At 45.8% G+C, this 72,089-nt stretch overlaps 3 protein-coding genes and 1 long non-coding RNA gene across 5 annotated transcripts; 2 read left to right on the top strand and 2 right to left on the bottom strand.

Moving 5' to 3' along the window:
- Window positions 1-52,662: 52,662 nt before the first annotated feature.
- LOC147967192 (uncharacterized) lies at window positions 52,663-53,717 on the bottom strand. The gene is made up of 2 exons (XM_087531066.1): window positions 53,624-53,717; window positions 52,663-53,381 (listed from the first exon to the last, which is right to left on the bottom strand). Exons 1-2 carry the CDS (start codon window positions 53,715-53,717, stop codon window positions 52,663-52,665), a joined length of 813 nt encoding a protein of 270 aa, XP_087387192.1.
- Window positions 53,718-54,520: 803 nt separating this feature from the next.
- Window positions 54,521-59,412, top strand: LOC147967191 (uncharacterized). 2 transcript variants are annotated; one of them, XR_015607908.1, is made up of 8 exons: window positions 54,521-54,948; window positions 55,114-55,296; window positions 55,401-55,801; window positions 56,162-56,356; window positions 56,520-56,576; window positions 57,377-57,421; window positions 57,497-57,625; window positions 59,277-59,412. XR_015607908.1 is itself a non-coding variant. In XM_087527518.1 (7 exons), exons 3-6 carry the CDS (start codon window positions 55,783-55,785, stop codon window positions 57,553-57,555), a joined length of 330 nt encoding a protein of 109 aa, XP_087383644.1. In that variant the 5' UTR covers window positions 54,521-54,948; window positions 55,114-55,296; window positions 55,401-55,782; the 3' UTR covers window positions 57,556-57,625; window positions 59,277-59,412. The 2 variants fall into 2 exon arrangements, 1 of the variants encoding a protein (XP_087383644.1); XM_087527518.1 differs by lacking the exon at window positions 57,377-57,421.
- LOC147967190 (uncharacterized) lies at window positions 57,669-59,896 on the bottom strand. Its single transcript, XM_087527519.1, has 2 exons — window positions 59,336-59,896; window positions 57,669-59,222 (listed from the first exon to the last, which is right to left on the bottom strand). The coding sequence occupies exons 1-2, from the start codon at window positions 59,574-59,576 to the stop codon at window positions 59,059-59,061; spliced, it is 405 nt and encodes a 134-aa protein (XP_087383645.1). The 5' UTR covers window positions 59,577-59,896; the 3' UTR covers window positions 57,669-59,058.
- Window positions 59,409-60,363, top strand: LOC147967189 (uncharacterized). The gene is made up of 3 exons (XR_015607909.1): window positions 59,409-59,545; window positions 59,923-60,051; window positions 60,148-60,363. It is a non-coding gene; the product is annotated as an uncharacterized LOC147967189 (long non-coding RNA).
- Window positions 60,364-72,089: the final 11,726 nt, after the last annotated feature.

Below are 72,089 nucleotides of genomic sequence, written 5' to 3'. Positions count from 1 at the left end.
TCACGGCTTATAGGCTAACACACTGAGAAACAGGATTTTCCTGTAGTGACGAGCACTGTTGTCTAGAATCTCAGCAACAACATTTACAACCACCATACATTATTGTCAGAAATTAAGTCTTTGAGGGCCTCTAGAAATCCTCTGTCCTCCACTAGCGCAGCATTTATATCATAAATCCTAGCAACACAAATAGCTCCTGTCTTCCACACATGGGTCATCTTCCTGTAAAAAAAATATTCAAGACACAAGCATGGACTTAATTCAATGGAAGAGACAGTTTTTTATGGAAAAAGTGTACAAGCACCGATAGACACATTAAGGCATCTTTCAAGAAGAATACGTTTCAAATCAAAGAAATCCCTAGATGTACACTTGCTTCCCACAATCGCTGCAATTTGAAGGAACACAAATGAGAGATGGAGATGCATAAATAGCAAGATCAGGATGAGGCACGATGATATTGGGAGCTTAGAGGGACAGAGGCTGACGGACCAGATATAGGTCTCTGACGATGTGACGGTAGAAGATGCACCATCGTAGTGCGAGGTCCTGAGCCGTGGCTCTTCCTCCTCGATGCCGGCTGTGCACACAACCCAGCCGCCGCCGTGCCGACCGGGACAATCCAATCCATCCTCTGCCGCGTCGTCGTCGTCATCGTCTGCGCCGCTACTCCTGCGGGGCCATCCCTTTTGCCAACGCTTCCTTGGGGACGCTTCACGCAATGGAGAGGAGCAGAGGATGGGAGAGGTGAAGCCAAGCCCAGCCGGCTTTCTCGCTGGCCGCTTGGTGTGGCAGCTACTCGCCTCCTCCCGTCAGCGAAGACGACGGGGCCGGCGGCTGCGCACGAAGATGTGGGGTGAATGATTCAGTGCCGTGACGGGAGGAGAGGAGGTGAATCGGAAGGGAGACTGGCACATGTTGTGGCCTGCGGCGGCGGTGAAGTGGAGCTGGGAACCCTAGAGCGGGGGAAAAAGAAACGAGGGAGAGAGAGAAAGGGAGGGAGGACGCGTGCGTATAGGACTGGGCATTCGGTTCCCCTGAACCGATCGGTTCGGTTCCTCGGTGTATTTAACATTTCGGTTCTGTTAAAATACTGACCGATCGGTGAATTGAAAATTAGCTGACCGAAGATTCTTTGCACCGAAATGTCGGTTCGGTCATCGGTTCCACCGAAACAGCACCGAGATATACCGCAACCTGCGTCTATTCAAATGTACAGTGCTTGTACCTCTGCCTACTAGTAGTAGCTAGTAATAAAGCCTAGCCTGCTTGGCTGTTTCCTCCTATTGATTCTCCCGAGTAAAAAGTAGCGGTGGCGGCTCACTAGGTAAAGTACTAGTACTATCTACTACCTACACGAGAGAAGTAGTACTATCTCCTCTACACAAAATTTAAAGCGACGCTGAGCCCAGTGAGTCAAGGTCACCTCTTCCCGATACAACCATGGTACTCGTGCACTTGGGCAGATAGCACTTGATAGCAACAGGCGTGCAGGCCAGACATCTGTATTTCTCGGTTTTCGGTCCACTCGGTTATCCGAGGTATAGACCCGAATTTAACCGGACTAAGTTCGGTTTCCACCAAATGCAAACCGGATGTACCACTGAAGTTTTCGGTTTCGGTGTATTCGGATTCGGTGCCGGTTAGTTCGGTTCGGGACATCGGTTTTGGGGTTATATGCCCAGCCCTACGTGCGTGGGCTGCCTTCTTGGTGGCGTGTCAATGTAAATCCCTGTGATTTCGAGAGTATTGTAAAAAAATACTGCAACAGTAAATCTGCCTATGTGGACGTCGTGAGGAGGCGCACTTAGCGCGACTCTTATTGTGTTTCATGACCCCAACTTTTATTTTCAAGGGCATTTTAACTTTCCAAATATGAACCGTCATCGGGATAGCCCCGGTATTAATCAAATCCGTGTACATGGATTTAACCAAGAAGACACCTGAGCTGGAAAGCTTCCATTGCAAAGTGTCTGGTACATCCGAAAGGTTAACCTCCATTAACCTACGCACAAGATGTATCCACCTAGTCCAACGGTCGCCAATAACAGACCATCTAAACTGCATGTTATGCGGAATAGTACCCAACACTGTAGCAACGGAAACCTTTTTCCGTTGCGCAATGTTGTATACGGATGGATACTGTAAGGCCAGCGGCGAATCTCCTAACCAAGTATCCTTCCAAAATCGATTATCCCGTCCATTCCCGATGATAAATTTAATCCTGTTAAAGAAAGCCACTTTCGTCCTCATAATCCCTTTCCAGAATGGTGCGTCAGACGCTTTTGCCGTAACCCGGGCTAGTGTTTTGGCATAGAGATATTTGTTACGCAATAGCTGAGCCCAAACTCCATCACTTTCTGTGTATAACAGGTATAGCCATTTGCTGAGTAAGCACCTATTTTTCACCTCCAAGTTTTCAATTCCCAAGCCTCCCTGATCCTTTGGTCTACAAATTACATCCCACTTTGCCAAACGATACTTATTTTTGTTCTCATCAATTTGCCAGAAGAATCTAGATCGATAAAAGTCCAATCTTTTCCGTACCCCAACCGAGACTTCAAAGAAAGAGAGGAGGAACATGGGCATACTTGTAAGTACAGAATTAATAAGCACCAATCTTCCTCCATAAGACAAAAGTTTGCCCTTCCAGCAACTTAGCCTCTTTTCAAACCGATCCTCGATACATTTCCATTCTTTATTTGTGAGCTTACGGTGATGAATCGGAATCCCTAGGTACATGAAGGGTAGTGTGCCTATTTCACATCCAAATAACTGCTTGTAGGTTTCTTGTTCTTCTCTGGCGCGTCCAAAGCAAAACAACTCACTTTTATTAAAATTAATTTTCAACCCTGATAGTTGTTCGAACAGGCAAAGCAATAACTTCATGTTTCTGGCCTTAACAAGGTCATGTTCCATGAAAATGATGGTATCGTCGGCATATTGAAGAATGGACACCCCACCCTCAACCAGATGTGGGATGAGACCACCTACTTGACCATCATGTTTTGCTCTATTAACAAGAACGGCCAACATGTCAACCACGACATTAAAGAGAATTGGCGACATCGGGTCTCCCTGCCTCAATCCTTTTAACGTCTGGAAGTACTGGCCAATATCGTCATTTACTTTGATGCCGACACTACCCCCTTGTACAAATGATTCAACTTGCTTCCTCCAAGCCTCATCAAATCCTTTCATACGTAAGGCCTGCTGTAAGAATGGCCACTTCACTTTACCGTATGCCTTTTCAAAATCCAGTTTGAAGACCACTCCATCGAGCTTCTTCGAGTGAATTTCGTGTAATGTCTCATGAAGAACGACCACTCCCTCGAGGATGTGTCGATCTGGCATGAAGGCAGTCTGTGTTGGCTGTACCACCGAATGAGCAATCTGAGTCAGACGGTTTGTACCAACTTTTGTGAAAATCTTGAAGCTTACATTGAGCAAACATATCGGCCTGAATTGCTCAATGCGAATCACTTCCGCCTTCTTTGGTAACAACGTGATAGTCCCAAAGTTAAGCTTAAAAAGTTGAAGGTGGCCATTAAACAGATCATTGAACATGGGCATCAAGTCGCCTTTAATAATATCCCAACATTTCTTGTAAAACTCAGCTGGGAATCCATCCGGACCAGGTGCCTTGTTATTTTCCATTTGGGATAGTGCGTCAAACACCTCCTTCTCAGAGAAAGGTGCAGTTATTACTTCGTTCTCTTCATCTTTCAGTTGAGGAATGTCGTCCACTATGCTCTCATCGAGGGGCGACATAATTCTCAGCAGGGGCCCCAAACAGTTTTTTATAACAGTTGGTAATATACATTTTAAGATTTTCATGACCAACAATCGTAGCCTCATCTTGTTCAAGTTGAATGATTCTCTTCTTCCTATGTTTCCCATTGGCAATCATATGGAAAAATTGAGTGTTATTATCTCCTTGAACCACCTGGCGCACTTTCGCTCTACGTGCCCATTTCAACTCCTCCTCTCTAAGAAGCTTAGCTAGCAAAACCCCGGCTTCTCTTTTAGCCACTCACTCATCCATATCCAGCGCAGTACTTTCAGCTTTTATGTCTAGGTTATTGATGATCTTTAACAATCTTTCTTTCTCCTTTCTATAGACCCCTCTATTGTTCCTAGCCCATCCTCTCAAGAACTGTCTAAGATGTCGAATCTTATTCTGCCATCGATCAATATTTGACTCTCCCCTTTGTTCCGCCGCCCATTCCCTTGCTATCAACTCAAGGAAATCTTCTCTCTCGAACCAGGCAGTTTCGAAAGAGAAAACATTCTTGTTGCCTTGGTGAGCCGCCTCACCAGAGTCTACAAGAAGGGGTGTATGATCATATATTCCCCTTTGTAACGCTTGCACCGTCACAAGAGGGAATTTTTGTTCCCATTCTATACTTGTGAGAACTCTATCAAGTTTTTCATAGGTCGGATTTGGAAGATTATTTGCCCAAGTAAATTGCCTGCCTGTGAGATCAATCTCTCGCAGGTCCAGGCTTTCAATAATCACATTAAACATGAATGACCATCTGCCATCAAAATTGTCATTATTTTTCTCTTCTCGTCTTCTAATAATGTTAAAGTCACCACCAACGAGAATAGGTAAGGTATCATCCCCACAAATCCTAACTAAATCTGCGAAGAAGTACGATTTTAGCTCAGGCTGTGCCGCCCCATACACAACCACTAAAGCCCACCTGAACCCGTCAGCTTTCGACCGCACATGGAACTTAACTGCAAATTCCCCCCAGAATACATCAAGCACCTCCAGAGACTCGCAGTTGACACCTAGGAGGATCCCGCCAGATCTTCCCAGAGGTGGCAAACAGTGCCAATCAAAATCAAGACCTCCTGAGATCGTTCCAAGAAACTGCGAAGTAAAATTCGCCCTACCAGTCTCTAGCAACGCAATAAAATCAAGTTTGTAATCCCGAGATGCATCCGCCAAAAACCTACGCTTAGCCAAGTCCCTTAGACCTCTGCTATTCCAAAATACACATTTCATGAATCGTCGTGAAATTTCTTCTTAAACTTAATCCTAGCACTTCGACGCGTCGCAGAAAGGCCATACACCTTTTTTTGCCGTTTACGCGTTGGAGCCTGAGGGAGGATCAAAGAGTCCGCATGACTAGTGTCCTCGGCAGGACCTACAGGTGAAGACAGAGAGGCCGCATGCCCCTCCTCTTCCAAAGTCTCCTCATGTAGAAGGTTTGCAGGAACTAGATCCTCGCATAAACTCTCCAACTCACACATACGCAACTCATTTATCTCACTTTCTTGCATTGGTTGGACTTCCGCTAAATTTGTAAGCATCGCCATTGCTCTATCAGTTTCTAAATCAAGAAGCTCATTGATAGAAGTAACTACTTCGCGGTTGTTGGCACCTAAACAAATTCCCAATTTATCCGCTCTATGCAAGATATCATCTTCAGAAAAATGTAAAACTGAAATATCGGTATTTAAAGACAAACCTGTAGAAGCCTCCGTGTCGCGGATTTTGGCCATCCGCATGGCGCGGCCAAGCTGAAACTCATCCGCATCCGGCTGCTCCTGGATACGCCGGCTGGAACGCCTCCCTCCCGACGCTGGGTCTGGGATACCCCCAAAGGCCACCACCTCTGGGATAGAGGAGTCCATCCCCCGTCCAGTGTGAGGTGTGGAAGGTAGCACCGGAAAGCCCACCATCGGCACCGGTTCCGGACCCGTACCCATAGCAGGCGCTGAAGGAAATATGCCCTAGAGGCAATAATAAAGTTATTATTTATTTCCTTATTTCATGATAAATGTTTATTATTCATGCTAGAATTGTATTAACCGGAAACATAATACATGTGTGAATACATAGACAAACAGTGTCACTAGTATGCCTCTACTTGACTAGCTCGTTGATCAAAGATGGTTATGTTTCCTAGCCATAGACATGAGTTGTCATTTGATTAACGGGATCACATCATTAGGAGAATGATGTGATTGACTTGACCCATTCCGTTAGCTTAGCACACGATCGTTTAGTATGTTGCTATTGCTTTCTTCATGACTTATACATGTTCCTATGACTATGAGATTATGCAACTCCCGTTTACCGGAGGAACACTTTGTGTGCTACCAAACGTCACAACGTAACTGGGTGATTATAAAGGAGATCTACAGGTGTCTCCGAAGGTACATGTTGGGTTGGCGTATTTCGAGATTAGGATTTGTCACTCCGATTGTCGGAGAGGTATCTCTGGGCCCTCTCGGTAATGCACATCACTCAAGCCTTGCAAGCATTGCAACTAATAGGTTAGTTGCGGGATGATGTATTATGAAACGAGTAAAGAGACTTGCCGGTAACGAGATTGAACTAGGTATTGAGATACCGACGATCGAATCTCGGGCAAGTAACATACCGATGACAAAGGGAACAACGTATGTTGTTATGCGGTCTGACCGATAAAGATCTTCGTAGAATATGTGGGAGCCAATATGAGCATCCAGGTTCCGCTATTGGTTATTGACCGGAGACGTGTCTCGGTCATGTATACATTGTTCTCGAACCCGTAGGGTCCGCACGCTTAACGTTACGATGACACTTATATTATGAGTTTATATGTTTTGATGTACCGAAGGAGTTCGGAGTCCCGAATGAGATCGGGGACATGACAAGGAGTCTCGAAATGGTCGAGACGTAAAGATCGATATATTGGACGACTATATTCGGACATTGGAAAGGTTTCGAGTGATTCGGGTATTTATCGGAGTACCGAAGAGTTACGGTAATTCGCCGGGGAGTATATGGGCCTTATTGGGCCATATGGGAATAGAGGAGAGAGGCCAAAAGGAAGGAGGCGCGCGCCCCCCCCCCTCTGGTCCGAAATGGACAAGGGGTGCAGCCCCCTTTTCCTTCTTCCTCTACTCCTCTTTCCTTCTCTCCTACTCCAACAAGGAAAGAAGGAATCCTACTACCGGTGGGAGTAGGACTCCCCCTTGATGCGCCCTCCTCCTAGGCCGGCCGCCTCCCCCCTTGCTCCTTTATATACGGGGGCAGGGGGCACCCCATGGACACAACAATTGATCCTTGAGATCTCTTAGCCATGTGCGGTGCCCCCCTCCACCATAATCCTCGATAATATTGTAGCGGTGCTTAGGCGAAGCCCTGCGACGGTAGAACATCAAGATCGTCACCATGCCATCGTGCTGACGGAACTCTTCTCCGACACTTTGCTGGATCGGAGTTCGGGGATCGTCATCGAGCTGAACGTGTGCTAGAACTTAGAGGTGTCATAGTTTCGGTGCTTGATCGGTCGGGCCGTGAAGACGTATGACTACATCAACCGCGTTGTTATAACGCTTCCGCTTTCGGTCTATGAGGGTACGTGGACAACACTCTCCCCTCTCGTTGCTATGCATCACCATGATCTTGCATGTGCGTAGGAATTTTTTTTGAAATTACTACGTTCCCCAACAGTGGCATCCGAGCCTATGTTTTATGCGTAGATGTCATATGCACGAGTAGAACACAAGTGAGTTGTGGGCGATATAAGTCATACTGCTTAGCAGCATGTCATACTTTGGTTCGGTGGTATTGTTGGATGAAGCGGCCCGGACCAACATTACGCGTACGCTTACGCGAGACTGGTTCTACCGACGTGCTTTGCACACAGGTGGCTGGCGGGTGTGAGTTTCTCCAACTTTAGTTGAACCGAGTGTGGCTACGCCCGGTCCTTGCGAAGGTTAAAACAGCACCAACTTGACAAACTATTGTTGTGGTTTTTTGATGCGTAGGTAAGAACGGTTCTTGCTAAGCCCGTAGCAGCCACGTAAAACTTGCAACAACAAAGTAGAGGACATCTAACTTGTTTTTGCAGGGCATGTTGTGATGTGATATGGTCAAGACGTGATGAGATATAAGTTGTTGTATGAGATGATCATGTTTTGTTGAAGTTATCGACAACTGGCAAAATCCTTATGGTTGTCTCTCTATTGCATAAGATGCAAGCGCCAAATAATTGCTTTACTTTATCTCTATGCGATAGCAATAGTTGCAAGACCAATTGTTGGCGAGACGACCATGTGATGACACATTGATATAGATCAAGATGATGGAGATCATGGTGTCATGCCGGTGATGATAGAGATCATGACAGTACTTTGGAGATGGAGATCAAAGGCGCAAGATGATCATGGCCATATCATGTCACATATTTTGATTGCATGTGATGTTTATCTTTTATACATCTTATTTTGCTTAGTTCGACGGTAGCTTTATAAGATGATCCCTCACTAAATTATCAAGGTATAAGTGTTCTCCCTGAGTATGCACCGTTGCGAAAGTTCTTCGTGTTGAGACACCATGTGATGATCGGGTGTGATATGCTCTACGTTCAAATACAACGGGTGCAAAACAGTTGCACACGCGGAATATTCAGGTTAAACTTGACGAGCCTAGCATATAACAGATATGGCCTCGGAACACTGAGATTGAAAGGTCGAGCGTGAATCATATAGTAGATATGATCAACATAGTGATGTTCACCATTGAAACTACTCCATCTCACGTGATGATCGGACATGGTTTAGTTGATATAGATCACGTGATCACTTAGAGGATTAGAGGGATGTCTATCTAAGTGGGAGTTTTTAAGTAATATGATTAAATTGAACTTAAATTTATCATGAACTTAGTCCTGATAGTATTTCACAAATTATGTTGTAGATCAATAGCTCGCGTTGTTGCTTCCTTGTGTTTATTTTGATATGTTCCTAGAGAAAACTAAGTTGAAAGATGTTAGTAGCAATGAAGCAGATTGGATCCGTGATCTGAGGTTTATCCTCATTGCTGCACAGAAGAATTATGTCCTTGATGCACCACTAGGTGATAGACCTATTGCAGGAGCAGATGCACACGTTATGAACGTTTGGCTAGCTCAATATGATGACTACTTGATAGTTTAGTGCACCATGCTTAACGGCTTAGAATCGGGACTTCAAAGACGTTTTGAACGTCATGGACCATATGAGATGTTCCAGGAGTTGAAGTTAATATTTCAAGCAAATACCCGAGTTGAGAGATATGAAGTCTCCAACAAGTTCTATAGCTACTTCAATTCCAGTTGTGGCACTTTGAAATTTGTCAAAGTATCTCCATGCCAGTTTCCAACTCAACCTGTATTTATTTGGCCCTCCAAATAAATATTTTGCTTTTATCTCCTTTCTATAAATAGTAAAGGAAAATCATTTTTTCCTTCTTTTCTTTTAATCCAGCCTGCTAGGCCTCCTATTTTTTTTCCTCCTTTGAGATGGCCCAAGGCCCAGCCGTCACCCTCCCCCTAGGCCTGGCCGATCCCCTCCAAACCCTAGCCCAATCGCTCCCTTCCTTTGTTTTCCCTCTCGCGCCGCCAGGGACACAGGGGTAGAGCGCTCGCTCCGGATCCCGTCCTTATCCCCTCAATCTCTCTTACCATCTCCCTCAATTCCTCCCCGATGCCCATCTCTCTTCCCACTCGATCTCTTCCTCCTTCGTCCCCGCACGCGCTCGCAGCGGCAGGAGCCGTTCCCCTCGCCCTTACTTCCCTCGTCTCCCTCTCCTCTCGTCCAACTCGAGCCAGGGGAGGAGCCCCAGCGCCCAATCGCCTCCAAGCCGCCAGAGACGACCGAGCCTCCCCCGGCGCGCCCCTGCATCGAGCAGCCATAGGAGCGTCGCCGGATCTCGTCCGATGCTGCCATGGATCCCGCAGAACCAGGCCGCGGCCCCGCACCATCTCGTGGACCGCGCCCGCGCCACCGCTTCTCCGCCTCGCCCGGAGCTCCAAGTTCGCCGGCCACCGCTGCCGCTGCCGATCTCCGCAACACCAAGTCCTTCCAGCCGCGAGGCAGTGCCCCCTCGCGCGCCCATCGTCCTCCCTTCTTCGTCGTGAGCGTCAACAGGAGCGTCGCCGAGCCCTCCCCGCGACCCTGCGACTGCGTTGACCTTCAGCTCCGGCCTGCGCAGCCAGCGCCAGGGACCTGCAGGCCGCCGAGTCGAACGCCAGCCGGCGCCCCTTCGCTCTTTTGCTTTGGCCAGAGACGTCCATGGCCCGACGCCCACCTCTGTTGCTTCCTGCCGCTGACCACTACCATCGCTTCCTTGCTGCTGCCACCCGGGGTCCTTTGCGTTTTGTTCATTTCAGACCATCAAGACCGGCAAGACCCAGACTCAGAACGTCAAGTACATCTACAAACCAGAAGAACTCGGATGCATCAAGTCCCCGAGGAGACCCGTTTATCGTCAAGTTTGACTACATTGTGACGCGTCAAGTACCTCTACCGCCTTCTTCGGAATCCCAAGAAGGCTAAGTACCTCGACACCCAGCGCCTAGAACTACTACCGACGCCGAAGACCCATGAACAAAAACCGTCAAGTTCGACTACCGTCGACCCCAAGTGACTCGGATTCGTCAAGTCCTTCTACGAAAACAGGTACCTCTACCGTCATCGTGTACCCCCTACTTCAACTACCGTCAATGTGGATCCGACAAGTTTGCGAGTACGACTACTTCGACTACCGTCGCCACGAGAATGACTACTTCCCCCAACGAACCGTGAACAACTACTTCCTCTACCACCGTCGAGTACCACTACTTCCCACGAAGATCGTGAACGACTACATTGCTTGACCTGAACCGCTCCGATAACGCACGCTTCGAAGGTATAACCTTGAGACGACCGCCCGTGAACTAATGCATGTGTGATGTATGAGATGCTCATGCTTGCTCCGTGCTCGAATTGTCGGTGCACGTTGCCCCTCTTTTGCCTTGTCGCCATCGTCAACTCATGGGACACCCGGAATCTGGGAGCGCCCCACCATATTTTTCATGCATCCGCACACTTCTCCTTTGCATCGGTATCTCAATCGAGTTACCAGAACCGGAACATTGCCGTGGCACCGTTTCATTATCGTCGCCGTGGCACCCCTTTTGTTTCCGCCACGACGACAAAAATGCTTCATAATGCTCTTATCAAGTCTTAATAAAAAAATTGCATAAAACTTGCACATGTCATTCGCATCATGATAATAACATTTAAATGTTTAAAAATTGTTGTTGCACCAAATTGCTAAATGCATATGGGGATTTACCGGATTCGTTATTTGTTATATCCGGCCCCATTTAAATTGTTTAGATGGTGTAGTTTTGTTATGCCTCACCTCTTGCCATGTTTAACAACATTTAATATTGTTGGGTACATAACCGAGAGAGAACTAAATAAGTCATGTGGTGTTTCGTCAATATGCAACTCGTTGCATATTGATCTCCACTTAATTTGTAGTTTTGTTTGTGCATTTTGCCATCCCATGTATCATTAAACCGGACATGCATCATACGTGATTGTGCATCCTGCCATGTTCATGTCGTGGTTGTTTACTATGTTGTTTGCTTCTTTCCGGTGTTTGCTTCTTCGGGTTGGTTCCGGTAACGTCGCGTTTGTGAGGACCCGTTCGACTACGTCCGTTTGTCTTCTTCATGGACTCGTTCTTCTTCCTTGTGGAATTTCAGGCAAGATGACCATACCCTCGAAATCACTTCTATCTTTGCTTGCTTAGTTGCTCGCTCTTTTGCTATGCCTATGCTGCGATTCCTACCACTTGCTTATCATGCCTCCCATATTGTTGACCCAAGCCTCTAACCCACCTTGTCCTAGCAAACCGTTGTTTGGCTATGTTACCGCTTTGCTCAGCCCCTCTTATAGCGTTGTTAGTTGCAGGTGAAGATTGAAGTTTGTTCCTTGTTGGAACATGGAGTTCGTTCCTTGTTGGAACATTGGTTACTTGTTGGGATATCACTATATATCTTATTTAATTAATGCATCTATATACTTGGTAAAGGGTGGAAGGCTCGGCCTTATGCCTGGTGTTTTGTTCCACTCTTACCGCCCTAATTTCCGTCATATCGGTGTTATGTTCCCGGATTTTGCGTTCCTTACGCGGTTGGGTTATAATGGGAACCCCTTGACAGTTGGTAATCAGAGGGCTTCGACACGTCGGAGATATAGCCGCATCGAGGGCGTTACAAGTTGGTAATCAGAGCCTTCCCCGACCTTAGGAGCCCCATTGCTTGATCGTTTTTAGCAGACGTTGTTGAGTCTACAAAATGTTTTGAGTCATTTAGGAACTATATATCGGAGAGTTTAGGAATTCTTTTTACTCCCCAGTCTCCTCATCGCTCTGGTAAGGCATCTTGACGTAGAGTTTTGACTCTTTTCTTCTCAAATTTCACTAATTTTTTTTAGGATCACGCGGGTATCTTGGAATCGTTCGGATGGTTTTATGATGAGAACATTGTCTTGGTGCCTCCTGTCAGGGGTTTTGTGGAAGTGTCCCAGGGAGTTGAGCTCTGAGGTGTTGTCGTCATAATTTTATCATTGCAGTTCTGGAATACCTGAGTTTAATACGCCGACATCGAAAATCTCTTTTATGCAGTTCGTTGGTGAGATAACCTCGACGCCACCCAGTACTGGGGCGGGAGTTCGGGAGTATTGCCATAACTTGTATAACGGATGATTTTCGAAGGTTGAGGTAGATGATTTCCGAAGGTTTCTTGGTTATGTGTTGAAGGATGGATACAGCTGGATGTAGGATTTGCTAGTTTGGGTGAGATATTATGCTTCCCCTGTATCCCCAACACCTGATTGCATAACCGGAAAGGTTCGGGAGTTTCATAACTGGGAATTCAAGTAGCTCTTAGGATATCTTTCCGACAGATGTATGATACGAAATTGGGGTTCAACGTCTAGTGGTCCGCCTATTCATGGTCGGTTTTACAGTGGTCTCGTTGTGTCTTAAAGAGTCCTTGGCTATGCCGACTCGGGGACGCTTCGTATGTCATGTGCACTGCCTTGTACATGATGGTGCTGTATGATCGAGCCCGTGTAGGCCCCACCACAAAAACTTCGGACGAAATCTCTATCATATGTTTGTTCCGGCTTATTTCACAAGCCAATCCTTGTTTTGTTTTGAGATGTGGTATTCGAGTTGCTTCGAAGTCAAATGTTGATTCCATACCTTCCCCGAATGGTGTTCTCATAGTCCTATGAGAATACTAATCCTTCTTGATCATCAAGATTGTCTTGTCAATCCTTTTCACCGGCGTGTTTTCTCTTCAAGTGGATCCGATCATTTCAACAACCGCAAGATCAAGTATCAGTTCTTCTCAACGGTGTTTGTTTCATCCGTCTCCAAGTTGCCTTTGTTTTTCCCGCCCTCCCTCCCTTGCTTTTCTCCAAGGACTCATATATCTCAATCAAGTATCCTTTTATTGATGGGAAATCTCTCCATTCTTTTCCGTCAATGCTTTTATCCGGTGATTCTTAAGGATTCTAACGGAGCTTCAAGTTCGTCTCTAATCACTCATTTTCTTCTCCGGTGGATTCAAGTCAAGTTTTGAGGATCATACTTTTTCCTCGTTTCAAATATTTTTTTTCTTACCGGTGCACCTCTTTACCATTCATTTCTGCTATTCATTTATTCCGGAGTGCTCAAGATATCTCGAAGATTCCTGTTTCCACTCTGCTTTCGTTCAAGATCTTTCGAGGATGTCACCTCATTCAAGCCATTTAATTCAACCGGTGCAACCTCTCTTTAAATCATTTCAACGGTGTTTTCTTTTGAGTGGGCTCTAACCCACAGGTCTATTCCCAGGATCTTACCTGACTCTTCTTATTCCCCGGAGTTATCCTAAATTCCTTTCGAAGTTTGACGTAAGGATGAATTATCATCAGTCATATGCCTTTCTCCAAGATCTTTCAAATTCTTTCCATAGTTGGCTCAACCTCTTCGCTTTTGTTTCTCCCAGAGTGTCTAAATAATTCATGGTGGTGTTTCTCGTCGTCATTCTCGGATTTTGAAGACCGAAGAAGAGTTTCTCTTTAATCTTGCTCCATCCTCTTCAAGATTCGTGATTCTAGCTTCTAGCCATCCTCTCGTAATTGTTTTGATCGTGAGAATTCTTTTCACCCATCCGGAGATATTCAAGAGTCTTATCAGTTTGATTATCCGGAGTCCATCAATTATGATTTATTCATTCTCAACCTTCAGTGATCATTCTCCTATTTTACTGGTGTTTCTCTCAAGTGATCTTTAGTCGGCTCGTGATCTCTTCGTTCTCTTTTATGTAAATTCCCTCAAGTATCTTCATTTGCTCTCTAATTCTTCCCGGTGTTTCTTTATGTTTTATTCATTCTTTTTCAATTCTACCGGTGGTTCGTTCAAGACTTCTCTTCCTCATCAATTCATTCGTTGTTCCAATCCTACCGGCGGTTGATTGAAGACTTTCTCAAGTTTGCGCCATATGTCTCTAAACCCTTCCAACGGGAATAAGTGGTTTGCAATCCGTTGCTTGTCAGCAATTAAATTGTTGAAGGATAAGCATAATGTAATTCTTATGCTTGTTTCATCGAGTTTGTTCAATTCCTGTTTTCCGGGGTGGTTCATCATACTTATTCTTGGTTTCAAGTGCTCATCTTTCTTTCCCGGAGTTCCAAGCTCTCGCAATTATGTAATCACGGAGATCTATCTAAATCTATACAAGGTTCCACCTTGTGTTTTCAACTACCCTTTCTTTCGGTTTGATCATTCTTTTGTTTAATGGAGTTCTTCATGGAGGTTCTACATGATGGTTCATCAAGGATTTATATTCCTTCTCGAAGTATTCATCGAGATTCTTTTCTAAGAAACTCAAGCTTTCTTCATATTGTAATTCGGAGTGAAATTCTTTCTTCCGTATCATTGGAGGTGGTATTATGTCATTCTTGATATTTTGAATTCATGTTTCATGATTCACATGTTGTCATGAATGAGATATTTTAAATCCATCAATCTCGTCATTGGAATTATCTTGGGCTATATTCCACCTAAAACCGTCCCTAAGGATTGTTGCTATTATGGTGCTTATAAATGACTCAAGTTCTTCATTTATCCTCCCGGTGAAATAAGTTTTCTCGTCTCCTCGTTCATAGCAATCCTATTCTTTTCCCGTGAGTGGCAGGTGGTCGCCTCATGATTTGAGGTGTATTCCATAAGATTTGTTTCCCTTCGTTCATTTCATTCCATTCTTACTTTTGTTCCGGAGGCATTGTGATGTTGCTCTCTTCAACCCATCTTGTTTTGTCAGGATCATGTTCTTTTCGTGCTTATCCATTGTAACCCTTCTTCTTTTGTCTTTCAACCTACAAGGTTCCCGTATTGCTCCTTGTTCCTCTTTTCTAACAGAGTGTCTTCAACTTTGTTCTTCTCCGTTTCTTTCTTTCTTCCAATTTGCTCAACCTTTTCAAGGTTTTTTTGGTTTCACTCAATTGTCAAAGAAGCAACTTAGTTTTACCTCTTCTCTTTCTCTTCCGTTTTTCCATCCGGTGCCATTCTAGATCTCGGGACGAGATCCTCTCGTAGTGGTGGAGTGTTGTAACACCCCGAGACCGTTGCGCCAAGTGTCCTCCAGTTATTCGCTGTTGTTGCCTTGTCATTGCTTGCGTGTTGTGCATTGCATCATGTCATCATGCCATCATGTCATTTCTTTTCTTAAATCAACTAAATAAATGGCATGGATCTTTGATCCATTTAAACCGAGGGAATTCACTTGGTGATTCTCTTTATAACATATTCAAAGTCTCCCAATATTATTAAGGAGCTACAATAAATATTCCATTCGTATGGGATCAACCCAAACAAACTTGCATTTCAAATCTCTCTCTCTTTTTCAAATATTCTAAGTCCTTGATCCTTCTCCAAATACTTCAATTCCAGTTGTGGCACTTTGAAATTTGTCAAAGTATCTCCATGCCAGTTTCCAACTCAACTTGTATTTATTTGGCCCTCCAAATAAATATTTTGCTTCTATCTCCTTTCTATAAATAGTAAAGGAAAATCATTTTTTCCTTCTTTTCTTTTAATCCAGCCTGCTAGGCCTCCTATTTTTTTTCCTCCTTTGAGATGGCCCAAGGCCCAGCCGGCACCCTCCCCCTAGGCCTGGCCGATCCCCTCCAAACCCTAGCTCGATCGCTCCCTTCCTTTGTTTTCCCTCTCGCGCCGCCAGGGACACAGGGGTAGAGCGCTCGCTCCGGATCCCGTCCTTATCCCCTCGATCTCTCTCACCATCTCCCTCGATTCCTCCCCGATGCCCATCTCTCTTCCCACTCGATCTCTTCCTCCTTCGTTCCCGCACGCGCTCACAGCGGCAGGAGTCGTTCCCCTCACCCTTCCTCCCCTCGTCTCCCGCTCCTCTCGTCCGACTCGAGCCAGGGGAGAAGCCCCAGCGCCCAATCCCCTCCAAGCCGCCAGAGACGACCGAGCCTCCCCGGGCGCGCCCCTGCATCGAGCAGCCATAGGAGCGTCGCCGGATCCCATCCGATGCTGCCATGGATCCCGCAGAACCAGGCCGTGGCCCCGCACCATCTCGTGGACCGTGCCCGCGCCACCGCTTCTCCGCCTCGCCCGGAGCTCCAAGTTCGCCGGCCACCGCTGCCGCTGCCGACCTCCGCAGCACCAAGTCCTTCCAGCCGCGAGGCAGTGCCCCCTCGCGCGCCCATGGTCCTCCCTTCTTCGTCGTGAGCGTCGCCTCCCCGCAATCCTGCGACTGCGTTGACCATCAGCTCCGGCCTGCGCAGCCAGCGCCAGGGACCTGCAGGCCGCCGAGTCCAATGCCAGCCGGCGCCCCTTCGCTCTTTTGCTTTGGCCAGAGACATCCATGGCCCGACGCCCACCTCTGTTGCTTCCTGCCGCTGACCACTACCATCGCTGCCTTGCTGCTGCCACCCGGGGTCCTTTGCGTTTTGTTCATTTCAGACCATCAAGACCGGCAAGACCCAGACTCAGAACGTCAAGTACATCTACAAACCAGAAGAACTCGGATGCATCAAGTCCCCGAGGAGAACCGTTTATCGTCAAGTTCGACTACATTGTGACGCGTCAAGTACCTCTACCGCCTTCTTCGGAATCCCAAGAAGGCTAAGTACCTCGACACCCAGCGCCTAGAACTACTACCGACGCCGAAGACCCATGAACAAAAACCGTCAAGTTCGACTACCGTCGACGTGGATCCGACAAGTTTGCAAGTACGACTACTTCGACTACTTCCCCCAACGAACCGTGAACAACTACTTCCTCTACCATCGTCGAGTACCACTACTTCCCACGAAGATCGTGAATGACTACATTGCTTGACCTGAACCGCTCCGATAACGCACGCTTCGAAGGTATAACCTTGAGACGACCGCCCGTGAACTAATGCATGTGTGATGTATGAGATGCTCGTGCTTGCTCCGTGCTCGAATTGTCGGTGCACGTTGCCCCTCTTTTGCCTTGTCACCATTGTCAACTCGTGGGACACCCGGAATCCGGGAGCGCCCCACCATATTTTTCATGTATCTGCACACTTCTCCTTTGCATCGGTATCTCAATCGAGTTACCGGAACCGGAACATTGCCGTGGCACCGTTTCATTATCGTCGCCGTGGCACCCCTTTTGTTTCCGCCACGACGACAAAAATGCTTCATAATGCTCTTATCAAGTCTTAATAAAAAAAATTGCATAAAACTTGCACATGTCATTCGCATCATGATAATAACATTTAAATGTTTAAAAATTGTTGTTGCACCAAATTGCTAAATGCATATGGGGATTTACCGGATTCGTTATTTGTTATATCCGGCCCCATTTAAATTGTTTAGATGGTGTAGTTTTGTTATGCCTCACCTCTTGCCATGTTTAACAACATTTAATATTGTTGGGTACATAACCGAGAGAGAACTAAATAAGTCATGTGGTGTTTCGTCAATATGCAACTCGTTGCATATTGATCTCCACTTAATTTGTAGTTTTGTTTGTGCATTTTGCCATGCCATGTATCATTAAACCGGACATGCATCATACTTGATTGTGCATCCTGCCATGTTCATGTCGTGGTTGTTTACTATGTTGTTTGCTTCTTTCCGGTGTTTGGTTCTTCGGGTTGGTTCCGGTAACATCGCGTTTGTGAGGACCTGTTCGACTACGTCCGTTTGTCTTCTTCATGGACTCGTTCTTCTTCCTTGTGGAATTTCAGGCAAGATGACCATACCCTCGAAATCACTTCTATCTTTGCTTGCTTAGTTGCTCGCTCTTTTGCTATGCCTATGCTGCGATTCCTACCACTTGCTTATCATGCCTCCCATATTGTTGACCCAAGCCTCTAACCCACCTTGTCCTAGCAAACCGTTGTTTGGCTATGTTACCGCTTTGCTCAGCCCCTCTTATAGCGTTGTTAGTTGCAGGTGAAGATTGAAGTTTGTTCCTTGTTGGAACATGGAGTTCGTTCCTTGTTGGAACATTGGTTACTTGTTGGGATATCACTATATATCTTATTTAATTAATGCATCTATATACTTGGTAAAGGGTGGAACGCTCGGCCTTATGCCTGGTGTTTTGTTCCACTCTTACTGCCCTAGTTTCCGTCATATCGGTGTTATGTTCCCGGATTTTGCATTCCTTACGCGGTTGGGTTATAATGGGAACCCCTTGACAGTTTGCTTTGAATAAAACTCCTCCAGCAAGGCCCAACCTTGGTTTTACCATTTGCCACCTAGCCTTTTTCCCTTGGGAGTCGCGCATCCTGAGGGTCTTCTTTATTTTAACCCCCCCGGGCCAGTGCTTGTCTAAGCGTTGGTCCAAACTAGAGCCACTTGAGGCGCCACCTCGGGGAAACTTGAGGGATGGTTTTAGCTGTACGTAGTGTTCATCCAGTGTTGCCCTGAGAACGAGATATGTGCAGCTCCTATCAGGATGTCGGCGCATCGGGAGGTCTTGCTGGACTTGTTTTACCATTGTCGAGGATGTCTTGGAGTACCGGGATACCGAGTCTGATCGGAATGTCTTGGGAGGAGGTCTATTCCTTCGTTGACCGTGAGAGCTTGTCATGGGCTAAGTTGGGACACCCCTGCAGGGTTTTGAACTTTCAAAAGCCGTGCCCGCGGTTATGGGCAGATGGGAATTTGTTAATGTCCGGTTGTAGAAAACCTGAAGTCGACCTTAATTAGAATGAATCAACAGCGTGTGTTACCGTGATGGTCTCTTTCCGGCGGAGTCCGGGAAGTGAACACGGTATTGGAGTTATGCTTGACGTAGGTTGTTTTAGGATCACTTCTTGATCATACTTTTATCGACCGTGCTTTGCCTTCTCTTCTCGCTCTCTTTTGCGTATGTTAGCCACCATATATGCTAGTCGCTTGCTGTAGCTCCACCTCATACCTTTACCTTACCCATAAGCTTAAGTAGTCTTGATCGCGAGGGTGCGAGATTGCTGAGACCCCGTGGCTCACAGATACTTCCAAAACCAGCTTGCAGGTGCCGATGAGACCGTGCAGATGACGCAACCAAGCTCAGGAGGAGCTCGATGAAGATCTTGTCCTTTGTGTTGTTTCGTTCTAGTTGATCAGTAGTGGAGCCCAGTTGGGGTCGATCGGGGACCTTTGTCGCATTTAGGGTTCTTCTTTTATTTTGGTTCCGTAGTCGGACCTTGATTGTATTTGGTTGTTTTAATGCTTTATTCATGTAATTGTGTGAAGTGGCGATTGTAAGCCAACTATGTATCTTTTTCCCTTATGTATTACATGGGTTGTGTGAAGATTACCTCACTTGCGACATTGCTTTCAATGCGGTTATGCCTCTAAGTCGTGCTTCGACACGTGGGAGATATAGCCGCATCGAGGGCGTTACATATTTGCAACTCGAAACAGGGACTACGGATTAAGCGGACACTGGCAAAGGACGAGGTGACGATGCGCGTGGGAAATGGTTCCAAAGTCGATGTTATCGCGGTCAGCACGCTACCTCTACATCTACCATCGGGATTAGTATTAGACCTAAATAATTGTTATTTGGTGCCAGCGTTGAGCATGAACATTATATCTGGATCTTGTTTGATGCGAGATGGTTATTCATTTAAATCAAAGAATAATGGTTGTTCTATTTGTATGAGTAATATCTTTTATGGTCATGCACCCTTGAAGAGTGGTCTATTTTTGATGAATCTCGATAGTAGTGATACACATATTCATAATGTTGAAGCCAAAAGATGCAGAGTTGATAATGATAGTGCAACATATCTGTGGCACTGCCGTTTAGGTCATATCGGTGTAAAGCACATGAAGAAACTCCATACTGATGGACTTTTGGAACCACTTGATTATGAATCACTTGGTACTTGCGAACCGTGCCTCATGGGCAAGATGACTAAAACGCCGTTCTCCGGTACTATGGAGAGAGAAACAGATTTGTTGGGAATCATACATACAGATGTATGTGGTCCAATGAATGTTGAAGCTCGTGGCGGATATCATTATTTTCTCACCTTCACAGATGATTTAAGCAGATATGGGTATATCTACTTAATGAAACATAAGTCTAAAACATTTGAAAAGTTCAAAGAATTTCAAAGTGAAGTTGAAAATCATCGTAACTAGAAAATAAAGTTTCTACGATCTGATCGTGTAGGAGAATATTTGAGTTACGAGTTCGGTCTACATTTGTGTTGGGTTTCGTAGTAATTTCAAAAAAATTTCTACGCACACGCAAGATCATGAGATGCATAGCAACGAGAGGGGAGAGTGTTGTCTACATACCCAACGCAGACCGACTACGGAAGCGCTGACACGACGTAGAGGAAGTAGTCGTACGTCTTCACGATCCAACCGATCAAGCACCGAAACTACGGCACCTCCGAGTTCGAGCACACGTTCAGCTCGATGACGATCCCCGGACTCCGATCCAGCAAAGTGTCGGGGAAGGGTTCCGTCAGCACGACGGCGTGGTGACGATCTTGATGAACTACAGCAGCAGGGCTTCGCCTAAACTCCGCTACAGTATTATCGAGGAATATGGTGGCAGGGGGCACCGCACACGGCTAAGGAATAGATCACGTGGATCAACTTGTGTGTTTCTGGGGTGCCTCTGCCTCAGTATATAAAGGAGCCAAGGGGGGAGGGGGGCGCCGGCCAGGAGGAGGGCGCAGGAGGAGTCCTACTCCTTCCGGGAGTAGGACTCCCCCCCCAATCCTATTCCAACTAGGATTCCCAAGGGGGAAAAGAGGGAGAGGGGGGGCGGCCACCTCTCCTAGTCCTAATAGGACTAGGGGAGGGGGGAGGTGCGCAGCCACCTTGGGCTGCCCCTTTCTCCTTTCCACTAAGGCCCATGAAGGCCCATATGGCTCCCGGGGGGTTCCGGTAACCTCCCGGTAACCCGGTAAAATCCCGATTTCACCCGGAACACTGCCGATATCCAAATATAGGCTTCCAATATATCAATCTTTACGTCTTGACCATTTCGAGACTCCTCATCATGTCCGTGATCACATCCGGGACTCCGAACAACCTTCGGTACATCAAAATGCATAAACTCATAATATAACTGTCATCGTAACCTTAAGCGTGCGGACCCTACGGGTTCGAGAACAATGTAGACATGACCGAGACACGTCTCCGGTCAATAACCAATAGCGGGACCTGGATGCCCATATTGGCTCCTACATATTCTACGAAGATCTTTATCGGTCAGACCGCATAACAACATACGTTGTTCCCTTTGTCATCGGTATGTTACTTGCCCGAGATTCGATCGTCGGTATCCAATACCTAGTTCAATCTCGTTACCGGCAAGTCTCTTTACTCGTTCCGTAATACATCATCTCACAACTAACATATTAGTTGTAATGCTTGCAAGGCTTATGTGATGTGCATTACTGAGAGGGCCCAGAGATACCTCTCCGACAATCGGAGTGACAAATCCTAATCTTGAAATATGCCAACCCAACATCTACCTTTGGAGACACCTGTAATGGTCCTTTATAATCACCCAGTTACGTTGTGATGTTTGGTAGCACCCAAAGTGTTCCTCCGGCAAACGGGAGTTGCATAATCTCATAGTCATAGGAACATGTATAAGTCATGAAGAAAGCAATAGCAACATACTAAACGATCGGGTGCTAAGCTAATGGAATGGGTCATGTCAATCAGATCATTCAACTAATGATGTGACCTCGTTAATCAAATAACAACTCATTGTTCATGGTCAGGAAACATAACCATCTTTGATTAACGAGCTAGTCAAGTAGAGGCATACTAGTGACACTTTGTTTGTCTATGTATTCACACATGTATTATGTTTCCGGTTAATACAATTCCAGCATGAATAATAAACATTTATCATGATTATAAGGAAATAAATAATAACTTTATTATTGCCTCTAGGGCATATTTCCTTCAGTCTCCCACTTGCACTAGAGTCAATAATCTAGATTACACTGTAATGATTCTAACACCCATGGAGCCTTGGTGCTGATCATGTTTTGCAAGTGGAAGAGGCTTAGTCAACGGGTCTGCAACATTCAGATCCATATGTATCTTGCATATCTCTATGTCTCCCACCTGGACTAGATCCCGGATGGAGTTGAAGCGTCTCTTGATGTGTTTGGTCCTTTTGTGAAATCTGGATTCCTTTGCCAAGGCAATTGCACCAGTATTGTAACAAAAGATTTTCATTGGACCCGATGCATTAGGTATGACACCTAGATTGGATATGAACTCCTTCATCCAGACTCCTTCGTTCGCTGCTTCCGAAGCAGCTATGTACTCCGCTTCACATGTAGATCCCGCTACGACGCTTTGTTTAGAACTGCACCAACTGACAGCTCCACCGTTTAATGTAAACACGTATCCGGTTTGCGATTTAGAATCGTCCGGATCAGTGTCAAAGCTTGCATCAACGTAACCTTTTACGGTGAGCTCTTTGTTACCTCCATATACGAGAAACATATCCTTAGTCCTTTTCAGGTATTTCAGGATGTTCTTGACCGCTGTCCAGTGATCCACTCCTGGATTACTTTGATACCTCCCTGCTAAACTTATAGCAAGGCACACATCAGGTCTGGTACACAGCATTGCATACATGATAGATCCTATGGCTGATGCATAGGGAACATCTTTCATATTCTCTCTATATTCTGCAGTGGTCGGGCATTGGGTCTTACTCAACTTCACACCTTGTAACACAGGCAAGAACCCTTTCTTTGCTTGATCCATTTTGAACTTCTTCAAAATTTTGTCAAGGTATGTGCTTTGTGAAAGTCCAATTAAGCGTCTCGATCTATCTCTATAGATCTTAATGCCTAATATGTAAGCAGCTTCACCGAGGTCTTTCATAGAAAAACTCTTATTCAAGTATCCCTTTATGCTATCCAGAAATTCTATATCATTTCCAATCAGCAATATGTCATCCACATATAATATCAGAAATGCTACAGAGCTCCCACTCACTTTCTTGTAAATACAGGCTTCTCCAAAAGTCTGTATAAAACCAAATGCTTTGATCACACTATCAAAACGTTTATTCCAACTCCGAGAGGCTTGCACCAGTCCATAAATGGATCGCTGGAGCTTGCACACTTTGTTAGCTCCCTTTGGATTGACAAAACCTTCCGGCTGCATCATATACAACTCTTCTTCCAGAAATCCATTCAGAAATGCAGTTTTGACATCCATCTGCCAAATTTCATAATCATAAAATGCGGCAATCGCTAACATGATTCGTACGGACTTAAGCATCACTACGGGTGAGAAGGTCTCATCATAGTCAATCCCTTGAACTTGCCGAAAACCTTTTGCGACAAGTCGAGCTTTGTAGACAGTAATATTACCATCAGCGTCAGTCTTCTTCTTAAAGATCCATTTATTCTCAATTGCTTGCCGATCATCGGGAAAGTCAACCAAAGTCCATACTTTGTTCTCATACATGGATCCCATCTCAGATTTCATGGCTTCAAGCCACTTTGCGGAATCTGGGCTCACCATCGCTTCTTCATAGTTCGTAGGTTCATCATGATCTAGTATCATGACTTCCAGAACAGGATTACCATACCACTCTGGTGCGGATCTTACTCTGGTTGATCTACGAGGTTCAGTAGTATCTTGATCTGAAGTTTCATGATCATTATCATTGGCTTCCTCACTAACTGGTGTAGGTGTCACTGAAACAGTTTTCTGTGATGAACTACTTTCCAGTAAGGGAGCAGGTACAGTTACCTCGTCAAGTTCTACTTTCCTCCCACTCACTTCTTTCGAGAGAAACTCCTTCTCTAGAAAGGATCCATTCTTAGCAACGAATGTCTTGCCTTCGGATCTGTGATAGAAGGTGTACCCAACAGTTTCCTTTGGGTATCCTATGAAGACACATTTCTCCGATTTGGGTTCGAGCTTATCAGGTTGAAGCTTTTTTACATAAGCATCGCAGCCCCAAACTTTAAGAAACGACAACTTTGGTTTCTTGCCAAACCATAGTTCATAAGGCATCGTCTCAACAGATTTTGATGGTGCCCTATTTAACATGAATGCAGCCGTCTCTAGAGCATAACCCCAAAACGATAGCGGTAAATCAGTAAGAGACATCATAGATCGCACCATATCTAGTAAAGTACGATTATGATGTTCGGACACACCATTACGCTGTGGTGTTCCGGGTGGCGTGAGTTGCGAAACTATTCCATAGTTTTTCAAATGTACACCAAACTCGTAACTCAAATATTCTCCTCCACGATCAGATCGTAGAAACTTTATTTTCTTGTTACGATGATTTTCAACTTCACTCTGAAATTCTTTGAACTTTTCAAATGTTTCAGACTTATGTTTCATTAAGTAGATATATCCATATCGGCTTAAATCATCTGTGAAGGTGAGAAAATAACGATATCCGCCACGAGCCTCAATATTCATCGGACCACATACATCGGTATGTATGATTTCCAATAAATCTGTTGCTCTCTCCATAGTACCGGAGAACGGTGTTTTAGTCATCTTGCCCATGAGGCACGGTTCGCAAGTACCAAGTGATTCATAATCAAGTGGTTCCAAAAGTCCATTAGTATGGAGTTTCTTCATGCGCTTTACACCGATATGACCTAAACGACAGTGCCACAAATAAGTTGCACTTTCATTATAAACTCTGCATCTTTTGGCTTCAACATTATGAATATGTGTATTACTACTATCGAGATTCAATAAAAATAGACCACTCTTCAAGGGTGCATGACCATAAAAGATATTACTCATATAAATAGAACAACCATTATTCTCTGATTTAAATGAATAACCGTCTCACATTAAATAAGATCCAGATATAATGTTCATGCTCAACGCTGGCACCAAATAACAATTATTTAGGTCTAATATTAATCCCGAAGGTAGATGTAGAGGTAGCGTGCCGACCGCGATCACATCGACTTCGGAACCGTTTCCCACGCGCATTGTCACCTCGTCCTTTGCCAGTGCCCGCTTATTCCGTAGTCCATGTTTCGAGTTGCAAATATTAGCAACAGAACCAGTATCAAATACCCAGGTGCTACTGCGAGCTCTAGTAAGGTACACATCAATAACATGTATATCACATATACCTTTGTTCACCTTGCCATCCTTCTTATCCGCCAAATACTTGGGGCAGTTCCGCTTCCAGTGACCAGTCTGCTTGCAGTAGAAGCACTCAGTTTCAGGCTTAGGTCCAGACTTGGGTTTCTTCTCCTGAGCAACAACTTGCTTGCCGTTCTTCTTGAAGTTCCCTTTCTTCTTCCCTTTGCCCTTTTTCTTGAAACTAGTGGTCTTGTTAACCATCAACACTTGATGCTCCTTCTTGATTTCTACCTCCGCAGCTTTCAACATTGCGAAGAGCTCGGGAATAGTCTTGTTCATCCCTTGCATATTATAGTTCATCACAAAGCTCTTGTAGCTTGGTGGCAGTGATTGGAGAATTCTGTCAATGACGCAATCATCCGGAAGATTAACTCCCAATTGAATCAAGTGATTATTATACCCAGACATTTTGAGTATATGCTCACTGACAGAACTGTTCTCCTCCATCTTGCAGCTATAGAACTTGTTGGAGACTTCATATCTCTCAATCCGGGCATTTGCTTGAAATATTAACTTCAACTCCTGGAACATCTCATATGCTCCATGACGTTCAAAACGTCGTTGAAGTACCAATTCTAAGCCGTAAAGCATGGCACACTGAACTATCGAGTAGTCATCAGCTTTGCTCTGCCAGACGTTCATAACATCTAGTGTTGCTCCAGCAGCAGGCCTGGCACCCAGCGGTGCTTCCAGGACGTAATTCTTCTGAGCAGCAATGAGGATAATCCTCAAGTTACGGACCCAGTCCGTGTAATTGCTACCATCATCTTTCAACTTTGCTTTCTCAAGGAACGCATTAAAATTCAACGGAACAACAGCACGAGCCATCTATCTACAATCAACATAAACAAGCAAGATACTATCAGGGACTAAGTTCATGATAAATTTAAGTTCAATTAATCATATTACTAAAGAACTCCCACTTAGATAGACATCCCTCTAATCTTCTAAGTGATTATGTGATCCAAATCAACTAAACCATAACCGATCATCACGTGAGATGGAGTAGTTTTCAATGGTGAACATCGTTTATGTTGATCATATCTACTATATGATTCATGCTTGACCTTTCGGTCTCCGTGTTCTGAGGCCATATCTGCATATGCTAGGCTTGTCAAGTTTAACCTGAGTATTCTGCTTGTGCAAAAACTGGCTTGCACCCGTTGTAGATGGACGTAGAGCTTATCACACCCGATCATCACGTGGTGTCTGGGCACGACGAACTTTGGCAACGGTGCATACTCAGGGAGAACACTTCTTGATAATTTAGTGAGAGATCATCTTATAATGCTACCGTCAATCAAAGCAAGATAAGATGCATAAAAAGATAAACATCACATGCAATCAATTTAAGTGATATGATATGGCCATCATCATCTTGTGCTTGTGATCTCCATCTCCGAAGCACCGTCATGATCACCATCATCACCGGCGCGACACCTTGATCTCCATCGTAGCATCGTTGTCGTCTCGCCAATCTTATGCTTCCACGACTATCACTACTGTTTAGTAATAAAGTAAAGCATTACATCGCGATTGCATTGCATACAATAAAGAGACAACCATATGGCTCCTGCCAGTTGCCGATAACTCGGTTACAAAACATGATCATCTCATACAATAAAATTCAGCATCATGCCTTGACCATATCACATCACAACATGCCCTGCAAAAACAAGTTAGACGTCCTCTACTTTGTTGTTGCAAGTTTTACGTGGCTGCTACGGGCTTAAGTAAGAACCAATCTCACCTACGCATCAAAACCACAACGATAGTTTGTCAAATAGACTCCATTTTAACCTTCACAAGGACCGGGCGTAGCCATACTTGGTTCAACTAAAGTTGGGGAGACAGTCGCCCGCAAGCCACCTGTGTGCAAAGCACGTCGAGGGAACCGGTCTCGCGTAAGCGTACACGTAAGGTTGGTCCGGGTCGTCTCGTCCAACAATACCGCCGAACCAAAGTATGACATGCTGGTAGGCAGTATGACTTATATCGCCCACAACTCACTTGTGTTATACTCGTGCATATAACATCAACATAAATAACCTAGGCTCGGATGCCACTGTTGGGTTTCGTAGTAATTTCAAAAAAAATTCCTACGCACACGCAAGATCATGTGATGCATAGCAACGAGAGGGGAGAGTGTTGTCTACGTACCCAACGCAGACCGACTACGGAAGCGCTGACACGACGTAGAGGAAGTAGTCGTACGTCTTCACGATCCAACCGATCAAGCACCGAAACTACGGCACCTCCGAGTTCGAGCACACGTTCAGCTCGATGACGATCCCCGGACTCCGATCCAGCAAAGTGTCGGGGAAGAGTTCCGTCAGCACGACGGCGTGGTGACGATCTTGATGAACTACAGCAGCAGGGCTTCGCCTAAACTCCGCTACAGTATTATCGAGGAATATGGTGGCAGGGGGCACCGCACACGGCTAAGGAATAGATCACGTGGATCAACTTGTGTGTTTCTGGGGTGCCTCTGCCTTAGTATATAAAGGAGCCAAGGGGGGAGGGGGGCGCCGGCCAGGAGGAGGGCGCAGGAGGAGTCCTACTCCTTCCGGGAGTAGGACTCCCCCCCCCAATCCTATTCCAACTAGGATTCCCAAGGGGGAAAAGAGGGAGAGGGGGGCCGGCCACCTCTCCTAGTCCTAATAGGACTAGGGGAGGGGGGAGGTGCGCAGCCACCTTGGGCTGCCCCTTTCTCCTTTCCACTAAGGCCCATGAAGGCCCATATGGCTCCCGGGGGGTTCCGGTAACCTCCCGGTAACCCGGTAAAATCCCGATTTCACCCGGAACACTGCCGATATCCAAATATAGGCTTCCAATATATCAATCTTTACGTCTTGACCATTTCGAGACTCCTCATCATGTCCGTGATCACATCCGGGACTCCGAACAACCTTCGGTACATCAAAATGCATAAACTCATAATATAACTGTCATCGTAACCTTAAGCGTGCGGACCCTACGGGTTCGAGAACAATGTAGACATGATCGAGACACGTCTCCGGTCAATAACCAATAGCGGGACCTGGATGCCCATATTGGCTCCTACATATTCTACGAAGATCTTTATCGGTCAGACCGCATAACAACATATGTTGTTCCCTTTGTCATCGGTATGTTACTTGCCCGAGATTCGATCGTCGGTATCCAATACCTAGTTCAATCTCGTTACCGGCAAGTCTCTTTACTCGTTCCGTAATACATCATCTCAAAACTAACATATTAGTTGTAATGCTTGCAAGGCTTATGTGATGTGCATTACCGAGAGGGCCCAGAGATACCTCTCCGACAATCGGAGTGACAAATCCTAATCTCGAATATGCCAACCCAACATCTACCTTTGGAGACACCTGTAATGCTCCTTTATAATCACCCAGTTACGTTGTGACGTTTGGTAGCACCCAAAGTGTTCCTCTGGCAAACGGGAGTTGCATAATCTCATAGTCATAGGAACATGTATAAGTCATGAAGAAAGCAATAGCAACATACTAAACGATCGGGTGCTAAGCTAATGGAATGGGTCATGTCAATCAGATCATTCAACTAATGAAGTGACCTCGTTAATCAAATAACAACTCATTGTTCATGGTCAGGAAACATAACCATCTTTGATTAACGAGCTAGTCAAGTAGAGGCATACTAGTGACACTTTGTTTGTCTATGTATTCACACATGTATTATGTTTCCGGTTAATACAATTCCAGCATGAATAATAAACTTTTATCATGATTATAAGGAAATAAATAATAACTTTATTATTGCCTCTAGGGCATATTTCCTTCAATTTGAAGCAATGCGGAATAGTTTCCCAGCTCACGCCACCCGGAACACCACAGCGTAATGGTGTGTCCGAACGTCGTAATTGTACTTTACTTGATATGGTGCGATCTATGATGTCTCTTACAGATTTACCGCTATCATTTTGGGGTTATGCTTTAGAGACGGCCGCATTCACGTTAAATAGGGCACCATCAAAATCCGTTGAGACGAGGCCTTATGAACTGTGGTTTCGCAAGAAACCAAAGTTGTCGTTTCTGAAAGTTTGGGGCTGCGATGCTTATGCGAAAAAGCTACAACCTGATAAGCTCGAACCCAAATCGGAAAAATGTGTCTTCATAGGATACCCAAAGGAGAATGTTGGGTACACCTTCTATCACAGATCCGAAGGCAAGACATTTGTTGCTAAGAATGGATCCTTTCTAGAGAAGGAGTTTCTCTCGAAAGAAGTGAGTGGGAGGAAAGTAGAACTTGATGAGGTAATTGTATCTGCTCCCTTATTGGAAAGTAGTACATCACAGAAACCGGTTTCTGTGACACCTACACCAATTAGTGAGGAAGCTAATGATGATGATCATGAAACTTCAGAACAAGTTACTACTGAACCTCGTAGATCAACCAGACACTACTAGGGAAAAGCCTATACACAGAATCTTACCAGTGGCGCTGTACAAAATCAAACGCTACTGCTCCTTAGTAGCAGCGCGCGTAAATAAACCGCACTACTGCTATGACTTTTGCAGTAGCGTGTACTAGCTAAAAGCGCTGCTGCTATGTTTGAACTGGGCGCACATGGCTAGCCCAACCTAGCAGTAGCGCGTATACTGGCCCAGCGCTACTTCTACTCTCCTTAGCTGTAGCGCGCTTACATGTAAGGCGCTGCTGCTAACGGAAATAAAATAAAGTGAAAAACAAGTAGAAAAGTAAATGAAAATGAAAGAAATAGAAAAAGTAGAAAGGAAAAAAATAAAATGTAAAGAAAAATAAAAAAAGGGAAAAAAGGAGAAAGGAATAGCAGTAGCGGGTTTCAGGAAACGCACTATAGCTAACTTAGCTATAGCGCGTTTCCGGAAACGCGCTACCGTTACGTTTCACTTAAACAGCGGTTTCCCCCCTGCCCCCCGGCCACCACTTCTTCCCCAAATCCCTCGGCCTCGCCGCCGTCTCCCCAATTCGCCGTCGCCCCACTTCGCCGCCGTCTCCTCACCGCCGCCGCCCTCAGCCTCACCGCAGCCGCCCGAGGCCGCCCTCAGCCTCACTGCCGCCGCCCGAGGCCGCCCTCGACGTCACCGTCGGCGCCCTCCACCTTACCGCCACCCGGGCCCGCCCAGGACCGCCGTTGCCCGTGCCCAAGCCCGCCCTCTCCGCCCCTGCCTCCGTCACCGAGCACCTCCCCGCCACCGTCTCTTCCCTCTCTGTAAGTCCCCCACCCCTCCCCCCACTCATCTCTCTCTGTATTTTAGAGAAAAAATAGTAGAGGAAAAGGTTTTTTATAGCAAAAAATTTAGTTTAGAGCAAAGGATGTTAAGTAGTAGATGTTAGAGAAAAAATTAGTTTAGAGCAAAAAAATTGGTTTACAACAAAATTTAGTTAGGGCAGTAGGGTTTAATTAGGGTAGATGCTGCTTGTATAGTATATAGTGATACTGGTGGATGTTAATTAGGTTAGGGCAATAGTGGTACTAGTAGATGTTAATTAGATGTTTTTCAGTTAGGGCACTAGAGTTTTGCTAGGTTAATTAGGTTAGTAGTGCTGCTAGTAGTAGTGGTACAGTAGGTTAATTAGGTGATGTTAAATGAATAACCTAAATGAATGAAATTAGTAGTTAACTGAAATTTTTTTCCTTTCATCATTATAGAGCACTAAAGTTAACTGCATTTTGTTCTATTAGTAGTTAAACGAATTTTCTTCTACACTTCGTTTTTGAATTAGCTTGTGAAATTTGGACATGTGGTTGCTCGTGTATATTTGGACATGTGTTGCGGTGTCGAAGAGGGATATTTGAACACTGTTTCCAGGGAATGATGCTGAGTGGCCTATGTTTTGCCGGAATGTTGATTCATTTCTGTTCCGGCAAATTTCAGGTTCTCGATTTGTCCACTTTTTAGCAAAGGTCATGCTGAAATTTTCCATGAATTTCGGCATGACTTGTGCTACAAACTAGGACATATCGAGTGCCCATGATTTGCTGCACCAGGAAGGAGTCAACATTCCTGCAAAACAATAGGCCTTTTTTATGTCATTATTCATTTTATTAGGTCTAGAATTAATTGACTAGATTTAATCATAGGAAACATGGCTAGCAATGATGAAGGACAGGGTTCTGGTGATTGCGACGACGCCTACCGGGCGGCAGACGAATTTTTTAGTCTTACCGACGATCAACCGATGTTATTGCTGGGCCCACCGGTGGCATCGGGGATTGAGACCGACACGCAGACCGGTGCTGAGACTAAGATCGGCGCTCAGACTCAGACCGGCATCGAGACCGGCGCTGCCTTGGGGAGCGGAGCCGGTGTAGAACCGAAAGCAAAGAGGCAACGGGTTCCTAACAAACTCAGGACTACTAGAGTGGTGGTCACGGAGGTGGACGACGGCAATTTTGAGCCAACGACGCCCAAGGAAGCGCGTCGATGCTACGACAATCAAATAGGCTGCATCGTACGGACAACCGCCACCATCAACGATGAGAAACTACAGAAGATAGAAAATGTGAGGAGCTCCCTCCTAAAGAAGTTTCACCAGATATTCTTGTTCCCGGGCCGGAATGAGAAGGATTATAAAGATCGAGATGAGGACCCGGCAATGAAGAAGATAAACAAACACGCCATGACCAAGTTTAGCGACGCGTTGGCCGCCTGGAAAAATCGAGTGAAAGCAAGGATCATCGACAAGAAGGAACCCTACTCCGAGATTGTAAAGGATAATCCGACAATCACGGAAGAGCAGTTTCAAATATTCAAGGAGGCTTGCGAGGTCGAAGATGCCAAAAAAAAGTCTAAGTACATGAAGGGGCTTCAAGAGAGGAACTTTAGGAGCCACCACCTCGGAAGCCGTGGTTACGGCGGAAAGAGGTCCAAATGGGCCAAGGAGGACGCGGAAGCCGCGAGTCTGGGCATCCCAGACCCCTTGGCGGAGTTCACCATCCCACAGGAGCGTGACGTCCTCAGGGCCCGGCACCGTTGGGACCCAGTGAAAAAGGCTTACGAGACAACACCGGTCATTACGGAGTTCATGAGACTGCTGGTAATTTTAGTTTCTGATCAATTCGACTGCACACGTTAGTCATATTTGTAAACGATCGTTGTGCCTTTTGCAGAGAGAGCAGAACAGGATTGCGGCCGAAAGTGACTCGCCGTCTGAGGCATTGGCGAGGCCCAAGTGGGACACTCCATTCAACCAGGCATTGAACATATTGAAACAACAACCGGTGGATACTCGACCGTCGTATGGACGCGTGCACGGTGTCGGAGACGGCGCCACGTGGAAGAAGTACTACCATGAGACCACGGAGGAGAGAAAGGAAAGACGGAGGTTAAATGAAGAAAACATCGACAAGAGGGTTGAGATTGCGGTTGAGAAGAAATCAACTCAGACAGTCGCAACAGCGGTAGCTGCCGCAAAACAGGTGGCTGTAGATATTTCTACTACCTTGGTTCTGGCCATTTTCAATTGGACCAGGCAAAATCCAGAAAAAAATGCAGCGGACTTTCCCCTTACTGACTTCTTGGCGGGGAGCAGCTCGACTAGTGTTGCACCAGCACCTGCAGCTGCACCTGCTCCCGCACCGGCTCCCGCACCGGACGTGCTAGGCGGTGCTTCGTCTTTGGCTGAGCTCGACGCACTAACGGTATCTGTCATACCGGCCCCCATCAATATAAATCTATAATCTCCCGTTTTCGTTGCCTTTCGGATATCTCACGTCGCAGACTTTTCTTTGCAGGCGACGAAACCCCGTGCACCATATTGTACACCATCGGCGACCAGAAGGTGGACGTGGGGAAGGCGACGATAATGGAGCCGAAGGAACCATTGTTCCACAGCCGGCCGATCCCCCCGAACGTCTTCAAGGTTTCCGTGGCTAGTGTCAAACCGGGCCACAAGAATTTGCCTCCTCCAGTACTACTGGGGGATGACGACGAGACACCGCGGCGGCTTGGTGATTGTTGCAATGCTGGGTGGGTCCTGTTGTGGCCAAAGAGTCTGCTTCGTCTAGAGGCGGCCGAGAGCACACCCACGAGCACGCAGCCTCAGCAAGGTATGAACATCAACACCCCACCTACCCAATTAGCGTCGGGTGTCAGGTTGGGTGATAGAGGACGGGGTAAGGAGGAGGATCCATTAGTCGCTGATGACGTCGTCATGGATGAGGATGAGGACGACGATGGCGCTGCTGAACAGTATGTCTATACTGGCGCCTCCTCAGGGTTTGAGCATCATGAGTCGGTGCCTGAATTGCCATCTCAACATATTATGGACGACCTTCCGGTAGTAAAGAAGTTTAGGAAGAGAGCGAGGAAAGGCAAAAAAGCTGTTTCTATGATCCAGCCGCCTCAGCAGCCTCGGCTTCAGGACCGTATAGATATCCCCGATGCGGATAAATGGCATATCCCCGGTCAACCAATCCTACCTGCAACAGCGCTACAGGCCAGATTCGGTGAACTAAAGAGACTTCATGACGATGTGCTGCGGGTAGAGAAAGACCTCATCGCCTCGAAAGATCCAGGATACCCACTCTACGTGGTTAACGTTTCGTGGCAAATGTCGTACGTCGACAACTTCCCCGCGGATAAGTTCTTCCTCCGATTCGATTACATATTCGACATGTTTCACGTGAAGAAGCTGGATTTTACGTTTGTCCGCCTTTATGCCTTGCACATGAACTACATCATCGGGGTTGAGCAGATATCTCATATCTGTGTCGCTGACCCGTACTACATGCACGAGGGCTTCTTGGGAGTCTGCACAAAGCACCGTGAATACGCGAGGGACTACATCGTCAGTTTCTTGCTCGCCAATAAGGACAAGGGGGCGATTCTCATGCCTTATCATCTCGTGTAAGTCATCCGCGCTGCTATCCTTCCTTTGATTTCAATCATTCATTTGCACGGTGGAGGCTAATTAATTTGAGGACTTATTTTGCGCAGCGGCAGTCGTGCCATCCTCATCATCCTCTACCCCCGATTCTCCCATGCTCTTTACTTGGACTCGTCGAAGAACATTCACAAAAAGTATTACACCCACATCAAGGATGTTCTCGACAGTGCTATGTATTACTACCAATCAATGGGTGGAGAGGTCAGGGACAAGAAGATAAGGGGCGGCAGGGTCGCCTTCGGCCATAAGACCGACTTCTGCTGCATCCAGCAACCGAACGATTCTCTTAATGATGGATTCTATGTCCTATACCACATGCTGGAGTACAGACGGGATCACCAGAACCTTCGCATGGCACCTTCTTCCGGCGATGCCCATATTCTGCAATGGGCAAAGGACATAGGAGATATCGAGGATCATCGACTTTGAGCTGAGTTCTATAACATCTAGCGCGAACTTGCCCAAATCATCATGAAGGAGGTCGTCGGAAAAACAGGGATGTTCTACGGAGAAGGACAAATGTCGCGGGAAGACGTCCGAACATGGATAGCCTCTCAGCGTCTCGACCTGAAGCCTTTCACTAGGCTCGGGGACTATCTCCCTGACTTGGATGGATGGAACGACATGTTGGAGTGATTGTCGATATATGACAATGTGTCCGTTTAGTCCATACTTTCTGTATGACAAAACTTTGAGTTATGCACGGTGAAACTTTATTTGTGATGTAATTAAATCGTTCTCCTCCCCGACTAGCGAAAATCACTCTAGTTAGGGCATTTTGGGGTACGATGAACTTTGTTATTTATGCTTATGATATGTTGTTTCTATTTTTGCCAAGTCTGTCTCTTTCTGTTGCTCAACTATATATGTTGCATATCATCGACTCATGTGATGATGCAGGTGCATAGATCATAGATGGAGAAGAAGTGCTACGCCAGGAGTATATATACGACAAGTGGCCGGAGTGTCAGGCCCAGGTGTACCGGTTTCCGAGCGACAGGCAGTAGTTAGTTTAGGTTCACGCTAATGCGAGAGAGGGATACGAACTCATGTTCTCAAAGTGATAGCTCTTCTCGCGTATATCATTGTTTAGATGGATGATGATGTATTTGCATATCATTCGAGACTTGTATCGCTATTTTCTAGATGATGACGAGAGACCACTTTGTGTTGGATGATGATTATGATGATGACATGATTTGATGAGACTAATTGTATGTACATGCTATGATTACATTTGTATGTGTATGATATGCTAAAGATTATTGTATAAAGCCTATTCAAATACAAAACAAATACAAAACAAATATGCAGGAAAAAAACTAATAAATAAACTAGTAGTAGCGAGGGGGGAAATTTAGCAGTAGCGCCGCGTTATCAGTAGCGCGTCCCAGCAAACAGCGCTGCAGATAATATCAGTAGCGCCCTTTCCCAAAGAGCGCTACAGCTATTCATGTATAGCAGTAGCGTGGGACAATAGGTGCTACTGCTATACGTTAGCTGTAGCGCCTTATTAGTAGCGCCGGTACCCGTGCTACTGAGAGGCCCAAAACCCTCGCTGCTGCTAGGCTTTTCCCTAGTAGTGAGAGTAAGATCCGCACCAGAGTGGTACGGTAATCCTGTTCTGGAAGTCATGCTTCTAGATCATGATGAACCTACGAACTATGAAGATGCGATGGTGAGCCCAGATTCCGCAAAATGGCTTGAAGCCATGAAATCTGAGATGGGATCCATGTATGAGGACAAAGTGTGGACTTTGGTTGACTTTCCCAATGATCAGCAAGCAATTGAGAATAAATGGATCTTCAAGAAGAAGACTGACGCTGACGGTAATGTTACTGTCTACAAAGCTCGACTTGTCGCAAAAAGTTTTCGACAAGTTTAAGGGATTGACAACGATGAGACCTTCTCACCCGTAGCGATGCTTAAGTCTGTCCGAATAATGTTAGCAATTGCCGCATTTTATGATTATGAAATTTGGCAGATGGATGCCAAAACTGCATTCCTGAATGGATTTCTAGAACAAGAGTTGTATATGATGCAACCGGAAGGTTTTGCCGATCCAAAGGGAGCTAACAAAGTGTGCAAGCTCCAGCGATCCATTTATGGACTGGTGCAAGCCTCTCGGAGTTGGAATAAACGCTTTGATAGTGTGATCAAAGCATTTGGTTTTGTACAGACTTTTGAAGAAGCCTGTATTTACAAAAAAGTGAGTGGGAGCTCTGTAGCATTTCTGATATTATATGTGGATGACATATTGCTAATCGGAAATGATATAGAATTTCTGGATAGCATAAAGGGATACTTGAATAAGAGTTTTTTAATGAAAGACCTCGGTGAAGCTGCTTACATATTGGGAATTAAGATCTATAGAGATAGATCAAGACGCTTAATTGGACTTTCACAAAGCACATACCTTGACAAGGTTTTGAAGAAGTTCAAAATGGATCAAACAAAGAAAGGATTCTTGCCTGTGTTACAAGGTGTGAAGTTGAGTAAGACTCAATGCCCGACCACTGCAGAAGATAGAGAGAAAATGAAAGATGTTCCATATGCTTCAGCCATAGGCTCTATCATGTATGCAATGCTGTGTACCAGACCTGATGTGTGTCTTGCTATAAGTCTAGCAGGGAGGTACCAAAGTAATCCAGGAGTGGATCACTGGACAGCGGTCAAGAACATCCTGAAATACCTGAAAAGGACTAAGGATATGTTTCTCGTATATGGAGGCGACAAAGAGCTCATCGTAAATGGTTACGTTGATGCAAGCTTTGACACTGATCCAGACGATTCTAAATCACAAACCAGATACGTATTTACATTAAACGGTGGAGCTGTCAGTTGGTGCAGTTCTAAACAAAGCGTCGTGGTGGGATCTACATGTGAAGCGGAGTACATAGCTGCTTCGGAAGCAGCAAACGAAGGAGTCTGGATGAAGGAATTCATATCCGATCTAGGTGTCATACCTAGTGCATCGGGTCCAATGAAAATCTTTTGTGACAATACTGGTGCAATTGCCTTGGCAAAGGAATCCGGATTTCACAAGAGAACCAAGCACATCAAGAGACGCTTCAATTCCATCCGGGATCTAGTCCAGGTGGGAGACATAGAGATTTGCAAGATACATACGGATCTGAATGTAGCAGACCCGTTGACTAAGCCTCTTCCATGAGCAAAACATGATCAGCACCAAGGCTCCATGGGTGTTAGAATCATTACTGTGTAATCTAGATTATTGACTCTAGTGCAAGTGGGAGACAGAAGGAAATATGCCCTAGAGGCAATAATAAAGTTATTATTTATTTCCTTATATCATGATAAATGTTTATTATTCATGCTAGAATTGTATTAACCGGAAACATAATACTTGTGTGAATACATAGACAAACTAAACGTCACTAGTATGCCTCTACTTGACTAGCTCGTTAATCGAAGATGGTTATGTTTCCTAACCATAGACATGTGTTGTCATTTGATTAACGGGATCACATCATTATGAGAATGATGTGATTGACATAACCCATTGCATTAGCTTAGCACCCGATCGTTTAGTATGTTGCTATTGCTTTCTTCATGACTTATACATGTTCCTATAACTATGAGATTATGCAACTCCCGTTTGCCGGAGGAACACTTTGTGTGCTACCAAACGTCACAACGTAACTAGGTGATTATAAAGGTGCTCTACAGGTGTCTCCAAAGGTACATGTTGGGTTGGCGTATTTCGAGATTAGGATTTGTCACTCCGATTGTCGGAGAGGTATCTCTGGGCCCTCTTGGTAATGCACATCACTTAAGCCTTGCAAGCAATTCAACTAATGAGTTAGTTGCAAGATGATGTATTACGGAACGAGTAAAGAGACTTGCCGGTAACGAGATTGAACTAGGTATTGAGATACCGACGATCGAATCTCGGGCAAGTAACATACCGATGACAAAGGGAACAACGTATGTTGTTATGCGGTCTGACCGATAAAGATCTTCGTAGAATATGTAGGAGCCAATATGAGCCTCCAGGTTCCGCTATTGGTTATTGACCAGAGACGTGTCTCGGTCATGTCTACATTGTTCTCGAACCCGTAGGGTCCGCACGCTTAACGTTACGATGTAAGTTTCATTATGAGTTTATATATTTTGATGTACCGAAGTTTGTTCAGAGTCCTGGATGTGATCACGGACATGACGAGGAGTCTCGAAATGGTCGAGACATAAAGATCGATATATTAGACGGCTATATTCGGACACCTGAAGTGTTTCGGGTGATTTCGGAGAAAACCGCAGTGCCGGAAGGGTTACCGGAACCCCCCGGGGAAGTATTGGGCCTTAGTGGGCCTGAGGGGAGAGAGAGGGCAGCAGCCCAGGAGGTGGTGCGCCCCCTCCCATGAGGAGTCCGAATTGGACTAGGGGATGGGGCTGCGGCCCCTCTTTCCCTCTGCCTCTCCCTCTCTTTCCTTCCCCCTTCTCTCTTCCTAGTTGGACTAGGAAAGGGGAGTCCTACTCCTACTAGGAGGAGGACACCCCCCTCCTTGGCGTGCCCCAAGGGCCGGCCAGCCTCCCCCCTTGCTCCTTTATATACGGGGGCAGGGGGCACCTCTAGACACACAAGTTGATCTTCGTGATCGTTCTCTTAGCCGTGTGCGGTGCCCCCCTCCACCATAATCCTCGATAATATTGTAGTAGTGCTTAGGCGAAGCCCTGCGACGGTAGAACATCAAGATCGTCACCACGCCGTCGTGCTGACGGAACTCTTCCCCGACACTTTGCTGGATCGGAGTCCGGGGATCGTCATCGAGCTAAACGTGTGCTAGAACTCGGAGGTGCCATAGTTTCGGTGCTTGATCGGTCGGGCCGTGAAGACGTATGACTACATCAACCGCGTTGTCATAATGCTTCTGCTTTCGGTCTACGAGGGTACGTGGACAACACTCTCCCCTCTCGTTGCTATGCATCACCATGATCTTGCGTGTGCGTAGGAATTTTTTTTGAAATTACTATGTTCCCCAACAGCCACCAACCGGGACCAAAGGGCGGGAAGCGGCGGCCTTTGGTCCCGGTTGGTGGCACCAACGAGTGCCCACCTTTAGTCCCGGTTTGTGCCACGAACCGGGACTAAAGGCTTTGCTATATAAGTTCACACTTAGGAAATTTTTACTCTCATCTCTCGCAGTTGCCGCCCCGACGCCGACGCCGCCAGGCTGCCCGACGCCGCCCGCCGCCCCCGCCTTCGCCGTCGCCTCGCCCGTGCCCGTCGTCACCGTCGCCCGCGCCCTCGCCGTTGCCCGCGCCCTCGCCGTCGCCCGCCGTCGCCCGCGCCCCTGCCTCGACGCTCGCCGCTCCGGCCCGCTCCTGCCTCGACGCGCGCCGCCCCGTCCCGCCCCCGTCGCCATCACCCGCGCCCCTGCCCCGTCACGCGCCGCCCCGGCCCGTCCTCGCCGTCGCCCGCGCCCCTGCCCCGATACCATCCTCGCTGCCGACCCCGCGCGCGGTCCTCTCCTCAGCTTGGTCCGGCCGCCGGCGCCCTCCCTTTGCAATTTTTTTCATATATATATATAAGCTTGTTTTTATATATATATATATATGCTTGTTTTTATATATATATGCTTGTTTTTTATATATATATGTAATGATTTTTAATACAATATGATGTTTTTTTCATAGATGATCACATATATGATGTATGCACGAATGTGGATGAAATATGATGTTTTTTTGTTCATAGAACATGATGTTTTTTAATTCACAGATTTTTTTTGTTCATGAGAGAGGAGGGGACGTTGAGGGGTCATAGATGTATTTTTTCAGAATTTTCTATCGTGCATAGACGGATTTTAGACCACGGGAGCACCCCCTCCCTATCGTTGCAAATTTTGCTAAGTGATATTAAGAAGGAAGGAAAAGAAGGATAGGAAAGAAGAAAATAAGAAGAGGAAAGAAAGAAGAAGAGGAGAGGAAGAAGAGGATAAATAAATATAAGAAGAAGAAAAAAGAAGAAAAAGAAGAGGAGAAGAAGAAAGGAATAGTGGAGAAGAAGAGAAAATAGAATATATTATATTTTTTCTTCTTCTCCTCTTTTTTTCTTCTTTTTTTTCGATCTTCTCCTCTAGCTATTCCTTTCTTCTTCTCCTCTTTTTATTTCTTCTTCGTTTTCTTATGTTTTATCGGGTCTGTCGTCGTCGATATACCCCTCCCGATAACTTCAACACGAGGGGGGTGGATATACCCCCTCCCCGATAATATTATTTTCCCATGTACGTATGTCGTGTCGATATAAACTCCCGATAACTTCAACATGTGGGGGGTGGGTCGATATACCCTCTCCCGATAACTTCAACACGTGGGGGGGGGGGTCGATATACCCCCTACCCGATAATATATATTATTTTCCCATGTACGCATGTCGTGTCGATATAAACTCCCGATAACTTCAACACGTGGGGGGTCGATATACCCCCTCCCGATAACTTCAACACGAGGGGGGGTCGATATACCCCCTCCCGATAACTTCAACACGTGGGGGGGGGGGTAGGGTCTGTCGTCGTCGATATACCCCCTCCCCGATAACATTATTTTCCCATGTATGTATCTCGTTATTGTCGATATTACCCCCTCCATGAAGCGCTGTCGAGGCCACCCCTAACCCTTGAAGCGTTGTCGAGGCCACCCGAAACCCTAGAGAAGCAGCGTCGAGGCCACTAATTAATATGATTCCTTACTGTGATTAGCTAGCTAGTTCTACGTTTGCCACTAATATCCATCTGTCATGTTTGAATAATAATTGCCATGTTGTAAATATTTGTAGAAACTATGGACACCGCCCGAGACGAAGCAAAAGAAGCGTTGTTGAGGGATATAATCGCACAAGGAAGTGATGTCGTCTGCTCGTTGTTTCTCAACGACACCGATGGTCTGGAAGGAGAGGGTGAAGAAGCAGCTGGCTATGATTATGATGGCTCCGGTGACCCAATGCAGGTGCAAGAAGGAGACCGTGAGGATGGCTCCGGTGACCCAATGCCGGTGCAAGAAGGAGACCGTGATGACGGCTCCGGTGACTGAACCGAGTCTGGCCAGGTATATATATTAGTTAAGCCTGTGCTGACTAGCTAATTGATGCATTCATTGTTTTGGTATCTACACATATTAATTAAGTCTTTGTTCTTTTTTCTAGCCCTCTGGATCGAGCACAACTTTGGTAAAGAGACGAGGCCCGAAGAAAAAGTTGAGCTCGGATGAAAGGTTTGAGATCATAGGAATCGCGCCCGACGGCCAACCGATTGAACCCATCCAGACAAAGAACGCATTTGTTGCTCAGTGCGGGGTTCTGGTTAGGGACAAGATCCCGATCAGCATCCAGCAATGGTTAAAGCCGGCTATGGAAGACCCTGAGGTGTCTTATGTCAATGATATGCAGAAAAATGATCTTTGGACCGAGCTGAAGTCAAATTTCACCCTACCGCCAGAGGATGACCCGGAGAAGCCAGTTAAAGAGGAATTAATCAAGTCTTTTGCTCTTAAGAGGATGGCAGACCTATTCAGGAGGTGGAAGAAAGAGCTGAATAGGTTTGTCGATAAAAAAAAGACACCAGAATTCAAGGGCAGATATGAGAAGATCAGAGATCACTGGCCCGCATTTGTGGCCCGCAAGACATCGGAAAAGAGTAAGAAGATGTCGGCGACCAAAAAATGCTGCGAAGAAGAAGCTTCACCATCGCACGGGGTCAGGTGGCTACCTCGTAGCCCGGCCTAAGTGGGCCAAGGATGAGAATGATCTGGTTGATAAAGGGATCGAACCAGAGACAATGAACTGGCCAGACCGTTGCCGGACTTGGTTCTTCGGGGCTGGCGGAACCTTGGACCCTGTAACAGGGAAGTGCATTTGGACGGACGAGCAATTGGAAATACCAGTCACGAGGCTTCAGCACTATATCGAAGCAGTGCAGCAATGGACGTTTGTTCCAGACAGAGAGAACGACGAGCTCACAATGGCCCTCGGGAATCCTGAGCACCCTGGACGGACACGAGGCACGCCAGGCTCCATTCCGTGGAAGGCTGGGTTTCCGGACGCAAGAGGTTACAAATGCCACGAGAGGAGGAAGAAAGTGCAGTAGACCGAACTGCAGGCGCTGCACGCTAGGGTACAAGCGATAGAGGAACGAGAAGCAAATCGCAGCAAAAGAACTGCCGAAGCTTCCCCTGAAGCTACCCCGCCATCTTAGAGGATAAGCAGCGTGGCTTCCACCGAGCTGCTTCAGCCAGAGGATGTCTTGACGGCTCCTGCCAGCTATCCCGTGGATGCTATCACGGAGTCTCAAAATTGCCGCCTTATGACGCAATGGATTAATATGAAGGTCAAGGCGGCGTTTGGCTCTGTTTATCCTAATGAACCCGACGCAACTTTTCACTGCCGGCCGATTCCAGAAGGACATGCTAGGGTGATGGTGGATGAAATAACGGAGGCCTTTGAGGACCTCCAGCTTGACCACCCTACCAGTGAAGGGGAGACTCGGCTGGGTTCTGCTCTGAAGACTCCATGCCTATGGCGGAAGGAGCTCATCAAGCTTTCGAACTGGACGCCTCCGCCTCGTCCTCCTCCTCCGGCGAGTCAGGGCACTCCGCCTCCTCCACCGCCTCCTCCCCCAGCGAGTGACGATCAGGGCACTCGGCCGGCTACTTCTCTGGCGCTTGGCGGCACTCCGCCTCCTTCTCCGCCTGCGCCGGCGCGCCCGAGCAGCCAGCCTCCTCTTTCTCCGCCTCGTCAGCAAGGGCGGAAGAGACCCGCCGCTGCTCCGGCTGCTCCGGCGCGTCGTAGTCCTTCTCCTCCGCCTCGTAAGCAAGTAAAGAAGACAGCCGCTCCGCCTGCTCTGTCGGCGTCTAGCAGTACAGCCAGAGGCGGGAGGACATACAGATTCGGTCCTTCTCTGAAGACTCCAGAGAAGTTACCATACGAGATGACCCCGGGGGAGAACGCGAAGATCGCGCGAACCGAAGTGAAGGACTGGTTTCAAGGGTTGAAAGCACAGAGACATCCACCTCCGGAGGTGATGGTAGATCCGGTGAAAGCGAAGCGCTCTCTGGCTGCACTGGCAAAACCACCCAAGTCTCCGCCGAAAGGCAACTATGAGCACATTATTGGAAAGGCATTTGTCGAAGCAAAGCGGTCGGGAAGTACAATCAGTGATCAAAGGATGAAAGAACGATGAGCTGGGAAACAAATTGCCCAGCTCGGCGAACAAGGGAATCAATCGTGCCCCCCGCTCAAGGTGCCTAGCGACATCGTCGATCCGAGGATGGTGCCCGGTTATAGCAATCTTGGAGATTACCTGCCCGATGATGTACATTATGATTTCATGGACATGCAGATACACAGATACGAGTATGGGAAGCCTCTCGTCAAAGATTCAAAATCTCTATCAACGATGATGCGAAGATTGCATGATTGGTACTTGAAAATATGCAGAGAGTCTAGGGGGAGGAATACTTTGTATGTGAGAGTTAAAAAGAAGCATGACCTCATTGGAATTGAACTGTTTCCTATTCCATTTGAGGAGTTCTATCAGTTTTTCAATCAATTGGCCCTCGATAAAGCAACGGTCACCTGCTACTGTCTGTAAGTAGTACTACTTCTGTCATTTAGTCTCTCTATATAGCTCAGCTCTTTCATTGCATGTATTTATAATTATCCTCACTATATTATGCAGATTGAAGATCGTCGAATTGAAGAAAAGACAAGTCGGTGATATTGGGTTCATTAACACATATCTCATAGATGCAACTGAGGTTAAATTTCATGCTGCAGATACCGAGGCCAACTTGCTACGATCGTTGGTAATAAATGAAAACAAAGATATAATACTCTTTCCTTACAACTTCAAGTGAGTGTTACTGTCTTGTGCATATTCGGTTTCCCTTATATATTAGTCAAGGTTATAGTAATGTAATTGATGAGTTAATGCACGCGTGTGCAGGTACCACTATATTCTCCTAGAGATTAAGCTTGAGCAGGGAGTAGTAACTGTCTTGGACTCTAAACAAAAAGATCCCCAGGAGTATGCGGACATGACTCAAATGCTCAAGAAGTAAGTTAAATCGATCATTATCCACCATATCAGCAACTTTGTTCATTTCTGATATCAAGTAATTGTTTTCTTTGTCTGGCAGGGTTTGGATAAAATTCACCAGAAAAGCTCCGGGACTGCCGAAGAAGCTGGAATTTAGACACCCGAAAGTAAGTACTACAGTAGCATGTTTCGCGCATCTCCTGGTGATTCAAGCGCTAGTTTCATCAATACCATTTGGCATTCTTGCTTATCAGTTTGATTGACCTCTATTTCTTGTAAAGTGGTTGTGGCAGGAACAAGGGAATGATTTCTGTGGATACTACGTTTGCGAGTCCATCCGCCACACGACCTGTGAGCGGAGCTACTCTGACGAACAATATGAAGTGCGTAAATAACAATATTCACAATTTTATTTTATTACCATCATTTGTGTTGAGTTTCATTCGTTCATATATAAATGTATTGACCCCCTTCTTCAAATTAGATGTTTCGGATGCGGGATGAACACCTAGCACCAGATCGCATGCGAGCAATTCAAGAGGAATTGGCGCCATTCTTTCTTGACCACGTGATCGCTGAAGACGGAGAATACTATGTGGACCATGCGTTCGTAGTTTAGGAGATTATATTTGTAAGAGATAATTATTGTATATATGTAGCCGGTAGTGTCGGATAGATATATGAGAACTTGTTGTTCGACCAATCTCTCGGAGAAGGAGAGGTGGTTGATATATCACTTCTCTCTGTATGCATATATGTTCATGACGATCTTCTGTTTCCTTCGTTTGCTTACTAGCTAGCTAGGGTGTCTAGTCCTCTCTATATGTATGTATAGTACGTACGTAGCGTCGACCAAGCACGGACATAAGAGAGGACACTTCTCTCTATTAACTAGCTAGCTACCACAATATATGAAATACCTAAATTAACCCTCCAAAACCCCCAACCCCCCCCCCCTTTAAGAAAAACAAAAACCCCAGCCACAGAAATGCTGACGCGTGGATGCCTATTTGTCCCGGTTGGTGCCACCAACCGGGACCAAAGGCCCTCCTGCCTGGGCTCGGCGCACAGGCCACGTGGAGGCCCATCTGTCCCGGTTCTAGTTTGAACCGGGACTAAAGGGTCAGGGCATTAGTAACGACCCTTTAGTCCCGGTTCAGGAACCGGGACAAAAGGCCCTTACGAACCGGGACAATAGGCCCGTTTTCAACTAGTGTCGAGTTTCATGAGTGGAAGAAGGTAGAGCCATAGGGCAAGCCTCTCACTCAGGTTTGGTTATGATTCTCGGGGGCTCCATCGAAGCCGCTGCAGGATGCTCGGGTCGCTGCTAGCTTGGGCATTCTGGTCGGGAAAACTGAGAGGGTGGATATGGCCTTTACCCGAGCTCACGGGGTGTCCAGATTGCTGGTGAGTATCCTGGACATTGAGTTTGTGCCAGACGTGGTTAAGTGGACACATAGGGGCCAGATATACAACCTTTAGATTGGGTTTGAGGACGCCGAGCTTTTCGTTGAGGCTCTGGCTGGGACTGATGTGGATATGCATGATAAGGATGATGGTTCGGGTAATAAGGAGGCGAGAGTGGAGGATGATGGGCGAGAGTTGTCCAACGGTCCGGGTTCCGCCTCACAGACGCCCGGAAATGGGCCTGCACCATCATCTACTATGCCTATGAGCACTCTGAGATTTGGTTCGTTTGAGCCAGCTTCTGCTCCTCCCAGACTTTGGAGCGATCGGGTCGAGTGTGATGATGTGCTAGAGCGCACGCTCCCTCCCCTGCACATTGCAGAGGCACATGGCGCTGTGGATGGGTGATTGGATGCTATTGTCATTGTGATGACTCCGATCGAGGGGGGAGAGGATCATGGGCAGGCGACCCCTCGTACACACACTCCTCCTGTTGTTTCGCCACGGGTGAGGACTCCGATGTTGCCGGGTGCGGTAATGTCTGAGTCGCGGTTCGGTCATGGGACCGGTTTGGGAGAGAGACCCGGGCAGGCGGCCTCGGCTCCTACGTCACCTGTGGCGGTCAGGGGGGCCGCTCCTACGGCGTCCACGGGCTCCGGGAGCTGGCCGACGCCCGCTGAGCAGCAAGTGTTAATCCAGGCGGCGCCGGCCGTGGTGGCCGCATCACCCTCCAGTCGAAGGGCCGGGTCGGGTGGGGAGCATGGGCAGGCGGCCCCCGCACCCACTTCCCCTAGCGCGCCTTTGGAGGGGGCGCCCCTCGCTGCATCCCCGGGCGCCGGATGCCGGCAGATGACGCCGGTGGGTTGGGTACCTCACCGATGCTTGCGACAGCTCTTGGCGCTTCTCCGGGTGTTGCAGCCCGGCTGTGCGTTGGGGGTGGGGCTGGAGGCCTTACCCCAAACGGGGCCACTCGGGAGTAGATCATCGCTTTTGGAGGGATTCCGGATCCTGCATCTGAGGGACGACGGATTAGCTTCCGCCTCCAGGATCAGCCGGATGTTGATGACATGCAGCTGAGGTGCGCCATGCGGGCGGCCAAGCTTCGTGACATTGAGGTCACTACTGGTATGTCAGTCAAGACTTCCAATTTAATTCTGCATTTTTTCAATGATGAGATTATTCATAATGCAAATCAGTCAGGAGTTTCACTAGGTAGTAATGATAGTGAAATCTCTAAATCCGTTAATGATATCCTAGATCTTGAAGCAGAACACGCTTTAGAACTGATTCGAAACTTAGCAGCGGTCAAACCTATGAACGATTCCGACATAGATGCGTTGGGAGTCAGGGTGCTTGATAATTTTTGTGCGGATCTTGCCCCATCCCTTCCTAAGACAGAGGAGGAGGATGGTTCTATATCCCTAAGGGACTTTACCCCTATCGAGGCTCAAGCAGTTAGGTCCACGGAGCCCGGTTGTGAGGACCGGGTGGAGGATCAAAACAAGCCTAAATGCAAATGGAAGCATAAGATTTATCCAGCTTCGGCGGTGCGTAGAAGTGCTAGGAACCGTACTACTAAAAAATTTCATAATGAAATATGAGAGGAATCTTTTGGAATCGCAGAGGTCTAACAGACTTGGCTAAAAGAATGTTTCTAGCGGATGCTTCTATCGAACATAGGTTGGATTTTATCGCCCTCACTGAAACTGGAAGGGAAAATTTCTCTCCACAGTTTCTATGTACTTTATCGGGAGGTATCGATTTTGATTGGCACTGCCTACGGCCGAGAGGAAGATCAGGTAGGATCTTACTTGGGGTTAGATGTGAGTCCTTGGAAGTCCGAAGTGTGGTAATGGGAGATTTCGTCGTTAAGTTTTGGGTTAGGTCGAAGGCCGATGGGTTTAATTGGGCACTGGTGGCGGTATATGGCACTGCACAGCCGAAACTCAAACCAGAATTTTTGGTGGATCTTGTACGTATTTGCGGCTCTGAGCAGCTTCCAATCTTGGTTGGGGGCGACTTTGATATCATTAGAAGTAGAGAGGAAAAGAACAATGATAATTTTGACAGCAAGTGGTCATTTATGTTTAATACCATTATTAAAAGCTTGGATCTGAGAGAGATAGAGCTTTCGGGTAGAAAATTCACTTGGGCTAATACTTTGCCAAACCCAACATTTGAGAAGCTGGATCAAGTCCTTGCGAGTGTCGAATGGGAGCAGAAATTTCCCCTCGTAACAGTCCAAGCATTGTCGCACGCATTATCCGACCACACCCTTTGCTGGTTGACTCTGGTGAGGCAACGCATGTGCGGAATAAAAATACCTTTTCTTTCGAATTGGCGTGGTTTGAAAGAGAAGGGTTTTTCGATCTGATAGCCAAGGAATGGGCTAAAGATGCAGGAGGGAGGACTTCCGTTGAAAGATGCTAGAATAAAGTAAGGCACTGAAAAAGTTTCTTACGTGGGTGGGCTAAGCATCTCAGTGGGATTTATAAGCTGGAAAAGGACAGGCTCCTTACACTTATTCAGTCCCTACATTTAAAAGCCGAGTCTACAATTCTAGAGACCACAGAGCTACATGCTAAAGTAAACGCGGTGACGAGATTGAAAGAACTCTTGCGAGAGGAGGAATTGAAGTGGGCATTGTGAGCTAAGGTTCGAAAGTTGTCCAAGGGGACGCTAACACTCAATTCTTTCATATGATCGCCAATGACAAGCACAGAAAGAAAATAATCTTTCAGCTTGAGCAAGACGAGGGGACGATTTTAGGACAGGAAAACCTAAAATTATACATATATAACCAATTACTACAAGCAGTTGTTTGGGCCTCCGGAGGATAATTTCGTATCCTTGGATGAGTCGAGGGTTGAGGATGTTCCTCAACTTGCTACGGATGAGAATGATATTTTGACCGCCCCATTTTCGTAGAAAGAGGTGTTTGAAGCTATTTCACAGATGAAGAATAATAAAACTCCAAGGCCGGATGGATTTCTGGCAAAGTTTTATAAAAAGTGCTGGCATATTATCAAAGGGTATTTGATACCGATGTTCCATGATTTATTGTCTCGACAGCTTCAGTTTGTTTCATCTGTATTTTGGAACGATTACTTTGCTTCCTAAGAAAACAGAGGCTGTGAGAATTGAGCAGTTCGGGCCGATCTGTCTTCTTAACGTAAGTTTCAAAATTTTCACCAAGGTTGGGACTAATAGACTCACGCAGATTGTGCACTCTGTGGTGCAGCCGTCCCAAATTGCTTTCATGCCGGATAGAAACATCCTAGAAGGGGTTGTTGTCCTTCATGAAACGCTCCATGAAATTCACACGAAAAAAACTAGATGGGGTTGTTTTCAAAGTGGATTTCGAGAAAGTGTACGATAAAGTCAAATGGCCATTTCTTCAATATGCCTTGCGTATGATAGGTTTTGATAAGGCCTTGAGACACTAGGTAGAATCTTTTACGCAAAAAGGGAGTATTGGGATTAAAGTGAATGATGACATAGGTCACTACTTCCACACACCTAAGGGTCTGAGACAAGGAGATCCGATGTCCCCTATTTTGTTTAACATAGTTGTCGACATGTTGACGATTCTAATAGGAAGGGCTAAGGATGCTGGTCAGGTAGGTAGCCTGGTTCCTCATCTAGTTGATGGAGGTGTGTCTATCCTAAAGTACGCCGCTGGAGCATGATTTGGCAAAAGCAAGAAACATGAAGCTGGTGTTATGCTTACTTGAACAATTGACCGGGTTAAAGATTAACTTCCATAAAAGCGAATTGTTCTGTTTTGGAAGAGCTAAAGAGGAACAAGATGCTTACAAACAATTGTTCGGGTACGAATTGGGGGCTTTACCTTTCACGTATTTGGGTATACCAATTCACCATCGTAAGCTGACAAACAGAGAATGGAAGTGCATTGAGGATCGATTTGAGAAGAAACTGAACTGCTGGAAGGGCAAGCTGATGTCATACGGAGGCTGATTAATTCTCATTAATTCAGTTCTCCTGAGTATGCCCATGTTTCTCTTCTCCTTTTTCGAGGTACCAGTTGGAGTTCGGAAAAGGCTGGACTTCTACCGCTCCCGCTTCTTCTGGCAGAGTGACGAACTTAAGCGGAAATACAGACTAGCTAAATCGGATATTATTTGTCGACCGAAGGACCAAGGGGGTCTAGGTATTGAAAATCTTGAGGGGAAGAACAGATGCATTCTCAGCAAGTGGTTGTATAAGTTATCTGTAGAGACGGAGGCCACATGGGCGCAGATTCAGCGTAATAAGTACCTTCATTCCAAAACTTTGTCCCAGGTGACAGTGAGGCCGACGGACTCGCCTTTTTGAAAAGGAATGATGAGAGTTAAATCAGTTTTTTTCAACAGGACAAAGTTTATTGTCGGAAACGGTACCAGTACGAGATTCTGGGAGGATACATGGCTAGGGGAAACACCTCTCGTGCTTCAATATCCTTCACTTTATAGCATTGTTCAACCAAGAGATGCTTACATTACAACAGTTCTTCAGTCCACTCCTCTCAATATTCACTTCAGGAGGACGCTAGTCGGAAACCGTTGGGAAGCGTGGCTCCATCTTGTGCGTAGACTGATGGATGTTCAGCTTTCTCAACAGTCCGATCAGTTGTGCAGAAGCTAACTAGGAATGGAGAGTTTACGCTTAAATCCATGTATCTGGATGTTATCAATTCTAGCTCTATTCCTAGTTCGAAAGATGTTTGGAAAGTCAAAGTACCTTTGAAAGTTAAAGTATTTATGTGGTTTGTACATAAACAAGTTATTTTAACTAAGGACAACTTAGCAAAATGCAACTGGACAGGACCTACAAGATGTAGTTTTTGTGATCGGGATGAATCCATCAAACACCTCTTTCTTGATTGCCCGTTGGCAAAAAAATTATGGCAGACGGTTCACATAGCCTTTAATATTACTCCTTCGAATACTATCAGCATGTTATTTGGGACGTGGCTTGACGGGATAGATTCCGAAACAGCGAGACACATTCGCGTAGGAGTATGTGCTTTATTATGGACAGTCTGGAACTGCAGAAATGATTTGGTCTTTAACAGAACAACAAATATTCATTATTTGCAGGTCATCTTTCGAGCCACTGCGTTGATCCGTATGTGGTCGCTACTCACTCCGACGGAGGCCAGGGAGCGTATGGTTACTGGATCTATCCGATGGGAGATGGTAGCACGGGCTATTTTCAACCAGTTTGGATGGCGGTCATGTAATAGGATAGGCAAATTAGTTTTCCTATCTTTTCTTTTGCCAGCCGGTTGTGGCTTTACTTTTATTTTTCTGCTCTTTGTGAGCATTTGTGTTCTTTTGTTTGAGACATCAAGACCTGAGTTGAACTTATTTGCTTATTAATAATATGACCGTATGCATTGTTCTGATGCAGAGGCCGGGGTGCTCTCCTTTTAAAAAAAAAGGTGAAACGAATCTTTGCTGAAAGTGTCGGCAAAATGGCATTTGGTCTCTATACACAGCTTCACAGTTTGATGCCTTTTCCCTCTTCTTGGAGGTTAATTAACCGGTAATGTTGAGTCCAGACAAGTATTGCTCGAGCGACGTGACGGACTTTTCGGAAAGCGGTGAATTGTTACTACATCCATGTCAGTATATGTGGTGTCTGTGAATTCTAGGGATTTGCGTCACGGAAATTATACAGCATAATTCATCAAAAAAAGTTGTTCACAAAAGAAGTAATTAACCACAACTGCATAAACATCATCAAAGCAGGCAAGAATGGCATCAGTAACAAAGACGACTGATTGACTGACTAGTTACATGGCATCGATCTTTAATAAAACAAGTACAAACGAATAACTTGGTAAAGCAAACCTAATACAGCACTGCAATGTAGTAGATCTGGAGGAGTTCACTTGAAATCATGGAAACATAAAACTGGTTAAGAAATGAGAGGGGATACTTCTGCCGACAAATACTTCTGCCGACCGGCTGGATCTGGGTTGTAACTTGGGGGTCCGGGCCATGATGCAACGTGGCGACATGTCTGGCTAGCTGGCTGCGGCGGCGTGCAGTCGACTTGTAGTGTTGCTTGCCTGCTACGGTGCCATGACTGTGGATTGCGGCGACCATGAAAAGGTCTACGTGAGGGTTCCTCACTCCGGAATCGCTGATTGTTGTGGGCGGCGTGTACCGGAGATGTTGTGAGATGCAGTCAAAATGCTCCTTTGAGTTTTGGCAGTTCTCACTTTAATCAGTTTGCCTTCGAAGATGAGATACAATCTATGAACGACCGCATGACACAGAGGGTATGGTTATGCGGTGGCGACGGTGGAATATCCAAGTGCATGTAACTGCTGGTATCATGAAAAAGTGGTGGAGATATCACATGATTGATTTCGATTTGGTGGTACTTCTCGAGTACCTTGTCTTGAGCTCCGGGGTGAAAAATCCTTGGCGTGACCCAAGTTGGTTATAGCTGGTAATGACGATGTTCTACGACGTTACCTTGTTGAAGGCATTGCACGGATATGTTTGGACTTATTCTTCAAGGCGAAAACCTAGATTCTAGCCTTTGCTACTTGGATCCGGTGACGATGACGATTGATAGTCATTTCCTTCATAAAGGTATTGTTGTTGAAGAATCTCGTTGTTATTGTGGTGTCAAGGGATTGTTGTTGTGGATGTGGTCATTGTTGCAGTTTGTCGATCGTTGTTGACGGTTTCAGGGTCTTTTTTTTCCTCGCCTAGGCATAGCTTTGCTCTTGTTTGACTTTGCTATTAGCCGGCTTGTTATTTTTGCGTGTGTGTGTTATTGTTGGTTGTGTGCATCTTAGCTATGCAGTCGCCGAGTGTGTGCTCATAGTATTTTGTATCTACTTGCTGCTTCATTTTGAGTCAATAAATTCAGCCTTTATCGAAGAAAAGTAATTACCAAGTACCATCTTCTTGTTCACATATGCAAACATGTATGCCACCAGACTAGTTGCTGCTGTGAGAACGATGATTGTGGCTCTAGGTGAAGTTACCTTGTCAACGGGCATGGTACATCCGGCGTGATCAAAGTTAATAGTGAACCACGCAAGCGCCACAATAAGTTCTGGCATGCAAGCCAGTAACATGTCTTTCTCCATCCATTCTGCAACCATGGTGTGCACCCCTATCACAAGAGCCACAGTGAATGCCCGGTGAAGCGCTTGCCGCACCTGCGCTACACCTTTATTGGCTCTGATTGGCAGTGCAACAATCATCACTGCCACTGTGCCAAGCGCGGAACTTGAGAAGAGGAGGGAGTGGGAGAGAGCAAAATTTGCAATTTCTTGTCCATTGGTCGGTTGTGCACGGGCGAGCTGGATTAGCTGCAAACAATACGATAGAAGTACCACTGGCAGCAGCCTCTGAGCTTGCTGGCTGCCACTGCACATGTTATTTGCAATTTGATTGTTTATGTGCTTCTGCGAACTTCCCTTTTTGACCCGGAATTTGCCCCACAAGGCTCCAACGAAAACAAGTATGATAGCTGGGATCACAACTATTTGGATATTGCTTGTACTTATCATAAGCAACAGTGCATAAGCTGCCATTACTGCAAAACTAGTGCTGATGTAGATTGAAGATCCAGTTTGGGTGGCAGCAACTGCAAAATAACCAAGCAAATTAGCTATATGATGAATGAAATTATGGGAAATGGATTGCAGCTGAGACTTGAAGCTGGATCATATAGTACTCTCTGTGTAAAGGAATATAAAAACGTTCAGATCACTACTTTAATAAACTAAACACTTATATTTTTTATGGAGGAGAGTACCAAAAAAGCTTTAAGAACAAAATGTAGGGGGTTGTTGTAAGCAGTTACGGTAACGGTGGTATCGGAGATGACAAGAAGCTGATGTCGGGTTCCATGGCAGCGGCTGGAAAATTGGGCAATCTCCTGCACCGCCATGCAGGTAGACACGAAGCAGTACGTACGTACTCCTAGAACCCAGCAGGCTGTGCTGGATGAAAGATCTCTGCTTTGAGATTCGGAGGATGAAGGATCTGACGGCGGATCGCTGTGAAATAGCCCGTGGCAGGTATTTATATTAGCAAACCTACTCGATCGGTAACTGCTCCGTCCAGTTCATTCTCTCAAACACAAAAGGAGTTCCAGGTTAAAAATAAAAAATGAACAAAGACCAACATCAACAATGATGTTTCCCAGCTGTACAAGATTGAAAAGAAAGCAAACCTTTTGAAACTAGTATGTAAATTTTTCGAGCATCATATTTGTGTGGGCGTTCATATGTTTGAAGCCCTTCAATCCGTACAGAAAGAAGATGATCTCTGCCCTTTAGATAAGAAAATCAAGCCCGTCAAAGAAATCCGTCCCTTTTCCTACCAACGTATTGCCGCTCATGTTCTTATCTTCGAGGCCTTTAATATACAACGATTGATTCAGAGTGGACTTACCCGTGGATGTTTCATGGAACAGGAAGATAGGAAGAAACAAGAAATAAGAAATTGAACATATAAAGCCTCCTAGAGTACCCGCCGTTCTAGTGGCATCGCTCGCGCGCGACGTCTTGGTCCACCCGATCGATCTCCTATAGTCGTTTTTTGGCTGCTGGCGGCTGGTCAGCGTCTGCTTTTTTTCACTTTAATTCCTGATTCTGGAGAGGATGGCAGGATGGCAGGTGAGTTTACTTCATCTTTTGGTACCTGATGTCTACATCGCGTGCTCGCCAATCGCGATCTGGGTAAAAGCAACCCTATCCCATGAGCCAATCCCGCAGCAGCCTCCTCGCTTCCTCCGCACCTCGCCCCGTGAGCCCCGCTCCCCTCCGCCGCCTCCCCTCCTTCACTTTTCTCTCCGGCGGCGCCGCCACCAAAGAAGACGCACATGGGCGGTGGATCCGTGCCAGAGAAGAGCAGCGGGGACTGCGCTCCGGTAGAGATGGGGTGCAGCGGCGAGGAACACCGCGCCGCCGCCCTGTCCTTCCTCCATCCCCACCCCTGCCACGAGCCCCTTCTCTTCCCCTTCCATACCGGCCTCTGCCGCTCTCCTCGTTGGGCATCGCCCCAGGTTGCGGAGGACGATTTGTAGCCTATGCAGTTGAGGTGAGGAATGGAGGTGGGGGAAGGAGCAGCCATGTGTGCGTTGTGAGCCCTGACTGGCCAGGGGATAAGAGCAGGAGGTAAAAACCCTAGATGCCATCCTCTCATCCGGGCTGCATCCCCACGTCTCCTATTGCCCTTTCTCCTCCCTAATGCTATGTTTTTTCCCCTGATTTTTCTTTTCCATTTTTCCCCTTTGTGGTTTGACTAGGCGGTTTATAGCGTGGTCCAATTTTTATTTGCAGGTGCTAATCTTGCTGCAAGTTGTTGGCTGGGTCTCTTTCTCCCTAGGGAAGACATAGTAGACCTCGGGGCAATCAAGGATCTTGCGGTGGCTATAGCGATGCCCCCGTCATCTCATCCCTCTTTCTATGTGCTTCTCTCCATGGACAACATCGCCAAGGCCAGATCGATGGTTAAAGCCATAGGTGAAATATATTTCTCTCTTTATTACTCATTTGTGACAAGCACACTCTTCCTTGATTTGATTTCCTTCAGGTTGTGATTATTTACTGTTTTTCTCTCGATGCAGCATTTTCCTTTGATTAAGTTCAGAAGATGACGCTCGTTGCCGGGGGGATCTCGAGGAACATGTGACCTCCATGGCGTTCGCTGCCGGACGGTTTGGCAGGGAGGGGTAGCTTCTACGGCGGTGTTTCTTGGGGGACCCTGGGCAGCCGACATTCAGGTCTCCTACTAAAGCTCCTCCTCGCCGCCACGGGTGCAAGCGATTTCTTCCACCCTGACCTATAAGTTGCGTTCCACCCATCCTCATCTCTCTCTTGTTTATGTTGTCTGATTAAATGATTATGGTGATCTCATGACTGTGGAAGATTTCTTGCTCTTCTGGGCTTGTGGAAGTGGCCTCTTATGGAGGTTGATTGATTCGATAGGATCCCAACCTGAGGAGAGTGATGGTTTGGAGATGGATAGGTATTATGTGATAGATTCATACATCTTATTTGTTGGATGTGTATTTCTTTTTAAATGGGCAATATGTTCTTGTTTGATTGCTCTACAAGATCTCAAACAATCAGCTACCATCATTCTTAAATCAAAGGAAAGATTACCGCACTTGCTGTTATGATATGTGCTAATAATGAATTGAAAACATGAAAATTGTAACCTGAAGGTTTGAGCGTTGTCGCCTGACCATTTCTGTTTATAATGAACACCAGGGTAAAAATCTTCAAGTGCCTTTCTTGTTTAAGCTTGTGGTCGATTAGCTTGCAGCCCTTGGTAGCACTTAGGCTTCACTGGCCTCATTTACAACCCTATTGGCTCTCATTGTAGCGGCCTGTGGGGTGTCGACCAGACTGGCAGCGACCCCGATGGAGGGGAAGGGCCCGACAGGCACGTCCAGGAAAGACAGGACTGGGGAGATGGCGGCCACCCGGGTTTCTCCGATCGATCTGCGATCTGGACAGGGCCATGGCAACGCTGGCGAGGGGCATAGGCAAGCGACCCTCTGCAGCCACGCGTTGACAGGTAGAAGGCATATCACTCCTCCCACCTTTGCTTCTCCCCTCCTCCCCTTCACTTCCCACTCCTTTCCGATCTAGGCTGCCCACCTACGTCTGCATCTTTTTTCTCAGTTTTTACTAGATTCTCTGGTTCTCTGATAATCTTATTTTGATTCCTCAACTTTTAGTTACCTGTCAAGACTATAAGAAGAATTTTGAGGAAGAATTTGATCAAGAAGACCAAGGTGAATTATCTCTCTCTTGAACACAGTCACGCCTGTTCCTGCATTTTTGTTTTTTTACTGTGTAGTAGAGCACATGCCATGATTTTGTACTCCTCTTCCTTCCGCAACCATGCCCGCCGAGCGCACTGGGCTGTTTTGCTGTGCAAAGAGCCTCTCCTTTTCAATGTGCCATGGTGTCCCTCTCCAAGCTAGCTCCAAACTTCTGCCACAATCATTCCCATGGTGTCTAAGAAAATCATAGGGAAGAGGCTCTGGGAGAGGGGGTTTGGTTTTACTTTTCTGGTTTTGCAACACGATGCGATGAACACGTATGGCTTTATTCCTTCATTTACCATATGCAAATCTTAATCTTCAATTTTTTTGGTTTCCTATGAGTGGAGATTACTATGATGCTATGTAAGCCTACAGTGTAGAGTGAATCAGATATGTGCTAGGTCCACTAATTTAGCTCGTTAACTTACTTCACTATTGTGTAGATGCAAAACTTGTTTTTCCTTTTGCTGAATTTGCCACTATTTTTCATTTCTGCTCATTATGATCTAACCAAAGTGACTCAATGGATTTGAGGCTCTCGTGCATGTCTGGTTTGGACATGCCCTTATTTTTTACCAAATCACTAAACTAAACTGTATAAATAAAATAGACCCCCTCCTTTCCAACACCTTATATATTATTAGAGCGGGCAACAACATGTTATCATATTCGGTTTGTTGTGAGCAGCACTTCAGTTTAGATTGCCATGTAGTCTTTGGTATATAGCGTTTTTTTGCTCACATCTATTGCCTATTTCGCATAGAAAGATGGTTTGCTTTGGAGAGGAATTAGATAAGGCCCATAAGTCCTAAGTAAGTTTGATAAGCAAGCCCGGCACTTCTATTTACTATTAAGCGTCAACTAAATTTCTGATAATGGCATTTCAGAGATAATACAATCAATCCAACTGTTAACTTTGGTGTGCTTTTTGGATGGAGTAATATGAAGACGCTGGCTAGCTCGCATTGCCATCATATAGTCGAGAAGCAAGGGCAAGGATTATAGGGAAAATAAAGGTACAATGCTCCCAATATATTTTAACTTTTTGGCGAAGTTTTGGTGCTTGCAAACGAAAATAACACCATCATTATACCTAGTACTCATTTTTTATTCAGGCAATTAGCCATCAGTAGGAAAAGCCAACTAATTGTACTTTCTCTGTTACAGAGGTGAAATTACTACTACTTTTCAAAAGCTTTTTTTGATGCATGTTCCCCTTTCTTAATCTTCTATTTGTTCAAATGTACATACCTGTGCTTATAATCATTATTACACTTGGTTCTACTGCAAGAGCATACTTTATCTTCCCATTTCCATCAATCCATCTTGATGTGTGATCGAGTTGTCGTGTGATGCTGTTAGCTATTTATATGGTGTCTGCTTACGTCTGTTCATAGGTACACCCTTTGCCTATTATTCGTTTGAGACATATAGCCAGCACAAGAAAAATCTGTTGATGAGTCCTTAGCTAGCTTTTGATACTTTAGTCGTCTGGCCTTGTTCACACATAGCTCCAGAATTAGGGAACTACAAATAACTGATTCTTGTCCCCAAAAAACAGCTAGGTTTTCATAGACCATTATTATATGCTTTTGCATTTGCTGCATTCATTCTTTCAGGTTGTTTCATTATTTTTCCATGTTAGCTTTAGGATGCCCAGTGTATTTCAGTTCATATGTACATGTATTCTGTATGGTTTACTTGTCCTATCTGCCGGTGTCTGAGCATGACAAGCAGCAAAGAGGGAGGGGGGATTTTTCAAATACAAAGCAAAATGTGCAGAAAATAGATGTGGCTCACAATGTCATAGCATAGTCTGGAACAAAATATACATTGTATATATATCATTACTATTATTATCCAGTGCTCACGATTCATGTTTACATAGATACATGGTAACAACAACATACCTGGTATTGTGGATAATGACTACTCCAGTGCCACAACTGTAGAATACACCAGACTGGTCAAAAGTGCTCCATTGCCTCAACTGTAGAATACACCAGACTGGCCAAAAGTTGTCCATAGCCACAACTGTAGAATACATGTCACAGTTTGACCTTCATACTCTCAACTTGAAGCTTCAGATCATCCTGTTGAGCCAAAAAATATCATAAATTGCACATTCATTTGGGTAAACATGTTGGCTTTCATGTAGTGATATTTTGCTTTGGTAGTGTGCATCCTATGATGCTGAGGCCTAGAGATGAACCTTTCCATCATCTTAAAAGAAAAATAAGTTTGTACCCAATAGAATGAAATGTTTTTGCCCAGGGTGAAACGACTACCTGGTCATGAGAATGCCCAAGGTCTGTTGCAGTTTCTGAAACTGCTGCCTGTAGATCAGAGATATCTCGGAAGCTATCTCCCCGGAAGCTCCTATAAACTAAATCCCCACTGCTGCTGCTACTGAGCTGCGCTACTGATGTGATTGATTGTGAATTTGTCTTCAGGGTTGTATCAGCATGGTAAGAGATCCCGCTGCCAGCACTGCCTGAAGGGCTAGCTTCAGGATTGACCTGTTTATATTTACGAGTGTGTGATCACGCTGCGATGGCAGAGATGACTGGCGGAATAATACAGCTGACGTTCCATTTCTGTCAGCCCACTCTGCTGTAGACAGAATAGTTAGTAACACTCTAATACACTTTTTTTGTTTGTATTCAGTTGATAGGTGTAATAAAAAAATTTCAGAAACCAAAATCAAATGCAGACATGAGTATTACCTGAGGGCGTAGTGGAAAGGCTTCCGGAGCTAGGAGAAGAAACAGTTGAAGAAGATATGGTCTTGGGTGTTTGGAAGGCATCAGGTGTAGAGTGCACGAATGACAATTTGCCCTTTGAAATGACGTACGCCTTGCAGAAGCTTGGAATGCATTCAGAGATTTTTGTTGAAGTCTTGCTTCCTTTGAGCTTCCTGCAAACAATCAACAATGGTAACCACATGATTAAGATTGCACTAGGCATTTCTTATCCTATGCTGACTGGGTTTTATTTTTAATAAAAAGTTCAGCCTAAATTTTCTGCAAATTTCCATATTGAACTTGGAACCTAGTAGTTGCAGTGCAACCTTCAGTGTTAGGCTGGTAGCTGGGGAATTAAATGAGAAGACAATGATAATCCTACCAAATGCTTTTCTCACTATGACTCTTTGGTATATAGCATTTTTTCCTACCTCTTGCCTATTTCGAATAGATAGATGGTTTGCTTTGGAAAGGGATTAGATAAGGCCTATGAGTCAAGTGCGATAAGCAAGCCTTGCACTTCTATTTATTATTAAGCTCTAACTGAATTTGTGATAATGGTGTTTCAGGGATAATACAATCAATCCAATAGTTACTTTTGGTGTTCTTTTTGGATGGACTAATCCGAAGATGCTAGCTAGCTTGCACCACCATCATATAGTCTAGAAGGAAGGGCAAGGATTATAGGGAAAATAAAGGTACGATGATCCTAATATATTTTACTTTCTTGGTGAAGTTTTGGTGGTTGCACAAAAAAGTAACACTCATCATTATACCTACTGCTCTCTTTTTAGGCAATTCGCCATATGGAGGAAATGCCAACTAATCCATTTTTGTACTTCGTTTCTTACTATTGACTGTTTGAACTGTTGCGGTAGGACTCAGGCTTTCAAAGTTATTTGGCATGTGGACATGTTTTTATTTTTCGTTTATACAGTTTTGTGTTCTTTTGGCTTCAGGTTGCTACTGCGCAGAAAGTGCAGTGAACTCAGGTGATTCATGAAAAAAATTGCAGACCTAGCATAGTTTTTGTATTTGGATTTTGTAACTAATTGTGTGATGCCCTTGTGTTAAAATGCTAATTTGTTCTCCAAGTAGGCCAACGACGGGTGCTAGCCATGATACATACGTATCAACAATTCTAAGGAAGTGCATATGTCAGGATATATAGCATATGCGTGACCCTGCGACTAGAGAAAATCCAGGAATATATGAACTCAAATCATCCGTGATTTAACTGGAAAAATACTCAAAAGTATTTTGTAGAATATAACCAGCTTGATGATTGGAGCAGTCCCAGCAGCTAATTAGTGCTACTAATTAGTACTCCAGTGTTGAATCACTCAGCGAAGTATCCACACTGCCCTTCAAACTTGGCTATTAGCATAGTAGCAACGGGCTCACAAAAAGTTCTAAGTTAGTTTTTATCTTATTTGAGACGGCGGCCGCCGTGGTGATGTACGCTGTCTTGATGTGTGTCTGCATGACCCTCCTGCGGCATCACGGGCGAAGCGGCGCTTCACCCAGCCGGCCGTATGCCCTGCAGTTCCCCACCTTCTCCCAGGGATCTGGTCGGTCCAGGAGGAGAAGGGCCTTGGCCGGGGCTTGGGCGCGTCGGAGTCAGGCAGCGCTGGCCGCGGCTGCTCCCTCATGTCGCTGGCCGCGACCACGCCCCCTCACGGCGGACCTCACCTTGTGGAATCATCTCTCATGGAGCTCAGTTCAGTGGAATAATGGCACCTTGGAGCGTCCGCTGCGGATAAGGCAAGGGAAAGCAATTCTTTAGTAAATGGACAATATAGGAAATGTGTTATTAAGCGGTGGGGTCCAAGAGGACAGGTGTTTGCACATGTCATGCCACTTGTTGGTTTGTATGTTACGGCATCTTTAGTAAATTTGGTTCGTCATCTGTCCGCGGTAGGAACCAGTCCACAAACACTGATGAAGGGAGCGGCCATCCAATACTATCATGTATATGTCGCAGGTAAGAGCAACTCTAACACGCCGATCCATTTTATCCGTGTGTGTCCGTTTGGGTCTGCTGCCGACAGAAAAGTCGGCCCAACGCGCCAACCCAAACGAACGCGTGTACGCTTTTCGTCCGTCTACTGACCCATTCCTGGCCCAAATTGGGCCTCATTTGCGTCGGTGCGGACACGAAGCGGGCGCGCGTGACGCGCTTCCACCCCTATTGACAGCAAGCCCTCGCCTGCCCCACCCCATCGCCGCCCAGTTCCAGTGCCCCTGCTAGCAGTCCGAGCCCACACACCTCCCCCGCATGACGTTGCCTCCCACATCGCCGCCGGGCCACTGCAATTTCCCACCCCCACCCCGACACGAAGTCGCCACCGCGGCCTCGGGCAGCTCCTTCGTGTGAAACTATGATATATTTTATTTGGGTTGTTGAACTATGCTATATTTGTTTGCTTGTGAAACTATGCAAAATGTGTGTGTATTTGTTGAAAACGGCGCCAAGCTGGTCACGCTGGCAAATATAGCTCGGCGCTTGGGCGCACTGCCAACCAAAATCGAAAACAGGGTGGCCAACCCAAATGAACAAAAGCGGACAAAGCGCGCACCCGTTTGGGCCGTCGTGTTGGAGTTTCTCTATAGGGCAATTTCAAAGTCAAATGAAGTCCAATCCATAGCGCCCACCGGATCACAACCAAAAAGAGGCAAGTATGTTTAGAGTTTTTACATGCCCAATCACAAAAGATATCAGTCCGGCAGTCCACGCAAGAAATTCTTCCCTGTTGGACCAGCAATCCAAGCCTCCACGCTCACACTCAAGGTGGCGTCACATTGTACATGGCGCCGTCTGGACGGCGGGCGACACCATCCGAGCTCTGCGGCCCTTGCCGCGACCTCCACCATGTCCACGATAAGCACGCCCACCGCCACAGAAGCCATCAACACGCCCCTCTGTCGGCTTTTCGCTTGAGCTTCTTCTCCTTTGCGTCCTTCGCTTTGACGCGATGATTTTGCCGCATCGCCGATATGATCTTCCAAGCGAGGGTGATGCTGGGATCCTCCTGCACCTCCGCCACCTCCAACTCTGACATCCTCTCGTCATGTTCCATGCGTCAGCGGCGGGAGGGAGGAAGAGAGTGGGAGAAAAAGGCGGGAATTGGGTCGAGAGCGGCGAAAGAGAGTGGGGATTTTGTCGTGGAAACAGGGTGGGCAGGTACAAAAACGCGGGCTCCGCCTTCCTTTTGGGTGGGCCATGGGTGTAAGAGTCAGACGTGTCTATGTCGGAATCCCGCAAAACCCCCCACGCTTGGTTATGATTTACGGGGAAAACATGGTCCGGACCGCTCAACGGACCGATACAAGACCGTGTCGGAAGGCACACCACGTCCGGACTATGCGGTCCAAACATACGCGAGCGGTTTGAGGGTCCACGTTGGAGATGCCCTTAGTTCTATGGCCCGTGCCTATATAACAGTAGTATGGCCGGACCTATTTTCTCCATAGGCTCACCCATTTGAGTGCATTAGATTGAACTTTTGGGACAATATCACCATTTTCGCTTTGTTCATAGTCAAGTTCTTATTTAGTTTAGAGGTTATGCTGCCACTGACGTATGTTCATCTTAGGTTAATAGATTTTGTAGCTGAATAAATGTGATATGGGATCCGGCATCCCAAAGGTTCTTCCCTGTTGGTTTCAAGATTAGTAATTTGGTCATTGTAATCTGTTTCTGGTTTATCGGTTTTGTCCTTTCATTCCCTCCTACATCGAAAAAAGAAAGGAAACTAATTGCTGACAATGGCAATTTCAGAGACTTTTGCTTCTCTATAATCAGTTGGTCAATCAGTAGATGAACACACAAGGCAAGAACGGTTGGCCGGGAGGCACCATTGAGTTCTATCCATCTGAGTACCAACTAAAGAATGGACTTGCAAAAGAATCAATATTCACATATGTCTACTGAGAACTGGAAGAAGCTGAAGATCGGCTTGAAACCGAAGCTCTTAAATACATGGAAGCCTCTTACAACAAAATACTTCAAGACTTCATTGCAATTAGTTTAACTGGAAATAAGACAATAATATGAACCATACTCTCTCGCAAGCAAGAAATGTCGCAGAGCACCTTGACGATACAACTTTACAACCCGAAGACATTCTAAAGAAAATAAACAAGTATTCTTGGGATTAGATGATGAATTCGATGATATGAAAGACATTTGTGCTTTCACCAATGACAGCCCACCGAACACGCCTACCATAAAGAGCTGCTTAGGCGATGAGGTCATTTTCGGTACTGATGATAACATGCAACGATGACTTTGCTTAATGTCAACGACTGCATGTCTTGGTCTTGCCTACCAGCAAGAGATAAAAAAAAACCACGAGCTAAAAGAAAAGGGCTATTATATGATGTATGTCTGCCTGTATCGCTTGCTTTCTAAAATCAATGTAGATAAGCTATCATGAATTGACCTCGTAACTTTGTTTTGGGCTATCATGCTATCATGCAATGTACTAATATATAGTGCTATGTATGGAGTATCTATTTCCCGCTTGAAGGATCTTATTATCAATCTCTAAGAACTCTCACTTGCATGGTTTGAATGATTGGTTCGCTCTTGCCTTTTGCGCTAGGGGCGCAACAGAACTATCAACCGAGTTCTACAACCCAGCTATAATAGAAGACACCCTAGGCCTTATTGCATTCTAGAGAATAACAACTACCATATTGGTGGTTCCCTTGATATTTGGTTCTACAAGTGTGCCATATGGACAAATGAATGCAAAGATATTCCGGAGATAATAACTATACGGGCTGTTCCAGATGGTTTAGCTGTGGAACCATCACCTTTTAGAGGCCTTCAAGTGCCTATGGAAATGTACCATGCAAGCATTATCCAACATTGACACTGCTTATTCATACGTTCACACCCTCTGAAGACCAATTTACTAAGAAGATGCCTAAATAAGTTGTGAGGTTGACTATATATGTATTTCTGTACACCAATCCAAGTCATTCTACTATCTGTATTACAATCCATATTGCATTATATTTCCAGCTATATCTCCCGCGTACTCACTACTAACATTGCTTCTAACTGGCTTCTGGCGCCATTGGCGCAACCAGGTCATCTAGTAAGAATAAGAACACAACAATGGGTTAGTGAATGAATCGTTCTTCCGTTCTATATTTATTCCTATCTTCCCGTTTTTTGTTTTTAAGTGCCACACGAACAGGTATCATGCCCCACAACGACATGTATATCGGCTTGATATACAAATGAATTACATACATAAATGACACTGAAACTGTGTGTATACATAACCAATGTTGCGAATTTCCACGCAGATCAACGGCCCACAAACTGCGTGCCCCCGCACTTGCGTGCCCTAAATCCACTCCCACATCGGTATATGCGGTTAAATAAATGGAGAGCCATCGTTGAGGAATACAAGACATCTATACTAGCAAGGTTTGAACAAAAGTGCAAAAACCAGGGACGCATGTACATTCGAATTATTGAATCACCAAGACAAGTGTTGCTCAAGTTATAGGAGATTTTAGCAGTAATTGCAGATAAATTCATGCTAGAAGTTGGGACATGTGCAACAGAATTCCTCAAGTGTGACCATCTGGGCCGGTGGCGACTCGATGACATAATTGACGATCCTTGGGATGTTAGCAAATGAGCATCCTCTCACTAGTGTTTGATCAGTAAATTGTTATTTTCTTTTGCCAAAATGAGCAAAAAGGATGCAGATCTAATATAAAACTTCACCAGAACTATGAAGCATCGTAAACATAATAAAAATTGCATATGTCATCAGAATAGCGAATGATCTCTACAACCATCAGAATGAGTCGCCGACGTGCCACTTTTGCCACTCCACCACTGGTGCCGGCATGACCTCGTCGATGATAGACGAAAAGTGACCATGCACGTGCCCCTAAGGATCAACACCCTGTAACCATAGGAGTGAATCTTGAACTCTTGGAACAATCCGAAGCAATTGATCATATCTCGCCGTACCGCACACAGGGCGAAAAACCGTGACCTCACCGCCCCAAGGAGACCACATGAATATACGCTAGGGCTCCGTTGACACCATCCATATGGACAATCTCAAGGAGGATTGGAGTTTGAAATCAATCGATTCTTTCAGAAATATATATTGGATAAATTCATGGAGGACCAGACAAAATAGGTAGGTTACAACTCGAAGAAGGGTCATCACCCATCCGAGCACAGTCCTGTGAGGACTGAAAAACTTTAACCCGAATTATTTTTAGCACCGCTAAAAAAATCGTCTGATTCGGCGATAACGTCCGACTTATCGCTACTCGGGGGTGACCGATAAGATTATGCCACATCATCACCATTCGTTTGGGCTGCTTTATCACTCTGACAAGCGATTTGTTAGGAATCTACCGATATATCGGGCCTATTCTAGCACTATGTATACAAGAGCTATGCTTATGTGTGCTTTTTGAACCTCGTTATGTAATATGTATTGTTGTTCTATTTTGTTTGTCATTGTACAAGGATTTAAATCCAAGTAATCAAGATAACATTTCTGCCCAATATTGTTTTTCTGTTGAATATAGCATATTTTAGTGCTAGGAACATGTGATTTGCCAAAAAAATGCCCGATTAATAGTCGACCAATAAAATCAATTAATCAGCCGATTTCCCATTAATATCTAATCCCTAGCCAACCGAAACACGAACTATAAGCGATATCCTCAACATTTATTTTTAGCAACAGAAATAAATCGATTCTTTATTAAAAAAATTGGATTTTTGGTGTCGTACTCTCTTTTGTTTGGGCATCAGTGTGGTTACAACTTTGGTCTTTAATTTCTATTGCAGTGCACATGGAAAACCTCTCCGAAAAATATTCTCCGTAGACCTATTTTTCATGACAAGTCCAGATGTATGTCGTAATCAGACACTACATGGAAAACAAGAGGATGCACCTTTCGGATTTTGCCATGGCTGCACCTTCACTAAGACATTTACCTCTATTGTTTGACTAAACATGAAAGATCAACGTTCAATGACCAGCCTAACGTGTACACTATATGGGTAGATAAGAAGTTGTGAAGCGTAGAGCTTCTCTAACCCTTCCCCTAAAATTCTTTAACCCTCTATGCTCTTGATCTTCTACAAATATAGCATTTCATCCCTCAAAAATATCCCCTAGGCTAAATTTTCTCTAGAAACATGGTCGTCGGATGCCATTGTCATTTCCAGTGAATCATTACAACCCAGCACGCACAATCGTACCAGTGGAGAAGAGAAGGGAGAATAATGCATTAAGACAAAGAAGTGACTAATGGTGGCCCGTAGTGGAGGAATTTCATTGACATTCTCGACTCCTTCCTCACATGTGTACATAATTTATTTATTTTTTGAAAAGGAGGATGTACCCCCGGCCTCTGTATCTGGGCGATGCCTGCAGCTATTTTATTAATTATTCACAAACTCCTTACAAAGCTAATACATCAGTAAACGTGAAGCCACCATCTTGACAACACATATCGCTACGTACTCCTATCCCCGTGATGAAGAGGTGCCGAATGTCCGAGCCTAATATCAAACAGACATCACACCAACACCGAACATCTAATTCCGGATATCCCATCCAAGCCGTATACCTGGACTTTGTTACACACCGGCCCGGCGCACTTTTAGTGGGCACCGCATGTGCACGCTGCAATAGCCGTCACCTCCTTCACCCATCACACTAGTAGAAAAGGGGGCTTTGGTCCAGGCCGGGTAACCCCATTAGTCCCGGTTCAGTCCAGAACCGGGACCAATGGGGGCATTGGTCCCGGTTCGTGAGCCCAGGGGGCCGGCCGGGCCACGTGGGCCATTGGTCCCGGTTCATCTAGAACTTTTGGTCCCGGTTGGTGGGATGAACCGGGACCAATGGGCCTCGCTCCTAGCCCACAACCATTGGTCCCGGTTCGTGCCTCAAACCGGGACTAAAGATTAGACCTTTAGTCCCGGTTTGATGCACGAACCGGGACTAATGGGGATGAGACCTTTAGTCCCGGTTCGTGCCACGAACCAGTACTAAAGATCCCATTTTCAAACTCTACCCCCCTGGATCGCCTTTTCAGTTTTTTTTAAAAAAAGAAAATGATGGAAATGTCAAAAAAATAAAAGAAAATAAGTTTCCCATGTGATATGTGGTCTAGTTGTTGGGAAAATTTGCAAATGTGAATTTTGACTTTATTTGCAAAATCTCTCTGAAATTTGTAAAAATGGGCATAATGTAGGATCGAAAGTATGTCTAGAGGGGGGGGGGGTGATTAGACTACTTGACCAAATAAAAACTTAACCTTTTCCCAATTTTAGTTCTTGGCAGATTTTAGCTATTTTAGGACAAGTCAAGCAATCATCACACAATTCAAGCAAGCATGCAAAGAGTATATAGGCAGCGGAAAGTAAAGCATGAAACTTGCAAGAATGTAAAGGGAAGGGTTTGGAGAATTCAAACGCTATTGGAGACATGGATGTTTTTCCCGTGGTTCGGATAGGTGGTGCTATCCTACATCCACGTTGATGGAGACTTCAACCCACGAAGGGTAATGATTGCGCGAGTCCACACAGGGCTCCACCCAAGGGTAACGGTTGCGCGAGTCCACGAAGGGCTCCACCCACGAAGGGTCCACGAAGAAGCAACCACCCACAAAGGGTCCACGAAGAAGCAACCTTGTCTATCCCACCATGGCCATCGCCCACGAAGGACTTGCCTCACTAGCGGTAGATCTTCATGAAGTAGGCTATCTCCTTGCCCTTACAAACTCCTTGGTTCAAGTCCACAATCTTGTCGGAGGCTCCCAAGTGACACCTAGCCAATCTAGGAGACACCACTCTCCAAGAAGTAACAAATGGTGTGTAGGTAATGAACTCCTTGCTCTTGTGCTTCAAATGATAGTCTCCCCAACACTCAACTCTCTCTCATATGATTTGGATTTGGTGGAAAGAAGATTTGAGTGGAAAGCTACTTGGGAAGGCTAGAGATCAAGATTCATATGGTAGGAATGGAATGTCTTGATCTCAACACATGAGTAGGTGGTTTTCTCTCAGAACATATGAGTTGGAATGATGTGTGTGTTCTGATAGCTCTCTCCTCGAATGAGAAGGAGGTGGAGGGGTATATATAGCCTCCACACAAAATCCAACCGTTACACAGTTTTCCAATCTCGGTGGGACCGAATGAATAAACTCGGTCTGACCGAAGTAGTAAACCTAGTGACCGTTAGGAATTTCGGTGGGACTGACATGCAACTCGGTAGGACCGATTTGGTTAGGGTTTGGGCATAACGTAATCTCGGTGAGACCGATTACACAAACTCGGTGAGACCGAATTTGGTAATTAGCTAACCAGAGAGTTGGTCAGGCAAACTCGGTGGGACCGATTTGCTCTTTCGGTGAGACCGAGTGGAACTCGGTGAGACCGAAAAGTTACAAAGGGGAAACACTGAGTTTACATTGCAATCTCGGTGGGACCGATTCGCTCTTTCGGTGGGACCGAAAAGTTACAGAAGGGAAACAGAGAGTTTGCAACCCCATCTCGGTGGGACCGAGATCCTTATCGGTAGAACCGAATTGCTAGGGTTTGGCAGTGGCTAATGACAATTGAAACTCGGTGGCGCCGGATAGGAAAAATCGGTAGGACCGAGTTTGGCTTAGAGTTTAGGTCATATGTGGATATGGGAAAGTAGTTGAGGGTTTTGGAGCATATCATTAAGCACATGAAGCAAGAAGCTCATTAAGCAACACCTCATCCCTCCTTGATAGTATTGGCTTTTCCTATGGACTCAATGTGATCTTGGATCACTAAAATATAAAATGAAGAGTCTTGAGCTTTTGAGCTTGAGCCAATCCTTTGTCCTTAGCATTTTGAGGGTTCCACTTTCACATCCATGCCATGCCAATCATTGAGCTTTCCTGAAATAATCATCTTGGAATAGCATTAGCTCAATGAGCTATATGTTGTTATGAATTACCAAAACCACCTAGGGATAGTTGCACTTTCAATCTCCCCCTTTTTGGTAATTGATGACAACATATAGATCAAAGCTTCGACAAATGATAATAAGCATGAAGTATATCGTCGCTTTGAGAAGTATGTGATAAGTAAGAGCTCCCCCTAAATTTGTGCATATTTAAAATTTGCTTTGGACTGCAAAATGCACAAAGAGTTAGAGTCATGGGTTACTCTTCCATGTCACATACATCTTGGTGGAGCGCTCAAAATGATAAGAATGAAATACATGCACTCATCACCAAGAATAGTGAATGATCACAAACGATAGATAGAATGATAATATTTAAGCAAGCATTAAGCAAACATTAAGTGTAGCTTATGATCAAACACATGATCATCGATGTCTCACAAATAATGACATAGTATCAAGCACTTAAAAGCAGAAAAGGTTCGGAAAACCACCAAATAAAGCAAGAGAGAAAAGCAACACTCTCTCTCTCGAAGCCTATGATCTATACATCTTCTCCCCCTTTGGCAACAAGTTACCAAAAAGTTCCTAGAAAATGCATAGCACTAGATCGACGCTCAGGCTTGATCTTCAGGTGGTGGTGGAGTCCGGATCACTCCAAGGACGAAGGCTTCTGTAGATGTTGAAGTAGTCGCTGGAGTTTGAGCTGAGGTAGACGCTGGAGCTGAGGCTGTAGCTGGTGCTGAAGTAGTAGCTCTGGTGTCAGTAACTGGCAGTGCAGACGACCTCGGACCTCGTGGCACCCTTGCAAACGCATGAGTCGTGGTCCTGCTGTTGGGGAACGTTGCAGAAAACAAAAATTTTCCTACTCGTTTCACCAAGATCATCTAGGAGTTCATCTAGCAACGAGTCATCGGATGCATCTACATACCTTTGTAGATGGCGCACGGAAGCGTTCAAAAGAACGGTGATGATGTAGTCGTACTCGACGTGATCCAAATCACCGATGACCAGCGCCGAACGGACGGCACCTCCGCGTTCAACACACGTACGGGACGGGAGACGTCTCCTCCTTCTTGATCCAGCAAGGGGGAAGGAGAGGTTGATGAAGATCCAGCAGCACGACGGCGTGGTGGTGGATGCAGGGCGTCACAGAAGCAGGGCTTCGCCAAGACTACAAGGGAGAGATGGAGGCGCCAGGGACTGGTCTGAAATCCCTCCTCTTCCCCCCACTATATATAGGGGTGCCATGGGGGGGGGCGCTGGCCCTAGTAGATGAGATCTACTAGGGGGGGGGGCGGCCAAGGGGAGGATTCCCTCCCCCCCAAGGCACCTAGGGGTGCCTTCCACCACATGGACTCTTCCATGGTGGAACCCTAGGCGCATGGGCCTATAGGGGCTGGTGCCCCAGCCCACTATGGGCTGGGTTCCATCCTATTTCAGCCCATGGGGCCCTCCGGGATAGGTGGCCCCACCCGGTGGACCCCCGGGACCCTTCCGGTGGTCCCGGTACAATACCGATAACCCCGAAACTTGTCCCGATGCCCGAAACAGCACTTCCTATATATAATTCTTTACCTCCGGACCATTCCGGAACTCCTCGTGACGTCCGGGATCTCATCCGGGACTCCGAACAACATTCGGGTTTCTGCATATACATATCTTCACAACCCTAGCGTCACCGAACCTTAAGTGTGTAGACCCTACGGGTTCGGGAGACAAGCAGACATGACCGAGACGACTCTCCGGTCAATAACCAACAGTGGGATCTGGATACCCATGTTGGCTCCCACATGCTCCACGATGATTTCATCGGATGAACCACGATGTCGAGGATTCAATCAACCCCGTATGCAATTCCCTTTGTCAATCGATATGTTACTTGCCCGAGATTCGATCGTCGGTATCCCAATACCTCGGTCAATCTCGTTACCGGCAAGTCACTTTACTCGTACCGTAATGCATGATCCCATGACCAGACACTTGGTCACTTTGAGCTCATTATGATGATGCATTACCGAGTGGGCCCAGTGATACCTCTCCGTCATACGGAGTGACAAATCCCAGTCTTGATCCATGTCAACCCAACAAACACTTTCGGAGATACCCGTAGTCTACCTTTATAGTCACCCAGTTACGTTGTGACGTTTGGCATACCCAAAGCACTCCTACGGTATCCGGGAGTTACACGATCTCATGGTCTAAGGAAAAGATACTTTGACATTGGAAAACTCTAGCAAACGAACTATACGATCTTGTGCTATGTTTAGGATTGGGTCTTGTCCATCACATCATTCTCCTAATGATGTGATCTCGTTATCAATGACATCCAATGTCCATAGTCAGGAAACCATGACTATCTGTTGATCAACGAGCTAGTCAACTAGAGGCTTACTAGGGACATGTTGGTGTCTGTTATTCACACATGTATTACGATTTCCGGATAACACAATTATAGCATGAATAAAGACAATTATCATGAACAAAGAAATATAATAATAATGCTTTTATTATTGCCTCTAGGGCATATTTCCAACAGTCTCCCACTTGCACTAGAGTAAATAATCTAGTTACATTGTGATGAATCGAACACCCATGGAATTCTGGTGTTGATCATGTTTTGCTCTAGGGAGAGGTTTAGTCAACGGATCTGCTATATTCAGGTCCGTATGTACTTTACAAATCTCTATGTCTCCATCTTGAACATTTTCACGAATGGAGTTGAAGCGACGCTTGATGTGCCTTGTCTTCTTGTGAAACCTGGGCTCCTTGGCAAGAGCAATAGCTCCAG

The sequence above is a fragment of the Triticum urartu genome, chromosome 6A, assembly GCF_056163025.1.
Source record: "Triticum urartu cultivar PI428250 chromosome 6A, HENAU_Tu73, whole genome shotgun sequence".
Lineage (NCBI taxonomy): Eukaryota > Viridiplantae > Streptophyta > Magnoliopsida > Poales > Poaceae > Triticum > Triticum urartu.
The sequence above is the reverse complement of the archived record's forward strand: the minus strand, read 5'-3'. Positions and strand labels throughout refer to the sequence as shown.

Coding starts and splice junctions, on each gene's coding strand:
- LOC147967192 (XM_087531066.1), bottom strand. CDS start 53,717: ATGGCGGTGCAGGAGATTGCCCAATTTTCCAGCCGCTGCCATGGAACC. Junction 53,382..53,623: donor TACCACCGTTACCGTAACTG/CTTACAACAACC, acceptor GATCTTCAATCT/ACATCAGCACTAGTTTTGCA.
- LOC147967191 (XM_087527518.1), top strand. Junction 56,357..56,519: donor CTGCAGCCACGCGTTGACAG/GTAGAAGGCATA, acceptor CTCAACTTTTAG/TTACCTGTCAAGACTATAAG. Junction 56,577..57,496: donor ATTTGATCAAGAAGACCAAG/GTGAATTATCTC, acceptor ATGGCATTTCAG/AGATAATACAATCAATCCAA.
- LOC147967190 (XM_087527519.1), bottom strand. CDS start 59,576: ATGCCTAGTGCAATCTTAATCATGTGGTTACCATTGTTGATTGTTTGC. Junction 59,223..59,335: donor CCTTTCCACTACGCCCTCAG/GTAATACTCATG, acceptor TTCTGTCTACAG/CAGAGTGGGCTGACAGAAAT.